Below are 72,089 nucleotides of genomic sequence, written 5' to 3' on the forward strand. Positions count from 1 at the left end.
CTGGATTATAAATACGGTCATAGATCAGGCAAATTAGGTAACACACCTCACACAAGCTGCAAAAAACATACCGAGCTGCAATGTTTCTCCCCACTGGTGACAGTGCCTATGGGTAATCCTTAAGCCATAATGTTTCTCACGATGAAATAAAAAGAACCATAAAATCTAAGTGTGTTCTGAACCAAACAAGCAACCAATATGTTCAGCTAGAGCACCTAGCGACTTTGAAACGCCATCCTAATTAACCTCAGCTCAATTCAATCCAACATAAAAAGTTAGAAAAAACCGTTCAATGGATATACGATCCAGATTGCAGAACGAACGACACAAATGACTAGGTTTCATTCGATTTCAATCAAAATAAAATATGGGTTTTATCTATAAGGATTCTAAGGAACCCCTAGTTACACTCTTCCAATATTGAAGGCTCAGAGTCATATTGTTTCCATGTCTTCTTTCCTTGCCTGATTCACTTAGTCCAGTTATTATTACACATGCGGCATAGTCAACATTTGAAAACAGCATTAACAAATCAGTTTCAAAACTCAAAATGTAGGCCAAAATTAACCATTTCTCAACATGCTCTGAACCTCTGACAAAAAACAAAGCATTTCCAGTAGTCCTTAACCAAGCACTAAGTTTGACCCTTTTCTTTCGTCTTTGTAGCATTTCCAGAGCCTTAGCCTTGTGCATAGTCGGTGTCTTCGCCGATCAGTTTACAAAGCCAATTTTAAAGACCATACTCTAGATTCCAGAAAACAAAATGCTTACTCTAGATTCTAGACAATACTCAAAACAGCTTATTTACATGTCATAAGCTACCAAACATTACCACAAATACTTATATAAGCTTATATAAATGGATCCAAATCAATGGGCAATAGATAAATAAAAAACATCAGAAGAAACAATAATATGAAGTAGTGAGTGAAACAACAAACCTCAGTTCCATCCGAAAGCACTTTAGCCAACACAGGTATCTCATACTGATAAGCTTTTTCCCACTCCGGATTACTTGTTATATCTCTTATCTAATAAGAACACATAATCAAATCAAAAACTTCAAATTCAAACTCACACGTAAAAACTACAAGATAGAGAGAGAAACAGAGAGATGCCTGTAAATCGACGTCGGTAAGAGAATGAGGACCGGAGAGCAAGAATGCAGCTTGGAGCTTCTCTTTGAGACCATCGCACAAACAGCAACCGGGTTTTGAGTAAAGGACCAGTTTTCTAGAAGAAGGTGAAGATGAACTACAAAGAGGTTTGAATTTTAGAAATCTTTGAGTTTTTCCGCCGCCGGGTAACAACGCCGAGGGTCTTGCTATGGCTAAGACTGCCACCGCGCGTGCCACCGTCGCCATTCTTCTCTGTCTCAGGAACACTAATCGTACCACGTCTGAATTCGTTGATTAAAAATTTAAAAAATTTCAACCCAAAATCACTTCAGTGGGCCTGGAAAAGCTCATTTCTCAAGCCCAAATAGTTATTTTGGCATATGCTATTGACACCTCCATATTTTAATTTTAAAATAGTAAGATGGTAAATAACATTTGCTATCTATGAGCTAAGTTCGGACATTTTAAAATGGAATGGACTGGAATAAAATTACATTTTATTGTTATAATATTTTAAATATATCCTAAAGGTTTTTCTTGTCTTAACACAATATACAAAAATTGTATATGAAAATTTAGTGTATCTTGTATATAAAAATTAAGACCGGTTACATGAACTTTAATAAAATCATTGTCATATGGTTCGGTTTTAAAATTATTTGTGCAATATGGTTCACTTCAATAATCAATAGTTTGGCTTCAAAAATTCAGTATATATGTAACTCCCGCTATACCCCTTGTACTACTAACCTCCAATGATACAGAAAAATAAAATCCACAAAATATTAACTCTACAATACATCACAGATTCTCCAAAACATAAAGAAAATAATTTGGTTTTGACAAAAGTTTGTTACAAGTAAAATCTAGATAATCTTCTTTTTCTGAAAGTAGCGTCTCAGATACCATAGTTGCAACACCGAAACCGAAACACATACGCCAAGAGACATTATACTCAGCCAAGCAACTCTACCATTAGTTGCTTCACTAACTTCCCTCATCTCCGATTCCCTATACCAATGTCCACGAAAAAAGAAAGTGAACATGAACAATCTCATCGCTGACACAACACATATATAAGCGAAATCAATATCATAATGAACACAAGAGATTTTACCTATTCTTCAAATATATCAGATTTTGATGAATGGCTTTCACTGCTCCATCAAGTTTGCTTAGCTCAAGTTCAACTCCCTTGCGCCATTGTCCAAAACGATTCTCATTAAACACTTTTATATAAACAAATCCCGTATAGATATTACAAAGGCAATGATAAAGAGAATGAGTGAAATTTATTTATTACCTCAATTTTTTCTTGTTTTGCAACAGAGTCCCAATCTTTGGCAGAGATTCCAGTTTTCCAATCAAGGCTGATTGAGGAACCAGTTAGACTTTTAGTACTCATCCAAAAGCATGCAACGTAGTTACCACTCTCAGTAGTTGTAAATGCAAACTGACCTTGGGTGACATTTTCATTGTTGTGAAGATTATTTCCATATGGAGATGTTACCTGAGATAAAAGGGCAGGCATGTATTAGAACAACTGGGTTAATTCATTACCTCGGATAAAATTGTATTGAAACACGATTTTAGTCGGGTATAACTCAATTTACAAAACCAACTTGTAAATCTCAACTATTTTTACAAAATCATTCTTTCAAAAAATGTCAAATATTTTTCTAAAAATTTGTTTTCGGAAGCTTCCATTCCCCTCCCCTCCAAACTCCCAAACAAAGTCTTACCGTAAAAAGGACCACCATTTACCATTGAACTGCCATGTCTTTCGACTTAATCACTCCGCATTTACATGCCTCATGCTTGAGGGACTTTCTACCATCATCTTTTTATACCTAATCACTTCACACCTTGGAGAGCTGGCACTTAAGGAATTCTGGACTGATAGGGTTTCACCTTTAACTACTTGGACCATTTACATGCCTTGAGGGACTATGAACCATTAAGTTTATATCCTAATTTTACACCATTAAGTTTCAAGAGCAAGAAGAATTTGGTCCTAAATTTGCTAAAAACAACAAGACATGTGGAAGGAGCAACAAATTAGAGTTAGAAAATTCAACACAGATGCCAATTTGGTCCTAGATTTTATCCTCATTATCAAATTTATAATCTTAAGCTTAAAATTCAAACATAAAAGAACTCAACTTTCCATAAATAGAAGCTGGCAATTAATTTATATAAATAAAACTAATTAAGAGCATACATTGACCAAATAAAGCATTAAGTATTAAGTTCAAACAAAAAAAGAAAAGGATGTACATACCTTGGCAGAAATAGTAGGAAGGGGATGACCCTTGATATTCTCAGCAACAACATAGTAATCAGCTAAAACGACGACGTGTGTTTGGATTTCCTGCGACACACACTTAGTTCCCGAACTTGGGAGATTTAACCAAAGGGCCTTAGTTTGAGGGAGGCTAAAAAGAGAGACGAAGCATAACAGCAAAACCAGAGCGGTTTGGGTTCGAGAACTTGGGTTGAAGCTTTTTGCCATTTCCGAAAGACACGTTTGTTGACCGTGGGATAAGATAAGATACTCCGAAACAAAGAGGTTCGGATCTAACAGAGAAAAGGAAACCAAAGAAAAATAGTCGTCTAGTTTTTTTTTTATTATTACATAGTCTAGTTTTTATCGCCAAGATTTTGTTTTTTTAGTTTAAGTTAAATCTAAAATCAAAATTATTTTGAAAAAAAATTGTTTAATTAGCTTTTATTTAATTTTAAAATGATTTTAATTTAAATCATTAATGTTATTATATTATCACCAAAAATCATAGAAAATGCAAATAACCAACTTTAGAAAAAAAAATTATCCAAAAAACCAGGTTTTTGGAGAAATTACGAGGGTAAGCAGGTTTGGGAGGTGCCCTACACATAGGAGCCATCTCCCATGGCGCCAAAGTTATAAATTTTGTTCATATGCGCCACCCCAGGTGGCGCCATAGTGTTAGGGGAAATTAGAGTTTTGTGTGAGTGGCGCCTATGTACAAATTGTGTACATAAGAGCCATATGGGGTGGCTTCTATGTGTTAGGGTATTTTTCCACACATTTTCTTAGTCGTTTCTCATATTTTCTTCCATTTTTGCTGCCATGGCTGACTTGCCGGTTTTTAAGAGAGATGGTCATGTGTTTTTCTCTGCAGTGAAACCGCCGATTAAAATGAAATTTTGGAACATTCACTCCATGAACTTAATCAGGTTGTTGTCACGGAAAAAAGGATATTGATAGAAAACATTCATTAATTAAAAGGTACATTGAAAGTCATTAACATAAAATAAGAAAACTAAAACATCTAAGAAATTACAACGGTTAAAACAATGTCATTTGGTCCATGCATCATTTGAATGCAATCAATGTCGTATTCCACCTTATCCCAGAACTGTTATGTTTCTCCGGTCACGGCAGCAACCCTTGTTCTAAGCCTCTTGATGCTTCTGATTTGTTTGCCGGATTCGTACTCCCCCTCTAAAAAGGGCATGAGAGTCCTCTTGAGTTGCTCGATGGAAGAGATATTCCAAAACATAATCGGCATGAGAGGTTTGACTGGAGAGAATATTGTTAGAACAAGATTTGTTCTTATCAATTATCTTAGTTTTGATGATAACAATAATATGAATTTTGCTTAAGATAATATGGTACTCTAATCCAATGCAATTTCCCTTTCAGGAAATATATAAAGAGTACGCATAATTCAGCGCTCAGAAGTTGTGTCTCAAATGGTTCAGCATGCAACATCAGAACATGGTCTGGCAAGACATCAGAAGATGGTCGAAGCAGAATCAGAACATGGGTCTATGGAAGCATCAGAAGAACATGAGATCAGAAGCACTGAAGATCAGAAGATGGTATCACGCTCAGAAGCACTTCAAGGTCAGAAGATCAGAAGATGCTATGCACCAAGCTGTTTGACTCTGATGATATTCAAACGTCGTATTCACAAACATCAGATCAGAAGGAAGTACACGTGGCAGACTACGCTGACTGACAAAAGGAACGTTATAGCTACTAAAGGCAACGTCAGTAGACACAGCGTGAACAAGGCTCGAGGTAGTTGACAAAAGCGTATAACATTAAATGCATTGCTGTACGGAACACGCAAAGCATTAAATGCACTCAACGGTCATCTTCTCAAAGCCTATAAATATGAAGTTCTGATGAGAAGCAAGGTTAACGATCCTGAACAAAGACAATTCAAATTAACTTGCTGAAACGCTGTTCAATCAAAGCTCAGAATCTTCATCAACTCACTACATTGCTGTTGTAATATTTTAGTGAGATTAAGCTTAAACTGTAAGAGAAATATCACAGTTGTGATTATCGCTTTTAAGAAGCATTTGTAATACTCTTAGAATTACATTAAGTTGTAAGGAACTAGAGTGATCGTGTTGATCAGTATACTCTAGGAAGTCTTGGCAGTTGGCTGAGCAGTTTGTAACTAGAGTGATCAGGTTGATCAGTAGACTCTAGAGAAAGTCTTAGGAGTGAACTAAGCAGTTGTTCCTGGAGTGATCAGTGTGTGATCAGAAGACTCTGGAAGACTTAGTTGCGGACTAAGTGGAAAACCATTGTAATCCGTGCGATTAGTGGATTAAATCCTCAGTTGAGGTAAATCATCTCTGCGGGGGTGGACTGGAGTAGCTTCGTTAACAGCGAACCAGGATAAAAATAATTGTGCAATTTATTTTTATCGTCCAAGATTTAAAGTCACACTTATTCAATCCCCCCCCTTTCTAAGTGTTTTTCTATCCTTCAATTGGCATCAGAGCGCCGGTTCTAAGGTGCAAGCACTTAACCGTGTTTAGAAAAGATTCAGGAAGAGAAAAACGCTTCATTTAAAAGATGGTTGATGAAAGTGAAAAGACTACATCTACATCTGGCTCTGCTGAGCAATACAACGGTAACAATGGGTATACTAGACCGCCGGTATTTGATGGTGAAAACTTTGAATACTGGAAAGATAAACTGGAAAGTTACTTTCTGGGTCTAGATGGTGATCTATGGGATCTTCTGATGGATGGTTACAAACATCCAGTAAATGCCAGTGGCGCAAAGCTGTCAAGGCAAGAAATGAATGATGATCAAAAGAAGCTTTTCAGGAATCATCATAAATGCAGAACTGTTTTGCTGAATGCTATCTCTCATGCTGAGTATGAGAAGATATCTAACAGGGAAACGGCCTATGACATATATGAGTCCTTGAAAATGACTCATGAAGGAAATGCTCAAGTCAAGGAGACTAAAGCTCTAGCCTTAATCCAGAAGTATGAAGCCTTCAAGATGGAGGATGATGAAGACATTGAAAAGATGTTTTCGAGATTTCAAACTCTGACTGCTGGATTGAGAGTTCTTGACAAAGGATACACCAAGGCTGATCATGTAAAGAAGATCATCAGAAGCTTACCCAGAAGATGGGGTCCGATGGTGACTGCATTCAAGATTGCAAAGAATCTGAATGAAGTTTCTCTGGAAGAGCTGATCAGTGCCTTGAGAAGCCATGAGATTGAGCTGGATGCAAATGAGCCTCAAAAGAAAGGTAAGTCTATTGCATTAAAATCAAATATCAAGAAATGCACTAACGCTTTTCAGGCCAAAGAAGAAGATCCTGAAGAATCACAATCTGAAGAAGAAGATGAACTGTCCATGATTTCCAGAAGGCTAAACCAACTCTGGAAGACCAAGCAAAGGAAGTTCAGAGGCTTCAGAAGTTCAAGGAAATTTGAACGTGGAGAATCTTCTGATGAAAGAAGATTTGACAAGAAGAAGGTCATGTGCTATGAATGCAATGAGCCTGGACACTACAAGAATGAATGTCCAAATCTTCAGAAGGAAAGTCCCAAGAAAAAGTTTCATAAGAAGAAAGGTCTTATGGCAACCTGGGATGAGTCAGAAGATGATTCAGAAGATGAGCAGGTCAACTGTGCGCTGATGGCGACAGAAGATGACGGATCAGAATCTACATCAGAATCAGATTCTGAAGAGGTATTTTCTGAACTTACTAGAGATGAGTTAGTTTCCGGTCTAACTGAACTTCTGGAACTCAAGTCTCAGATCAGTCTCAAATACAAAAAGCTGAAAAAGCAATTTGAATTTGAAACAAAGAAGCTTGAGTTGGAGAATTCTGAATTAAAAGAAAAACTTTTAAAATTATCCAATAATGTTGGATCTCCTTCTAATTCAGAAAAATCCACTCCTAGTCTAAACCATATTCTGAAAGAATATGATTTAAGTTTCAGGAAGTTCTTATCTAGAAGTATTGGCAGAAGTCAGCTAGCTTCTATGATATATGCTGTGTCTGGAAACAAAAGAGTCGGCATTGGTTTTGAGGGTGAAATCCCATACAAACTTGAACCTGTTGATGAGATGAAAATCACATACAAGCCATTGTATGATCAGTTCAAGTATGGCCACTCACATGATATTAGGCACACTTCACATGCACAAAGTTTTCACATTACACACACTAAGAAGCATGTGACACAACCTAGGAAATATCATGAAACTCACATTAAGAATTATCATGTTGTTCCTCCTATTGCTTACAATGCTAAATCCAAGTTCAAACAGAACTTGAGAAAATCTAACAAGAAAGGACCCAAGAAAATGTGGGTACCTAAGGATAAGATTATTCCTATTGCAGATATCCTTGGCTGCAAGAAGGACAAAGCACAACATGTCATGGTACCTGGACTCTGGATGCTCGCGACACATGACAGGAAGAAGGTCTATGTTCCAAGACCTGGTGCTTAAGTCTGGAGGAGAAGTCAAGTTCGGAGGAGATCAGAAGGGCAAGATAATTGGCTCTGGAACTATAAAGTCTGGTAACTCTCCTTCCATCTCTAATGTACTTCTTGTAGAAGGATTAACTCATAACCTCTTATCTATCAGTCAATTGAGTGACAATGGTTATGATATAATCTTTAATCAAGAGTCTTGCAAGGCTGTAAATCAGAAGGATGGCTCAATCCTATTTACAGGCAAGAGGAAGAACAACATTTATAAGACAGATCTGCAAGATCTTATGAGTCAGAAGGTGACTTGTCTTATGTCTGTTTCTGAAGAGCAGTGGGTCTGGCACAGGAGATTAGGTCATGCTAGTTTGAGAAAGATTTCTCAGATTAACAAACTGAATCTGGTCAGAGGACTCCCTAATCTGAAATTCCAATCAGATGCTCTTTGTGAAGCATGTCAGAAGGGCAAGTTCTCCAAACCTGCATTCAAGTCTAAGAATGTTGTTTCTACCTCAAGGCCATTAGAACTCTTGCACATTGATCTGTTTGGACCAGTCAAAACAGCATCTGTCAGAGGAAAGAAATATGGATTAGTCATCGTAGATGATTATAGCTGCTGGACATGGGTAAAATTCTTGAAACACAAGGATGAGACTCATTCAGTGTTCTTTGATTTCTGCATTCAGATTCAATCTGAAAAAGAGTGTAAAATCATAAAGGTCAGAAGTGATCATGGTGGTGAATTTGAGAACAAATCCTTTGAAGAATTCTTCAAAGAAAATGGTATTGCCCATGATTTCTCTTGTCCTAGAACTCCACAGCAAAATGGAGTTGTAGAACGAAAGAATAGGACTCTTCAAGAAATGGCCAGAACCATGATCAATGAAACCAATATGGCTAAGCATTTCTGGGCAGAAGCAATAAACACTGCATGCTATATTCAGAATAGAATCTCTATCAGACCTATTCTAAATAAGACTCCCTATGAATTGTGGAAGAATAGAAAGCCCAACATTTCATATTTCCATCCTTTTGGATGTGTATGCTTTATTCTGAACACTAAAGATCATCTTGGTAAGTTTGATTCCAAAGCACAAAAATGTTTTCTTCTTGGATATTCTGAACGCTCAAAAGGCTACAGAGTATACAATACTGAAACATTGGTTGTAGAAGAATCAATCAATATCAGGTTTGATGATAAGCTTGGTTCTGAAAAACCAAAGCAGTTTGATAATTTTGCAGATTGTGATATTGACATATCAGAAGTTGTTGAGCCAAGAAGCAACGCATCAGAAGCAGAACCTCTCAGAAGCAAAGAATCGGAAGATCAAGTATCAGCTTCTCTGGAGGATCTAAGCATTTCTGAAGAACCATTTGTCAGAAGATCATCCAGACTCATCTCCGGTCATTCAGAAGATGTCATTCTTGGAAAGAAGGATGATCCAATCAGAACAAGAGCATTCCTTAAGAACAATGCAGACTGTCAATTAGGTCTTGTATCTTTGATCGAGCCAACTTCTGTTGATCATGCTCTAGAAGATCCAGACTGGATAATTGCTATGCAAGAAGAACTGAATCAGTTTACAAGGAATGATGTTTGGGATCTTGTTCCTAGACCAGATGGATTCAATATAATTGGTACAAAATGGGTCTTCAGAAACAAGCTCAGTGAGAAAGGTGAAGTGGTAAGGAACAAAGCCAGACTGGTGGCTCAGGGTTATAGTCAGCAAGAAGGGATTGATTATACAGAAACCTTTGCACCAGTGGCCAGGTTAGAATCTATTCGCTTATTAATTTCTTTTGCCACTCAACATAACATCACTCTCTATCAGATGGATGTTAAGAGTGCCTTCTTAAATGGTTATATAGATGAAGAAGTTTATGTCCATCAACCTCCTGGTTTTGAAGACTCTATGTCTCCTAATCATGTTTTTAAACTTAAGAAATCATTGTATGGATTGAAACAGGCTCCCAGAGCTTGGTATGAACGCTTAAGTTCTTTCCTTCTGGATAATGGTTTCACTAGAGGAAAAGTGGACACTACTCTCTTTTGTAAAACCTTTAAAAAGGATATCTTAATTTGTCAAATATATGTAGATGATATTATTTTTGGAACATCTAATGCTACACTTGGAAAGGAGTTTGCTAAGTCTATGCAGGCTGAGTTTGAAATGAGCATGATGGGAGAACTCAAGTACTTCCTTGGAATACAAATAAATCAAACATCAGAAGGAACGTATGTTCACCAAACCAAGTATGTGAAGGAACTTCTGAAGAAGTTTAATCTTCTGGACTGCAAAGAAGCCAAAACTCCTATGCATCCAACATGCATCCTAGGTAAGGATGAGGTAAGTAAGAAGGTAGATCAGAAGTTATACAGAGGTATGATTGGATCTCTTCTATATCTGACTGCTTCTAGACCTGACATTCTGTTCAGTGTTTGTTTGTGTGCTAGATTCCAATCAGATCCTAGAGAATCTCATTTAACTGCTGTTAAGAGAATTCTAAGGTATCTGAAAGGTACTACTAATGTTGGTTTAGTTTACAGAAAATCTAAAGAATACAACTTAGTAGGATTCTGCGATGCTGATTATGCTGGAGACAGAATTGAAAGAAAAAGTACTTCAGGAAGTTGCCAATTTCTTGGAAGTCACTTAATCTCCTGGTACAGCAAGAAGCAAGCAACCATTGCTCTATCAACCACAGAAGCAGAATATGTCGCAGCTGCTGGTTGTAGTACACAGATGCTCTGGATGAAGAGTCAGTTAGAAGATTATCAGATATTTGAGAGTAACATTCCTATATTCTGTGATAATACTTCTGCTATATGTTTATCTAAGAATCCTATTCTTCATTCAAAAGCTAAACATATTGAGATAAAACATCATTTCATAAGGGACTATGTTCAGAAGGGTGTTATATCTTTAAACTTTGTTGATACAGACCATCAATGGGCTGATATCTTTACAAAACCCCTAGCTGAAGATAGGTTTAAGTTCATTCTGAAGAACATCAGTATGGATTTATGCCCAGAATGAGAAGATGAGAAGTTCTCATGTATGAGTATCTTCTGAAATGAATGTGGAACATTTTTTTTTAATCAGAAGTTCTGATTGAATTCTTTTAGAAATTATGATTCGGTTATTACTAACGTTTCATTGTCTAAGTTGATTCAGAACCTCTTTTAAAGCAAAACAGCTGTTACGTTTTATCTCGGGATGGTAAACCTGTCGTTACTATTCATGGATAAGCGCGCGTGCAGTTGAAGGGACGCCGACCATAGGTAACTGTGCTAGTCACCTCATTTGTCTTTATTATCTCTCCTCACGTCACGTAACATTAAATGCTAGTCATCATTCGTTTCATTTTATTTTCTTTTAAATACTCTTCAAAATGGTTTTTGGTTTCCTATCTCTTTGTTTTCCTCTTAAAGTTTTTTTCTCTCTCTCTCTCTCTCTCTCGTTTTTCATTTCTTCTCTCAAAACCTAGCGTTCACCCTAAGTCTGTTGAAGCTCCATGACTCAAAGGCGACAGATCTCTGTGCATCTCGGGATGGCTCTTCTAATACCTCTCAAGTCAGATCCTTCTTTGATGTTGTTATCAACTTTCATCCAAAGACAGAAGACTTTCTTGAGTTGTGGGAAGATATGCTCAACTTCTATGTTGAGTTTCTTGACCGAATGTTGTATTTTTTAATTTTTGTAGTCATTTCCTCTTTGGAAATTCTACTTTGTATTTGCTAGGAATGTTTCTCATCTTGTTAAACATAGGAACCTTTTGTAATATCTTTTGATTATCAATGAAAAGTTTCTTTGTGTTTTACATTCCAGTAAATGTTTTCTTTTGTCGTTTTATACATCTGAATCTTTTTTAATATTCTTTTTGATGTTATGACAAAAAGGGGGAGAAGATAAATGATAAATGATTTGATTAAATCTATCAGTTGCTGGGTAAAGGCTCCCACACATTCACTAACAAGAACTGCAAGTTCTATATGGTTTAAGTGTTGTGCAGGTACACAGAAGTGAAGTGAATCTTCAGAAGCAAACACTAGAAGCAAAACCATAAGAAGCGTTATTCTGTAAAAGGAATAAGCTCTTGGAAACTGAAGCAAGCTGAGTGCTGTCAAGCTTCAGAGATCAGAAGCAAGAAAGAAGAATGAATCAGAAGCACTGATAATAGAATTTGAATATCATTGTCTATCCTGTTCTGACAAAATTCTATTTGCTCTGATACATATAATGTTATGGCTCTGATACATTATTTGCTCTGATACATTATATCAGCCTATATGGCTCTGATTCATATAATGTGTTCAAACATACATTTTATGTTCTAACTCGTTCATGCTGACTTTTGTCGTTTAGTTTTTGTTCTGTAACATTTCAGGATGTAGAGATGCTCTGATGATGCTCTGGTACATTCAACAATGTTCTGATACAAATCTAGCATGAAGTGATGATTGGTAGACATTCAAAGTTCTGAAGCTATCCGAGGGAAGCAGAAATCAGAAGATGTGAATGTTCTAAAAGATCCAGAAAACTCAAGTTCTGAAGCTGTCCTGAATGGAAGCAGAAATCAGAAGCTGTGAATGTTCTGAAGATCAAAGAAATTCAAGTTCTAAAGCTGTCCTGAATGGAAGCAGAAGTCAGAAGCTGTGAATGTTCTGAAGATCAAAGAAATTCAAGTTCTGAAGCTGTCCACGATGGAAGCAGGAATCAGAAGCTGTGAGTGTTCTAAGGATCTAAAGAAATTCAAGTTCTGAAGCTGTTCAATGGAAGCAGAAGTCAGAAGCTATGAATTCTCTGAAGGCGGAAGCTTATATGATCGTCTCTACCGAAATAATCAGGGAAGTCTTTTATCAAAGTTCTTCGAGTATTTATTTCAGGGGGAGATTATTTATCTCAGGGGGAGATTGTTAATCTCAGGGGGAGACATATTCATATGCTTATGCTATAGCTGTGTAATTTGTCTTTTGCCGTCTACTCTTTCTGATCGCAAATTCATATCATTTATATATGTTTTTGTCATCATCAAAAAGGGGGAGATTGTTAGAACAAGATTTGTTCTTATCAATTATCTTAGTTTTGATGATAACAATAATATGAATTTTGCTTAAGATAATATGGTACTCTAATCCAATGCAATTTCCCTTTCAGGAAATATATAAAGAGTACGCATAATTCAGCGCTCAGAAGTTGTGTCTCAAATGGTTCAGCATGCAACATCAGAACATGGTCTGGCAAGACATCAGAAGATGGTCGAAGCAGAATCAGAACATGGGTCTATGGAAGCATCAGAAGAACATGAGATCAGAAGCACTGAAGATCAGAAGATGGTATCACGCTCAGAAGCACTTCAAGGTCAGAAGATCAGAAGATGCTATGCACCAAGCTGTTTGACTCTGATGATATTCAAACGTCGTATTCACAAACATCAGATCAGAAGGAAGTACACGTGGCAGACTATGCTGACTGACAAAAGGAACGTTATAGCTACTAAAGGCAACGTCAGTAGACACAGCGTGAACAAGGCTCGAGGTAGTTGACAAAAGCGTATAACATTAAATGCATTGCTGTACGGAACACGCAAAGCATTAAATGCACTCAACGGTCATCTTCTCAAAGCCTATAAATATGAAGTTCTGATGAGAAGCAAGGTTAACGATCCTGAACAAAGACAATTCAAATTAACTTGCTGAAACGATGTTCAATCAAAGCTCAGAATCTTCATCAACTCACTACATTGCTGTTGTAATATTTTAGTGAGATTAAGCTTAAACTGTAAGAGAAATATCACAGTTGTGATTATCGCTTTTAAGAAGCATTTGTAATACTCTTAGAATTACATTAAGTTGTAAGGAACTAGAGTGATCGTGTTGATCAGTATACTCTAGGAAGTCTTGGCAGTTGGCTGAGCAGTTTGTAACTAGAGTGATCAGGTTGATCAGTAGACTCTAGAGAAAGTCTTAGGAGTGAACTAAGCAGTTGTTCCTGGAGTGATCAGTGTGTGATCAGAAGACTCTGGAAGACTTAGTTGCGGACTAAGTGGAAAACCATTGTAATCCGTGCGATTAGTGGATTAAATCCTCAGTTGAGGTAAATCATCTCTGCGGGGGTGGAGTGGAGTAGCTTCGTTAACAGCGAACCAGGATAAAAATAATTGTGCAATTTATTTTTATCGTCCAAGATTTAAAGTCACACTTATTCAATCCCCCCCCCCCTTTCTAAGTGTTTTTCTATCCTTCAAATATGACATGCCCGTTTCTTCTACGATACTCCGGTTCTGGTTCGAGACGCCATGTTGATCTCCAGGGTGGGGGCTCTGTTGTCCGGTGATCTCCATCTGACCTAATGCGAGACATTGTTGTGTTTGTGTTTGGTGTTTGTGTTTCTGTGTATAAATTCAACCCTAGGAACCCCTAATTTATAATAGTAGTGGTAGAAAAGGAGTACTGTTGCGTACTACTTACAAGCACGCCTAACTTGTATGATAAATGCAAGCACACTGATCAACGCCTGACTTGACGGGACTAGACGAAAGCATGCATATTTGACTGTCCAAAATACAGACTGACAGTATGGAACATGAAGACAGCTTCACTACAAGACAAATACATGAGTAGTTGATTTAATTAAAGTTAGTACAAATACATAGCTAGTTGATTTAATAAAAGATAGTACAAATACATGAAATACTAGTTGATTTAATAAAAGATAATACAAATACATAAGTAGTACAAATACGAATATAAATACATAAGTAGTACAAATACAACTACAAAAACATAAGTAGTACAAACACATGACATACAATTAATTGTTGGTGGAGGTTGCTCCACGATTAGGACATGTACTTTTATTGTTCCCGAATTGACGACATATGTCACACTTTCTTACCATTTTCTCATGATCATCCATTTCGGTTCTGATGCGTGTGCTGTTGGGTCGACCTCTTTTCTTTCGCCGCATGTTGTCATTATGCCAAACCACGTCCCCCTCATACGCAGGCCAATAATCCTCCTTTGCCATCACTTGAAATGCATTTTTGTACACTCCGAGCAAGGTCCCCGCCTTGTAAATGGGAGATAAAAGTGCTAAGGGATCTTGGTGCGCATACGAACATGCTGCTATTACATGAGAGCAAGGCATGCGAAAGGCTTGAAACTTTCCGCAGCAACAACAACGCCAACAACGTATACCAAGCCAACCAAGCTTTCACCAAACACAGTACCAACACCATCAAACCTCCGAACACCCTTACCGTGAAGAGTATCAAACGCCCTACCAAAATCAACTCATCCAACAACACTCATGGGGCTTCACCCAACAGCACCATGACGCGGGCCCCTCAACTACGCAACCCATCGCTCATGGGGCTTCACCCAACAGCACCATGACACGGGCCCCTCCACTAGGCAACCCATCCCCGACATGGGCCCAGATGATGAATACGACCCAAACAAGCCAATGATCACGCAATCATCACTTTACCATAGCTCCCAACAATCACAACAACAACATGGCTAAACCACACCCCAACAAACAATGCCTTTTTTCCAAGCCAACTCAAGCGCTGGGTTTTACCAACCATACGAGGCGACCCCACCACCACGATAAATCTATAAGGGCATGGGGACCCGACTCTTTGACAGTAGGATTGAAGACTACATGTCCAACGAGCGCATGGAGGGGCTAATCTGAGGCCCACCTACTCAAACACAACGAGAACATCCAAGGACTAGAGGGGGGTCGTCGACCACCTTCCCAACAGATCCGAACAGCGCCTTCTTGCGAAACTGACGGTCATAAGGGTCAAGATTAGAACAATTTTAATGTTTTTTAAAAATATATTCTCGTATTTCTCGTATTTGTAATGTTTTTCCCGTATTTGTAATGTATTTCCCGTATTTGTAATGTTTTTTCCGTATTTCCAATTGTAATGCATCGTCTTATATCATTAATATATATTCCCGCAATTCTAATTATTTATTTAGTAGTTTTTTATTAAAAATATTTAAAATAAAAAATAAAATAAAAAACTGGGCAACATTGGCGCCACCTGAGGTGGCTTAAAGTTCCCCCCTAACACTATGGCGCAACCTGGGGTGGCGCATATGAACAAACTTTTTAACTATGGCGCCATGGGAGGTGGCTCCTATGTGTAGGGCACCTCCCAAACCTGGTTACCCAGATAATTTTTCCTAAAACCTGGTTTTTTAGGTAATTTTTTTTTAAAGTTGGTTATTTGCACTTTTTTTCTCAAAATCATATCATCTATTACATTGGAAAGAATATAACTCATAAAAGTCTAGAACGGAGTTGAATAAAGATTACTTAATAAAAAACATTCAAAAGATTTTCTCAAAAGTAGTTTTTCAAAATGGATTATCATAAGTTTTTCAGAGTTGCACTAAGAAGATTTACGAAAATGGATTATTAGAGATTTTTCAGAGTTGCACTAAGAAGATTTAGAGCGAAAATATGAGGACTATACTTTTATTTAAACTTGATCACGTTAACACTTAATCACTTCACAAATACCAAAGATAATTTAATGTTGATACGCAAAGGTATTCAATTGATACTAATTGTATACTTCATAGGGAGTGATTATACAGCGATTTAATTTCAATGAATTTTGAATTCAACAGTTTCTCAAAATTTAATCACCACTCGATTAGGCACCAATTCTAACAAAATTTAACCTTACGTAATAAATCACTACCAACTGAATAAACGATAAACTACTCTAAGAATTGAAATACCTAAGCTTGCAATATCCTACAAAAATTAAATACTAGAGAGAGAGAAGACACCAAGATTTATAGTGCTTCAGTGTTTGTCCTTGTTTTGCCTACTGCACTCTTCAACGGTTCCCATTGGGACCTACTTTGTTCCTTTTTATTTTGAAAAATATCAGAGTTCATACAATCACTTATCCACAATATTGTTGAGAAAAAAAATCTCATATCATGATCTTGACTTGTATACAGTGCAATGTCGAACTCTTCTGTGTAATCTTTACTCGATTCACGCCTCTTGAATCCTCTATAGTATCACCAATTTTCTCCAAGCCTTTAAGTGTAGCAATCACCCCGCGATCCTACTAATTCTTTGAGCGATGAACTGTCTAAAGATTAGAGAAGAACTCCACCTTGTCTATACCCTTCCATACAGTCACTACCAAGATAATCTTGAGAGTAGAACCTTCTTCTTTTCACTGGAATTTGTCAGTACCAATGACAAGAACCTCAATCTTTCAGAAACCCTGAAAAAAAATTTACCTAATCTTCAAGAACGATTAGTTTTAAGATGGCGTCTCCCTTGATCAATTACAAATTTATCATTATCAAGATCTGAAATCAAAATTAGAGGTTAAAGATTAAAGAAATTCGATTGCAAGGGTTTTTGAACTTTTTCAAAAGTGATAGGATGTTTATTTCATAGAAAATCACAATGTTGATTATGAGATTTACTAAAGTTGTTACTGAAAGACGATGATAAAATGATTTTATATGTGCTTGAGATTAAGCACAAAAATGGATGGAAAAAGTTAGTTAGATTCGAGCCAAGAGCATCTCATGATTTGAGTCAAATGAGCAAGTAGTGTGAAACAAGATCCCATAAATAAAGTGACCCATTTTCCTGTAATTAGGCTATGATTCAAGTCACACGGGTTCATGATTCGAATCATGTGTAAACCTTGATTCAAATTAGACAAGTTAGTGGCTACCATGAAATTTATGATTCGAGTCTTGCGTAAAGTATGATTTGAATTACAGAGTTGCATAATTCAAATCAGGTGTAATATGTGATTCGAATTACAGACACCAAAATTTTCCTATTTTGCCTCTGTTTTTCTTTATTCGAGTCATGGATTGTGAGTGATTCAAATCACATACAAGAAATCATAATTTTTCAAGTTTTTCAAGATAGCTTGGGATTCCACTTCCCACATGACTTGAATTGATAACACTCATGGTTCTTGTTTCATTAACTCCGACAATTTACTTAAACCATCATGATAAAATCTCAAATATAACAATTGATTTATGCATTCTAAAAATGAGTGGAAAAAGTTAGTTTGATTCAAGCCAAGATCATTTCATGATTTAAGTCAAATGAGAAAGTAGTGTGAAATAAAATCTCATATAAAAAGTGACTCATATTCTTGGGATTAGACTGTGATTCAATTCAGATAGGTTCATGATTCAAATCATGTGTAAAGCTTGATTCAAATTAGAAAAGTTAGTGACTACCAGGAAAACTGTGATTCAAGTCATGCACAAACTGTGAGTCAAATAATAGAGTTGCATGATTCAAATCTGGTGTAATTTTTTATTCGAATTCCAGACACCAAAATTTTCATGTTTTTCCTATGTTTTGCATGATTCGAGTCATAGATTGTGAGTGATTTGAATCACACACAAGAAATCTCAAGTTTTCAAGTTTTTCAAGATAGTTTGAGATTCCACTTCCCACATGACCTGAATTGATATCACCTATGATTCTTGTTTTATTAGATCAACCAATTGACTTAAACCATAGTGATCAAATCTCAAAAATAACAATTGATTTATGCATTCTAAAAGTTAGTTTGATTCAAGCCAAGAGCATTTCATCATTTGAGTCAAATGAGCAAGTAGAGTGAAATAAGATCTCATATAAAAAGTGACTCATATTCTTGGGATTAGACTATGATTCGAATCAGATAGGTTCATGATTCAAATTATGTGTAAAGCTTGATTCGAATTAGACAAGTTAGTGACTACCAGGAAAATTGTGATTCGAGTCATGCACAAACTATGAGTCGAATCACAGAGTTGCATGATTTCAATCAGGTGTAATTTTTTATTCGAATTGCAGACACCAAAATTTTCATGTTTTTACTATGTTTTGCATGATTCGAGTCATAGATTGTGAGTGATTTGAATCACACACAAGAAATATCATTTTTCATGTTTTTCAAGATAGTTTGAGATTCCACTTCCCACATGACCTGAATTGATATCACCTATGATTCTTGCTTTATTAGATCTACCAATTGACTTAAACCATCTTGATGAAATCTCAAATATGACAAATTGATTTATGCTTATAAAAACAGATAAACAAATTGATTCAAACTTGATTCAGAGATGTGCAATCACGAAGGAGGCTCAGTAAATAATAATAATAAATGAAAGTGAAAAGACAAGCAACAAAATAGTTGTATTGGGGGTGCTCCCTTGAATGGGATATGCAACAGTCTCCCCCTAAGGATATGCAGTTTCACAAGGTTGGTAAATAACAAAAACAATAAGAACAATAACAACGACAACGACGACAACAATAACAAGAACAACACACAACCTTAAAAGATTTCCTAACTAATTATGATATCTTAAACATTTTTCTGTCTTACAATCCATCTAAGAGAATGATGTTTACGAAGTTGAGAGACACCAAATGTGTAAGGTTAGGGTAAAACTTAATGAACACGTGCTTTATAGGAAAAAATGAGTAATATTTCTGCTCGGTTTTTAGAAAAATCAAAGGAATGTAATGAACTAAAAAATAAAGTATAAACTATAGTTGTTAGGATTCTAAGTGTATCCCTTAGTTACTTTATCCTTGATTTATTCACTGTAACCTGAGGGATATATTTATATTTTTCTTAACCAAAAAGAATTGGTGCCCCCAGTGTTTATACCTCAGTTTTTTATTGTGTAAGGTTAAAGCTTTTCCAATATACGTGTTATTTGTAGTAGTGTGCCCTTAGCTGAGCCCCAATCAAATTATAAATGTTCATCTCAAGCTTGTTTGCACCTTGCATCCCGAGCGCAACTCAGAGACGTTGGAGATTATAAGTCACATTTTACTCCAACAATTGCGATTGTGGAGGCGATGAAGTTGCTTTGGAGTGTGAACTTGAGATTGTAGTTGAAATGATCAAACTGACTATGAGATCTGAGAGTTCCCTTATCCAATCAATCGGCCAAGGAGGCAGGATATGCTGAAATGTAGCAATTGGAGAAGTTACCAGAAGTGGGACATTCGCTACAGGTGAAGGGAGTGGTTCCTCAAACATGAGCGTGTGAATCGTGCATTGATATTGTGGAGTGCTTGAATGAATGACCGGGAGTTAGTTTATGGGGAAGCGTTGCGATAACTATGGATCAAATCGCTCTGGAGGCTACCGTGATTATTGTTGTAAAGTTAATGGCAATTGGATCGGCCAACAGAATTGCTTGTGGTGGCGCAACAAAAAGGGTCAGAGATATTTGGTGTGGAATTTTGCAAAAGTTAAGAGACAATTTCTATGTGGTGCCGCTCTTTTGGAGTGGGATAGAAAATAAATGGTGAGTTGGTGAAGTCCTCGATGAAAGATCTCTGGCACAGTAGTGGAAGTCTCCGGTAATTAGAGGAGAGGGTGTATCTGCAAAGTTAACACTCTAATACTCAAGCTAATGAAGTCTGAGGAGTAAAATTGACGAGCATATAATTATCGGTACGTTATGTGTTGTGAGGTGACACTTATATAGGAACAACAGCTAAAATCTTCTCTAAAGAATGTGGTGTCTCACACGGGGGACCATTAGATGAATCCAACTATTGAGATGGAGCATTGTCTCACTCTAATGTAGGACTTCCTCGTAAAAGCGTGTATGTTTGTCAGCTTGGGTGAACGTGAAATTGGATTGGACCTCCAACTTAAACTGATTTTATTGAACTCTTTGGCCAGTCCAAATAAGTAACTACGTGCTATTGTCAAAAACAAAATCAAAATGCAACTACTTGTCCCCCTTGATATCATTCTCAACTCTAGAAAAGCCTCAAATGCATGCATGCAAGCATTGAACTAGCTGGCTCCTTGGGTGGTTGAGATTTGTGCTATTCAACCCAATTGGCCCTACAATTTCCTCTGGCTGTATTAATTAGTTGTCGTAACTTTCATAGATGTTTTCCTCCTTGTTGTATAAGGGTACGGATGGTCCTACAGTTGGTACGGGCCAGTTAGGACATAAGTACCAAAGTACAGATATGGTACATTATAAAAATGTCTCAAGCATACATGCATGCATCTGCATTTATGGTCGAGATAGTTTGGGTCCCTTTGGTAGATACTGGATAAGATATTCTACAAAACATGTAACAGAGAGATGTAAAACCAACCTCCAGAAGTTTCAAGTATTTTTTTCAAAGATAGAAACAATGAAATCCAGCTAATATTTCTAATGAAAGAAACAGTGAAAAAATTCATTTGGAACTTGCAAGTGAAGGTTCATTTCGACATCCAACAACCAGATCCTTCTTATCATGATCACTGATTGATCACAATCACAAAATCCTAGTTAGTACACTGTATTGAGAGTGGAAACCATAATACAATATACTCCATATTTAATTTTAAATCAATTATTATGAAGTTGATTTCATGCGTTGTTAATTAATTGTAAAAGTTGCCATGTGTTCATAGTGAGAACTGTCGTGAAATTTGACCCGTAATATTCCGTGTGTTTTACATATATTCCAGCAGCGGAAAGGAGTGTGAAAGAGAGGACTTGTACGGATTGAAAATTGAGATTCTCCACTCATCTGCTAATTTGTTTTAGAGTAATGTTATTTTGAAACTAAATATTACACCTACATCCTAGTCACCGTTCTCAATTACAGTGAACATTAACAAGTTTATTTGGCTTTTTTATAATTTTTACACTAAAATAACTTTGATTAATAGTATTTAAAAATTTGATTAATACAATTTAGAGTTTGGTTATCGAATGTTCTGACATCAAATATTAAATCTTATTTAATAAATTAACTTTAATTAATATTATGTGTTAAGTTGGTTAATACAGTTCATAACTTGGTTAATGAGTTCTTAAAACTAAAATAAAAAATATTAAATTGTAAAATAAAATTGATTAATAAAGTGCAAAAGTTGGTTAATACATTTATAATTTAGTGTCAGAATATGGTTAATAGAATGTATTTAATTGGTTAATTAAGTAGTGAAAGTGATTAATGAATTATAAGTAAAATAAGTGGTTAATGATGTATAATTTTATGGTTAATATAATTATGAAGTTGATTAATGATACATTCTTATATTTGTGTTATAAAATAAATTTTAAAAATAATTTTTTTTAATTTTTTTTATAAATATTATTATTTTAATGAAAAACACTAGTCACCGTATAAATACGATGAACATTATATACGGTGTAATATTTAGTGCGAAGATAACTTACTATTTGTTTTAAGTAAATATGTGTTTTATTCCTTATAGGCTTTATTTGCTTTATCTATGGTTTGAAGAAGAAAACCTGAAAAAAAAAGTAAATAATAAAATAAAATATAAAGAATTGAGAATTTAGGCAAGACTATGAGATATTTCTTAATGGGTAATGTTTTTTTTAATAAGTCATGATATGTTAATAAGAGTACAAAAAGTACTCAAGCAAAATACAAATTCACCTACAAAAGTTATAGAGATACTCCACCCATAATAAACACCTTATTTACAAAAATCTAGTGGTGAATGAAACCACTCATATCAGTTACACATGGATTTTCTTTTAGTCCCAATCCCCAACCACCACCGAGAATGCATTTTTATCTTATGAACAATCTCGTCCATGTTAAGGACAGCATTGTTAAAGATAATATCATTACATTGATTCCATATACACCAACATGTTACAAGCCACATCGCCCCTGCTTTTTTGAATGAACATGACTCCTGCATAATCTCCAGTAATTTTAAAAAGTGAGTTGAACACAATAGCTCTTCATTGCTGTTAATTCCCAACCAATTTTGAATCATCTCCCAAACTTTTCTTATCATAACACAATGAATGAACAGATGATTACCTTCCTCTACCTGCAAACCAGAGAAAACATACTGTTAGCTAAAGATTTCGTTTAGGAAGAAAATGTCCTTCGAAGATCTGAAATTTGAAGGAGGTGGTTATTGATGACCATCTTTGAAGATAAAATGGCTCCTGATGGCCATGTTTCGAGAATGAAGAATTTTAAGTCATAACGAAGATAGTGAATGCTGAAACTAGTAGGAATGTATATCTTCGAGACTTAGACAAATTTTACGAAATATGTTAAGTACTGATGCTTAGTGTATTTCCGTGGTATTTTAATGTTAAGTTATATTGCCACGCGTCGAAGGAGGATTCAGGCGGGAAGATTTGAAATTCGAAGAAGTTTGCATAACTGTCCAGAGACAGATGGCTTTCCGGGGATTCTCATGAGAAACGTGGCATTAAATTAGCGTAGGACCGTTAAGGTCGAAACTAGTATAAATAAGGGTTCTAATGTTAGGATTCAGGGTGTTCATTTTGTACAAATCACTCACATATTACTCAAGTATCAAGTGTTAAGAGAAAGAGTTCGCTGAGAAATGTACGTATGACACCACCACCATTTTAATACATGTGTATTTTCCTTTATTTTCAAGTATCTTTCGATATTATTGCATTTCGTTTACTTCTTGCCATTTACATTCCTGCATTCTTTATTTTCATGTTATTTATCTTTGAAGTATTTAACATTTCTGCACTTTAAGATTCTTGTACTTTTACAGTTTTTGTCCTATGTTTTATCTTGACTTACCTTTCGCTAGAGTTATATTTACGTGTATAACCAAGTGATTGCTAACCTTTATTATTTCGATTGAGTAATTCTTATTTTCAAGACAAATCATAAACATGGTTCGAATAACAATCTTTTTGACTATGCTCTAGGATCAATCTAGTCGATCCTGCGAGTAACCAAATCATATTTATTATAGTTTGGAAGACTAGCGGTTGTTTACCGGAAATCACCGTAAACAAATTGGCACACCCGGTGGGACTGTGTCAAGCAGATTGTTTTTAATCAATTGTTTTATTTTGTCTAGACAATATCAAGACCTTGTATGAACCTTAGGAACGGTAAATTAACAAACAGTGCACAACCGATTCCCAAACGAAGGTACAACAGGAAAATGGTCGTCACGACCAATGCAGGGGGAGATCAAGATCCCCCACATGGCTCAGGATCAGGAGCGGCAAATTCTGCGCACGTTTCAACTTCAACTCAAGGAACGCGAGATACACCGGGTCCAAATGGATCGAGACCCACAGATAGTTCCCAGGCTATACCTGAGAATAATACAGAACCATCAGGGACTATTCCAGTTTCAGTGTCAACTACCGCACCTGCATCTACAAGCGCAAACGAGATACCACTTTTCTCGACAAATGCTGCAAATAACTTATTCAACCCAGGGTCGAACTCTGCGTTCGAATGGAGGCCAAACTACCCATACGGAATGCCATATCCATATGGAACAGGCGTACGAGGGGCAGGACCTACATATACTACAACTAACAATGCGACGTTTTCGCCAAATGTTGGTTCAGTGGGTCGAAGTGCACAAAATACTGGCTTCTCTGCCCAAATACCCAATTTCACCACAAGTAATCAAGCAGCATTCCGACAAGAAATGGATGCAAGCAACCATGATATGTTAGGGGTCCTGGCCAAGGAATTGGCTTCAATTTTGAATCCACTAGCAACAAATATTACTAGTACGAATCGAGAGAATGTGGAGATTTTCCAAAAGATATCATCTCAGATGAATCGAATGGCAGATTTCATGGGAGTTCCATACCCTAAACGAAAGGACAAGCAGCCTTTGTATCGAGAAGAAGGACCCATTATGGAACGTATTCAAGATGTGGTCCCTCCGTCTAGGACAACCACTAATAATGTAGTTGCCCCATAGAGAACAGCGGCAATCGAAGGGAACCAAGTAATAGATTTGGAGGCTTCGAATCAAATAACTGTTTCTGTTCAACAGGAGATGGAGGAAGTAAGACCCAGATTAAGGATAGTGGGTAGGAAAGAACACCCAGATGAAATCGTTCAGAGAGTCAGGAGAGAAAATATGGCTACGGAAAATAACTTAACTGCCATGATAGAAAGGGTTATGGCCAATAATGGCCTTAGTACTGGACTTCGACGTCCAAATTATACATCCCCCATATCAGATTATGTCATGCAGACAGAGTTGCCTAGAGGCACTAATGTACCCAAGTTCACAAAGTTTTCAGGCGAAACTAGCGAGTCAACTGTGGAACATATTGCCAGATACCTGACAGAAGCAGGAGACTTAGCAGGGAATGAAGATTTAAGGATCAAATATTTCCCTAGTTCGCTAACAAAGAATGCTTTTATTTGGTTCACTACTTTACCACCAAATTTGATAGATGCTTGGGCACACTTAGAAAGGTTGTTCCATGAACAGTTCTACATGGGCCAAACCAAGATAAGTCTGAAAGAATTGGCCAGCATTAAGAGGAAGTTTACAGAACCAATTGATGATTACCTGAATAGGTTCCGACTATTGAAATCAAGGTGTTTCACAACAGCCCCAGAGCATGAACTGGTCGAAATGGCTGCTGGTGGTCTAGATTATTCAATAAGAAAGAAACTACATACCCAGTACCTTAGGGATATGGCCTAGTTGGCAGATAGAGTTCGACAAGTCGAACGTTTGAAAGTAGAAAAAGCTAGGGCAAACAAGGGATATAAAAAGGAAAGAGTAGCATACGTCGAAGCAGACGAAGTTGATGGCGAACCCTTCGAAAACTCATGCGACATGGAAGAGGTCGAAATAGATCTCGCCTATTTAAAGGAAGCGTCGCCCTATGCTTGCAAATTACTTACCCCTTCTAGATGATGTTTGTACTGACTTCGACGCAGACAATGATGGAAAATGATGAAAAATTCACAAGAGTAAACATCATCAAAACCAGACAATGATGGAAAATCATCTGCAAACAAATCAGTACAAGTATCATCAACATTTTTAGAAAGCAACTCTATTTGAAAAACAGAATGCTCTTCCAAGCGTTGTTGGTTTGATCCTTGAGCTTGCTACATGGCATTCATCAAAGTGGCAAGCTGTCCAATCTGTGTTTGCAAAGTCTGGAGAGTAGAATCTACTTGCTGTTGATACTGAAGATTATTTGCAGCCATTTGTTTGACAATATCCTCTAGTGAAGGTTCGGAAGGGGCAGAGCACACAACCTGAAATTCCTTCAGATGCTTATGCGGATCCTCACCTGCAAAACCATTAAACCTAGGCAACAAATGTGTTAAACCATATTCCAATTCAAAAGGTGCATCAGCTGCGGGATACTCAATACATAAACCATTATAGTTTGCATCAGGGGCAGCCAACTGTCTCAAAGTTCTTTGTTCATCCATGTTATCAACAAACACAGAAATACCAACAATGTCCCAAACAGGCAGAAACAAATAGAAAGAAAGAAAACGATTAAAATAAATTCATAAAATTATAAAAACATAAAATTTCATCTAATTAGACGAAATAAGAATTATAGAAATTTTTTTGGATTTTTTCGAAACAGCGAAAACAGTAAAAAATTAATTAAAAATAGAAAAATGATGAATTTGGAGATTTGGGGTCGAATTCCCTTACTCTTCTAGAGTAAGGGAGTATTGATAGGACGATTTTTTTTCTTCCAGTAGGAAAAAACAGATTATCGATCAGACTCAATTTTCCAAAAAACCGATTTTTCGACTAAAAAAGGCGTTATGGCCGAAACCGCGAGGAACCTATGGCCAAAACGCACAAACACTAATCCTATGACTCTAATATCAGTTAATAACGAAAAGAATCCCCGGCAACGGCTCCAATTTGATCCGCTGTCGCGCGCGGATCAAAAACGAGTAGTTTTGAAAAAAACCGTAGAAAGCGACAAGTGACTCGCGTATCGTATCACAAGGATTCTCGTTGATTATTAACCAAAGGTAAATCGATTTAGGGGGGGTTTGGTTTGGTCGAAAAAAAATGATTATCAAAAGTGATTCTGAAAATAAGCTGTTTTGAAATAAGTGATTATAACAGGTTAATCTACCGGTTCTACTTCCAACTTATCATTGATTATTACAATTTCAATTCCCTAAGTGGAACCAATTCCTATTCGATTGCAATATTGATGAAACAAGCGTCGACAATACTACACGAGTTATGTTCCTAATCACCGAATTAAGCAAACGGTTCACCGAATTAAGCAAACGGTTATCGATAGCGCGAATTAACGAATAATCTAAGTTTAAACGCGATTAAAGTAAGGAACATGCATCAATCGAATTAAATCCAATATATTCTATAAGAACGAATTAAGCAAACGAAATCATATAACAAATTGGAAAGGAACTGAATTAAATTGAAAGTAATAATAACCTCAAAGTTTTGTGGAATTCGAATTCGGCAGATTAGCCCTTAGGATTAGTTCTCCATTACAGGATCATCAAAAGCTTGGAAAATTTCGTGAATGGAAGATGGTTGCTACTGTACCGCGGCTGCTAACCTAAGGGACAATAGCACAACCCGTTTTACAATCCAGCTGGGTCAAACAGACGACCCAGGCCCAAAACTAATTGACCCGAAACTTAACTATAACTAGTGCTGCAACTTCAACGAATTTTCTGGCTCTTCTACAGTCCGATTCTGACTTCGACTCCAACATAAGAATTGTAGCTCTTTCTCTTAGCTTTCCGTCGATTATTAGAACGCCTCAATTGGACTCCTGGAACTCCAGTTATGACCGTTTCCGTGCAGACAGCTAAAGCTGAAAAATAAATACGAAAATCAAATAACAATAAAAATAAATTAAAATATAAAAACATAATAAAATAGAAAAATAAACAAACTAAACCATAGAAATGCCTAAGTACAAACATAAAGGAATGTGCATCAAAATGCACTGATCAATGCGGTCTTCAATACTGATGTTGAGGAATCCCCCAAGACAGAGAGAACTGAAGTTTCGAGAGGGAAAACCAGTGAGGCCACTGAAGACCTCAGGGTAAAGCTTCAGCAAATCCAGATTTCTGAAGCCCCTCCAGCAGTTGTTAACATGGTCAGTGCCGGACGACCAGTGTCTGAATTTGGCGAATTGGAAACATGGTTGACAAGACAAAAGGGAAACATTGAAATTCCTCCAAGAGGGGAAAGTCTCAAAGATTATCTCTGGAATTGCCATGAAAAGAATGGCGGAAAACAATGGATGTGTCCAAGGTGTTCGATCATGCTGAATCGAAGGGTCGAAGCCAACTTTGAAAGGGCTCGACGTGAAAGATGGGAACACCCCGGGAGAGAACCAAACCCTTTGCTACAAGTGTACCCAAGGATGGAAGAAAGCTTAGTGGGATTTCTGGTCAGATGTCACAGGCAAAACACTGAAGTTGCACTGTGCCCCAGATGTGGGGCAGTTTATGATGAAATGCTGGCACGATCATTCGAGAGGGTGTACTGCTACATGCGTCGAGAAACTCAGGGATTACGACCTAACCTGTATGGTTTCGATATATGGACTCCAACGAAGAGACCTGACAGCCCGCATCCTAGGGCTCGAAGGGTAACATTCAAAGTCCCTGCAGATGTACCTAGGGACAGATGGGTGCAAGCTGGTGCAAAAATCAACAAATGGCGAAGTTGGGACCAAGGAGGAAGGACTGCAATGGCATATAGGAAGCAATTTCAAAACTCAAATCGAGAGATGTATCGGTTAGAGAATTACAAAGGAAAAAATCCTATGTCCAGATCCCAATGGAGAAGGCACCAGAGAATGAAAAAGGCTCAAAGAGAATATAGACCAAGAGAAGCTGGAGAGTCTAGTAGCAACCAAGTCCCACACCAGGGGGCAAAGGCAAGCAAACCTCCGGTGGAGCGCAGACTATTCTAAGCTGAAAATATTTTAGAAGAAGAAGAAAAGATGCATTCCAGTCCTTGGAAGGAAGAGGATAGAATGACGAATGATTTCGATTCTGACGGGGTGTCATCTATAAACCTCAACTGCAACGTTGTGTCTGTACTCCCTCATGAGTTTAATCCGGAAACTGAAGTTGAAGACTGCGAAGAGGCTGATATCGAAGAAATGGCGAAACACAGACCTGTGTGTTACTATGTTCTAAACAACGGCGCAGTTGAAGAGCAGAACGCTTTCTTCAAGAGGCCTGATGAAGGTATGCGAAATCATTTGAAACCACTCTATATAAGGGCTAAAATTGAAGATGTTGGCATTAATAAAGTCCTAGTAGATGGGGGAGCAGTGAACCTAATGCCCCAATACATGTTGAAAAGAATTGGTATGTTCGATACCGATATAAGGCCCCACAACATGGTTTTGTCTAACTATGAAGGCAAAATAGGGCAAACCTTGGGAGTTGTCCAAGTGAATCTCACGGTGGGATCAGTCACAAGGCCAACTATGTTTATGGTCATACCTGCGAAAGCAAATTACAATCTCTTGCTCGGAAGGGAATGGATCCACGGAGTTGCAGCGGTGCCATCGACAATGCATCAAAGGGTAACCATCTGGAGAGAAGATGGTATAGTAGAGAATATTGAAGGGGATCAGAGTTACTATATGGCTGAAGTTAATCAAGTTAATAAAACTAACTTCGATAGGAACTTGGCAAACATAGGACCTTGTCACGCTGCAGAAGAGATGTATACCCCAAATAAAAATGTGTTGTACTACTTAACTCTACACCCAAATGGTTTCCAGTGGAATAGGGAAATAATGGATGGCCCAGAAGATACCCCACCAACGGAGCATCATCCAACAATACGGCCAACAGGCTGGGATGACAAAGTTGATGATGTCTGAGTCATCATTTTTCGAAAGGATTTCGGCTTATGTAGCCGAGAATAAAAGAAAGACGGCTCTCGAAGCTGAATCGTCAAACATGTTGTTTAATGAAGGTCTGAAAAAAGAAGAAGCTCCAGATATGGGGATAGATACGATCCCTCACCTGCCTGAAGATTCAGTCCAGGTCAAAGAGATTTCAGGAGAAGAGATAGGTCAAAGATTGGATGCAATCTATGACGAAGAGCCTTTGGGTTTCGAGAAGGACCCAATGGGATCAAATATCAAGATGTTAGCCCAAGATCCACACGAAGAGGTAAATCTTGGAGATGGAGATCAAAAGAGGGTAACATACGTCAGTGCGAAACTAGAGCCACCACTGAAGTCAAAAGTGATCGCGTTGTTGAAAAAGAACAAAGATTGCTTTGCATGGGATTACGATGAGATGCCTGGTCTAAGGCGCGATTTGGTCGAATTGAAGTTACCTATAAAGGAAGGAAAAAGAATGGGCGCGATGAGATTGCTTTGCAAACTCCTAGAAGGTTCGCACCAGAAATTCATTCGAAGATTAAAGCAGAAGTCGAAAGACTCTTACGGTGTAAGTTCATCAAAACCACAAGGTATGTCGAATGGATTGCTAATATTGTACCAGTTATTAAAAAGAATGGTTTATTAAGAGTATGCATAGATTTTCGTGATCTAAATGCAGCAACTCCTAAGGATGAATATCCCATGCCTGTGGCAGAAATGTTAGTGGATTCAGCCGCAGGTTTCGAGTATCTAAGTATGTTGGATGGATACTCTGGTTATAATCAGATTTTCATTGCAGAAGAAGATGTGTCTAAAACAGCTTTTCATTGCCCAGGGGCAATAGGCACCTATGAGTGGGTTGTGATGCCTTTCGGTTTAAAGAATGCTGGGGCAACCTACCAGAGAGCAATGAATTCAATATTTCATGATTTTATAGAAACGTTCATGCAAGTATACATAGATGACATCGTAGTTAAATCTGTCTCATATTGCGATCATCTAGATCATCTAAGCCAATCATTCGAAAGAATGAGAAAACATGGCTTAAAAATGAATCTCCTCAAATGTGCTTTCTTTGTGCAGGCTGGAGATTTCCTGGGCTTCGTGGTTCATAAAAAGGGGATAGAAATTAATCAGAATAAAACGAAGGCTATTATGGAAACCAAGCCTCCATCCACGAAGAAAGAATTACAGTCCTTGCTGGGTAAGATAAACTTCTTAAGAAGGTTCATCTCTAATTTGAGTGGACACACACAAGCTTTCTCCCCTCCACTTCGTCTAAGGGAAGGAAAGTTCGAATGGCGTGTCGAACATCAAGAAGCTTTTGATAAAATCAAGCAATACTTGATCCATCCACCAATCTTATCTCCCCCAAATGGGAAGAAACACATGCGTCTGTATATTTCAGCTTCAGATAAAACAATAGGCAGCATGTTAGCACAAGAAGATGAAAATGGCATCGAAAGAGCCATTTATTACTTAAGTAGAGTACTCAATGATGCAGAGACTAGATACACTGCGATAGGAAAACTCTGCCTTTGTTTGTATTTCTCTTGTATCAAACTTAAGTATTATATAAAGCTAGTTGATGTTTATGTTTCGTCTCATTGTGATGTTATTAAGCATATGTTATCGAAGCCAATATTACATAGTCGAATTGGCAAATGGCTTTAGCCCTCACTGAATATTCACTAATATTTCAACCTCTTAAGGCAATGAAAGGTCAGATTGTGTCAGATTTCATTGTTGACCATGCAGTGGTTGAGAATCCTCAACAATATGTAGATTTGAAGCCTTGGAAGCTATACTTCGATGGTTCGACTCACAGAGAAGGAACTGGAGTTGGAATATTGATAATTTCTCCTGATGGAATTCCAACAAAGCTCAAGTACAAGATTGAAGGTCCTTTATGCTCCAACATCGAAGCTGAATGTGAAGCACTAATTGCTGGACTTGAAGCTTTGTTAGAATTGGGGGCAACTAGAGTCGAAATTAAAGGAGATTCTGAACTGGTGATTAGACAACTGACAAAGGAATACAAATGCATCAAAGAAAATTTGATCATGTACTTTGTCATAGCAAATAGGTTGCTCAAAAAATTCGAGTATGTGGAAATAAAACACGTCTCAAGGACTAACAACCAAGAAGCAAATGACTTGGCACAGTTAGCCTCAGGATACAGGGTATCAAAAGAGAAGTTAGAAGAATTGATCGAAGTAAGAGGGAGAGCAATGTCTACTAAACTTTCCCCGAGTGATCTGGAGAATTCACAATTAGGTTACGCTAACAAAGAAGAGTTCGAAGTATTAAACATAGACTAATTAACAGATGCAGATTGGAGAAGTCCAATAGTAAACTATCTAAAGAATCCTTCGATAGACACAGACAGGAAGGTGAAATATAGAGCCCTGTCATATTTTTTGATGGGAAACGAATTGTTCAAGAAAACTCCTGAAGGGGTCTTGTTAAAATGCTTGGGTGAAGCAGAAGCATATTTGGCTCTTTCAAATGTACACAGTGGAGCATGTGGTGCACATCAAGCAGGACACAAAATGAAATGGCTTCTGTTTCGTTATGGAATGTATTGGCCTTCCATGTTAAAAGACTGCATAGAGTTTGCGAAAGGGTGTCAAGAATGTCAAGAACATGCAGGTATCCAACACGCCCCAGCAAACGAATTAAGTTCAATAGTGAAACCATGGCCTTTTAGGGGATGGGCACTAGATTTGATTGGAGAAATTCACCCCAAATCATCTAAAGGTCAAAGATACATATTGGTAGGAATAGACTACTTCACAAAATGGGTCGAAGCAATACCACTTGCGAATGTGGACCAAGAAGCTGTGATTGAGTTTATTCAAAAACATATTATATACAGATTTGGAATCCCAGAAATTATAACTACTGATCAAGGATCAGTGTTTACTGGGCGAAAGATGCAGGACTTCGCCAAAGAAATAGGGTTCAAATAGTTTACTTCTACACCTTACTATGCTCAGGCAAATGGACAAGTTGAAGCAGCAAACAAGATAATAATTGGTCTTATCAAGAAACATGTGGGGAAAAAACCAAAGAATTGGCATAAAACTTTGGACCAAGCACTTTGGGCTTGTCGAACATCTCCAAAGGAAGCTACAAATACTACGCCTTTCCAACTGAAGTTTGGTCACGACGCAGTACTCCCAGTCGAGATATACCTGCAGTCAGTAAGGATACAAAGACAGGCAGAAATCCCTCCCAACATATACTGGGAGTTAATGATGAATGAATTAGTAGACCTGGACGAAGATAGACTTCGAGCATTGGAGATGATAAAAAGGCAAAAGAAAAGAGTATCCAGAGCATACAACAAAAAGGTGAAAGGTAAAACGTTTGTCAATAATGACTTAGTTTGGAAAGTTATTTTACCTATAGATCGAAAGAATCAGGCACTTGGTAAATGGTCCCCACACTGGGAAGGACCCTTTCGAATCTTAAAGGTATTTTCGAATAATGCTTACGAAATCGAAGAGTTAGCGGAAGATCGCAGGATCTTAAGAGTAAATGGGAAGTATCTGAAGAGATACAAACCAAGCATGCATGAAGTGAAGATTACAAAAACGTAGATATTTAAGGTACTACGTAAGCCAAAATGGTCGAACTAATGCCAAAATGGCTTTGTGATCAAAATATACGAGAAATAAAGTAAAGAGACAAAGAAACGGCAAAATATTTGTCATTAGAAAGTAAAAGATTACATGCATTACAAAATGAAGCCTAAAAGCATGACCCAAAATGTTGAAGATTACAGAAGAGAAAACATAAAAACCTAAACCAAAACACCTCCTAGTTGATCCTCTGGTCTAAACCTTCCAAAGCCAGCAGGGGCAAGCTCTCCGCTTCGGACATATCCATGGACCCAGAGTTGCGCATCCTTCTCACTATACCCTTTTTGAGGAATATGTAAGATAGGAGTCTCCCATATGGAAGACATGTCACAACCCCTTGAGGAGCAGCAGCCATAGAGACTGCCTCAACAAGCCCTTCGAAGATCATCAAAGGAAAGTTGATTTTCTTCCCACGAAAGCCACAGAGTATAAACTCTAAATCTTCCACCATGATGCTATTTTGATCATGGTTTCGTGGACGAAAATTACCCACAAGGAGTAGGTGCCAAATCCTGATGACCTTGGCGCTGAAAGGGTCATTGTCCATGAGAGTCCTCAACAGAAGATGAGTGGTCATGTTGAAGCTGTTATCATCAAAGGTCTCCCCAGAGTTGTTGCATCTCATAAGGTTAGAGATAGTGGTGGGAGTGATCCTAATGTGGGCACCTCGAACCTTAGAGATTATGGTGGTTCTACCTTCTGGATCTATGCGTAAAGACGCAAACATCCAGAAATCAGCCAGCATGTTGGGATAAACTGGTCCCTCCAAGATTTCATAATATAAATCAAGCTCTTGGTTGACAAAGAAAGCACTAATGCTTATGGAGTTGCTTTCAATGTCTTCTTCAGAAACTTTGAATTCCTTTTTGATGCAAGCTCTGATATTGTTATAAGTGAGGGGTACTGCCATTTTGTAGAGAAAAATTTTGAAATGGTTTTTCTGGTTTTGTGTTGAAGAAAATGCAAAAGGAGGAACGAGGTCTCAAGATAAGGTTTTTGGAACAAGAAAGAAGAGAAGAAGTGTGATGCTAAGCCCTTATATAGACCTGGGGGCAGGAGTGGAACGGTTTAATTTTTAATGTGTGATTAGACTGCGTTTGGTATTCCAAAGAGGAGTTATGGCTTCCGCCGTTTCCCGCCCTTGGAAGTTGAGATGCAATCATGAAAAACTGATGCACGCACGTCTTAAAGAGATGTTTTGGAGAAAGTGACGTCATCACTTAATAATGATTACGGCTAAGGGAGTGGAAACGTCAAGTCTAAGTTAAAAGGTGCGAAGGATGGTCAGATCACGTGTTTTGCATTAATTAAAATTACTGTGGCAAATCAGGAAATAGATTTTGGCGAAATCTGGAAGATTTGCTAAAAATACTGCTTGCGAAGATTGCAAAAATATGAACAAAATGGAAGATAGAAGCTAAGCAGATAGAAGTTGAGCATATATATATATATTCTACGAAGAGTTTGATTACAAAGCAAAAGTACAGCATGATAATGAAGTACAAGGTTTGAGATAATTAATTAAAATCTTTAGGGAGATTATCTTTTATCTTCGAATATTGAATCTCCTAGGAAGACATGCGAAGTTCAATCAGGGCCCTTTGTTTCTTCAGTTCGTCAATTTCAGGAACTAGTTTTCGTGCAGCCTCGAAATGTTGGATTCCTAAACGTGCAACTTCAGTCAATTCCTGCTCACTGGATTGTTGAAGGGTTGCCTTACGAGATTCAGCCTCCTTTATCTTCTCTTCGAGCATTTTTATCTCTTGCTTCCAGGAGTTGATGCTCTTCTCACATTCGTCATATGCCTCCTGGTTCTTCGAATATTTAAGCTTAAGGGCTTCACCTTGTTTGGTTGCATCAATAGCAGATTTCCATGAAGAATTATGAGAAGCCATTTTCGCAGTTAGTTGTTCGTCGACATTGTGTTTTCGAAGAATATTGGCCTGGAGTTGTTCGATCAGGGAACCCAGCAAGACAATCACCTCTGAGACTTCTTTCGAAACTAGGAGTAGATCCACCTTTTTCAGAAGTTTATTCAAGCTGTGACTTTTGATAGGATCCTTGCTAAGAGTTTCGGCGAGGTTGGTTTCGAAGAACTTTTCCTTTATCTGATGAAGAAGGCCAGAAGTATCCTCTTTATTACCAGATTCTGGCTGTACAGCTGGAGAAGTTTCGAGCTCAGAGGGTGAAGTATTATCAATATCCATCATAGCCTTGAGGAAGCTGAGAGGATCGGTTTGTTTAAGCTACTCCAATTCTGAAGGAGTAGGCTTTGTTGGGGCAGGAGTCGAAGTAGTTTCAGGAGAAACTATGGTCCCAAAAGTTGTGGTTTCGTGAGGAACTACTGTGGTTAATTTAGAGGTTTCTTCCATGACATCTTGTTCAGATAAAGTGTCCTCACTACCAGTTGGATGACCAGCTGCATTATTGCTACTTGAACATTGTTGGTCTGCTTTTTCGCTCTTGTGGGTAGGTGGAGAATCATCAGTTGAATGGCTCCCTTCGACTGCTGTACTAGGAATGATAGTCGCAAGAGGTTGAGCGTCTTCGATCACTGGTGAAAGCACATGAGATTTACCTGCATGGAATAATTAGAACATGTCATGGTAAGGAAAGTTGCAAGAAATTTCTTCGCTGTAAAAAGAATATGCATTTACCTTGGAGTTTATCAAGATCAATATTAAGAGTGAAGGATTTGAGGTCGGAAGTGGCTGTGCCAACATCATCCTACAATCATAAGGTAAAACGTTAACTTAATTATTTTAAGTTAAAACTTTAGAAAGATGAGCAGGTTGGGAAATCCAAATACCTTAGTTAGGATGTTATCTGGGCTCGAATTGTGGCTCTCGACAACGAAAGCGTTACTACCACCTTTCAAAGGTGATTCTTCAGAAGATACCTTGTCACCCGGTGAAGTAAGTTTCGAAGACCCAGATCCCTTTTCTTTTCTTGAAGGAGTAGCGGCCTTCTGCCTTTTCTTTTGGGCTTGTCGGGTTCGAGGCGGAGATTTGTCATCCTCATCTGAGACGACTACTGGAGAGGTTTTTCGCTTCGAATGTGGTGGAGGTTTTGAACTCTGAAATTATAAATTGGGTAAGGTAAGGATGATTCATGTAACATACAAATGAAAGATAAAGTATGTATATACCGTGGTTTTCTTGTCAGCAGTGAAAGAGTCACTCTCACTGGGCTTGTTGCTCTGCGAAACTTCAAAAGCTTTCTGCGCAGGGAGCTGTTTAATCTTTCTCCTTCGAGCGACAGCTGTAGTTGGAACTGGAATTAGTATTTCAGCAGAAAAGGAACGTTAGTCAAAGAATTTTGTCTGAACCCAAACCTTCAGGTATTGGAGTCAAGACACGAACATGTTCAAGATCTATATGGAGATGTCCTTTGAAAGTATCCAGGGTATTCTTAGTCGGGACCACTCGTTCAACGCGTTTTTTAGTACTTTCCTGAAGAATTTTAAAAGCATTCTCACACATGAACCAGTCTGGGAAAGGAGGGCTTAAAGCCACACCAAAATCAGCGCTTGGCAGTGGAGGGAATTTTGGAGGATTAAGTTTGAAAGCCACTTCATAACGCAGTTCTGGTCGAACAGACGAGGGCAGTTTCAACTTATCCAGTTTAGCAGAAAACTTTTCGCGTAAAGTGACTGCAGCTTCACGAACGGTCCGACTAAGGTCATCAGGCCTGTAAATGGTTTCAAAGAACTTTTGAAAGGCTTGTATTTCTTTAATATGAGTCGAAGTACCTTTTTGAAATTTTTCCTGCACATCAGCAAAAGCTTCAGTTAGTTCGCGAGTAAGGCTCTCAGCGTTAAAGATTTGCGTGGTGTAATAGTCCGTCCACCATTGTTGAAAATCAGGAGTGGAGTAAAATACGGGATTGAAAGGGATAGGCGAAAGATTGGTCACATCAGCATATCTAGCAATTTTTGACTCACATTCTTCTTCAGTCAGATATAAAGTGTGCAAACACATGTGGTTCCTTTTCTCGTATAGACACTTGGGTTTTATTTGAACCAATCCAAATTGCCTTGATACCAGATTTGGTTGGTAGCAAAGGAGAACATATTGGCTTTTGGAGGGGCGAAGACGGTGATAGAATAACCTTGGGGTAAGGAAAGCTCCCCAAATAGTCATAGATTCCGTCTCTTGATCTTGAGATGTTGGTGGAAACTTTCGAGTGAACCATTCGGGACCCACTGTCCTGTTTACGAACGGAGCCATCGAAGGGCTGAATTGATGACACCGAGCAAACATCATGACATATGCTAGAAAATGCTCGCGAAGTTTACCAGTCTCTTCTTTTGGAGTTAGCAAAGCCAACCTGGTTCCTTCTACAGTTCGATTTTTAATATTTGGATCTTCTTCGTTTACATCACCTCGAAATGGGAGTTGAGCCTCGAAAGTAGCATTGAGCCATAGTTGTAGCAGCCAGAAGGGGCCAGCAAAAAGCAAAGAACCTGTCTTATAATTCTTTACAAGGTCTGTTGCTTCACCTAGGTTCTCGTAGAGAAACCCTAGAATTAACTGGCTCAGGTTTAGTTTTGTTCCAGCATGGAGTTGATTAGCCATACAGAGATATATTTTTGCTACTTGTATGGACCTAGAACAGAAGACGCACCTCGAAATCCATAAGGCTAAGAAAGCAATGTGCTCTTCGTCTGAGACTACCTCATTATTTTCGTCATGATACTGTTGAATGAATGCAGTATAAGTAACAGTTGCTTCATTGAAGTTAATGGTATCAGTGTCCATGACGTTGGGGTCGAAGGGTTCTCCAGTTGGTCGAAGCCCCGTAATAGCAGCTATGTCGAAAAGCGTGGGGGTGACCATTCCACATGGAAGATGGAAAGTGTTGTGGGAAGCATCCCAGAAATAAACTGACGCAACTAACATGGTTTGGTTGTATTCTAAACCAGTCTTGGACAGTTGGATTAAATCATAAATGCCCAGTTCTTTCCAGAAAGCAACCTTGTGTTTCTCTACTCTTGCCAACCAGGCATAGTATAGTTTAGGGTCTTTTGCTAAGGGAATTGACCTAAAAACTTTCACAAAATTGGTTACATAGTCTAACCTAATTTTCTCTAGGGCTGAAGGGTTTTCGGTCGAAGATTTTTCCGTATCATCAGGCTTTGCTGAAATAGGACGGCCATCTTCATCTATTTTGTTCTTACTAACTAACGGCCTAGTTTTATAATAAGCAGGAAAGAAATTATTCAGAGAAGGGTTGGTTTCTCCTGGTAACGGACCCATAAAAGCATGAGTTTTCCCAGAAAGTTCAAAAGGAATGATTACCTGAGAAGCGTAAATGGCGCGCACTTCCGCAGAATTTGGGTTTGGTACGCACTCTTGATCCCCCATCTGTGTAGATTGTTGAAGTTTCAGAGCTGGTTGAAGAACATTTGAGGAAGACGCCATGAGTAAGTTTGATTTTTTGGAATGGGTTTTGAATATAATCAGGAGTGTTCTTTTCTGTGGGGAAATAAGGAAATAAGAGGTGAAAGTTATGTGAAGGTTAAAGTTCCGGTATTTAAAGGTCTAACGGAAACCCTTTCAAATCTTTTGGGTAAAAGCCAAGAGACACGCGGCAGGCGTTGATTTCATCCAACGGCGGTCGAATAGTTATTAGCTTTACTCCTAGTATATAGGAGTAATGATCAGAAAGTAAGACCAGAACGTGGGAATGTAAGTTATGAGTAGACATCTTTGAAAATGACAAGACGTTTTGGAAATAGGGTCATCAATGATTATGACGTCAGTTAATGATTTTGGAACTCTAAAAACGAAATCTTATTACAGCAAGAAACGCCTATTTCTCTTGTTTTTCGAAACAGGCATTTATTGGGGGCAATTTGTTAGCTGAAGATTTCGTTTAGGAAGAAAATGTCCTTCGAAGATCTGAAATTTGAAGGAGGTGGTTATTGATGACCATCTTTGAAGATAAAATGGCTCCTGATGGCCATGTTTCGAGAATGAAGAATTTTAAGTCATAACGAAGATAGTGAATGCTGAAACTAGTAGGAATGTATATCTTCGAGACTTAGACAAATTTTACGAAATATGTTAAGTACTGATGCTTAGTGTATTTCCGTGGTATTTTAATGTTAAGTTATATTGCCACGCGTCGAAGGAGGATTCAGGCGGGAAGATTTGAAATTCGAAGAAGTTTGCATAACTGTCTAGAGACAGATGGCTTTCCGGGGATTCTCATGAGAAACGTGGCATTAAATTAGCGTAGGACCGTTAAGGTCGAAACTAGTATAAATAAGGGTTCTAATGTTAGGATTCAGGGTGTTCATTTTGTACAAATCACTCACATATTACTCAAGTATCAAGTGTTAAGAGAAAGAGTTCGCTGAGAAATGTACGTATGACACCACCACCATTTTAATACATGTGTATTTTCCTTTATTTTCAAGTATCTTTCGATATTATTGCATTTTGTTTACTTCTTGCCATTTACATTCCTGCATTCTTTATTTTCATGTTATTTATCTTTGAAGTATTTAACATTTCTGCACTTTAAGATTCTTGTACTTTTACAGTTTTTGTCCTATGTTTTATCTTGACTTACCTTTCGCTGGAGTTATATTTACGTGTATAACCAAGTGATTGCTAACCTTTATTATTTCGATTGAGTAATTCTTATTTTCAAGACAAATCATAAACATGGTTCGAATAACAATCTTTTTGACTATGTCCTAGGATCAATCTAGTCGATCCTGCGAGTAACCAAATCATATTTATTATAGTTTGGAAGACTAGCGGTTGTTTACCGGAAATCACCATAAACACATACATGCTATTCTCATCACCCTAATCGATATCTTTATCTACCAATAGCTTCCTAGTTGGTAATCTATCTTTCAATAATCTCCATCCAAAAGTCCTTACTTTAGATGGAGCCCACAGTTTCCAGGTCAACCTTATACTCTCCAAAGTGTCTCAATCCTCCCTAGTTGTGTCATCCTCATCCACTAAAGCAGAGTAGTAAGATTTAACAAAATACTCACCTATTCCACCCAAGGACCACACTACTGAATCCTTCACACCCATTCTAGGTCTAACTTCGGACAAAATTTCCATCAGTTCTCTCTTTTCATTCAAAATCTCCACATTTAGCACTTCGGTGTTAACATCAACCTGCCAATTCCAAAGTTCTTCATCCCAACATCCCATTGAATTTACACACACCTCCCGACTGGGAACTGCCATATACAGGGTTGGAAAGACCTCACTCAAAGGTCTTTGACCTAACCAACGAGCATACCAGAATGGTAACATTTTTCCATCAACTAACTTGAAAGACAAGAACTTGCTCAGGCTGTTTGCTTCATCAAAATCACTTAATTTCATCAAATCCTTCCACCACACTGATTCCATACTCCTACGCCCAACTCTTGTTTTCTGAATACTTCTTTCTACCAACACACCGTACCTAGATTCTAATACACCCTTCCATATTGACTTTTCCTCATTTAGAAATCTCCACACCCACTTTGCTAACAGTGCCTTATTAAACTTAGCCAAATCTTTGATCCCCAATCCACCCTCATTTTGATGTTTGCACATCGAGCTCCAACTTACCCAATTCATTCCTTTCTTTTCCTCATTGTGGTTCCACAAAAACTTCCTTTGTATTCTGATTATCTCCTCCACCACCAATGCTGGAATTTTAAAGAAAGACAAATAATACACCGGAACATTTGATAATACGGAATTGATCAAAGTGACTCTCCCCCCAATTGACAACATTCTGCCAATCCAAGGAGGCATATTTGCTTTCATAGCCACCACGATAGGGTTCTAAAACTGACGTCTTCTATGATTTCCTCTCACCATAATTTCCAAAAACTTGAACGGAAAGCCACCCAATTTACACATAAGGAACTTACTAGTCGCTTGAAGAAACGATCCCTCTAACCCAATACCATACATATTACTCTTCCTCATGTTAACTCTTAGGCCAGAAATCATTTCGAATCCTCTCAATACCGTTTTAATTTCCCATTGATTCCTCCACGTACCTCCCCCCAATAAAATTGTGTCATCAGTAAATTGTAATAGATCGTAAGACACTTCCTCATTCATCTTAAATCATGTATAGCCTCTGTTACTAACAAATTTTCTTACCATAGTAGTAAATGCTTCTGCCACAATTGTAAATAAATAAGGAGACAATGGATCTCCTTGTCTTAATCCTCTAGATGCTTCAAATTCTGCAGTAGGACTTCTATTAATAAGAATAGACAAATTATTATTGAAGACCCCTGCACCCATCCACCTTAACCAAGTTTTGCCAAATCCCATCTTAATTAGCATTCCTCTCAGAAAAGACCAGTCCACACAATCATACGCTTGGGAAAAATCTACCTTGAACATTAAGCATTACTTCTTCTTTCTTTTTGCATAGTCAATGATTTCATTTGTAACCAGAATTCCATCTAGAATCTGTCTCTCGGGGATGAAAGCAGTTTGTGTCTTTGAGATCAGTTTTTCAATTACCTTTGCCAATCTTGCAGCCAGCATTTTCGAGATTATCTTATACACTTCTCCTATATGACATATAGGTCTATATTCATCCATCTTAAGAGGGAACTCCACTTTCGGTATCAGCGCAATGAATGAAGCTGGCATTGCTTTAGGTAGAGAAGCTTTCGAGTGAAAGTCTAGGACACATTGAACCACATCATCACCTACAATGTCCCAACATTTCTTGATGAATTCCGAATTAAATCCATCGGGCCAGGGCTTCTATCACCTTGACAACTCCATACCACATTCTTAATCTCCTCCCTAGTAAAATTTTCTTCCAACCTGCTGCTTTCCTCTTCGGATAATTTCTTAGAGTCAATTCCATTTAAAGTCGGCCTAGCAGTATTCTGTTTCTTAAATTTTGCTTCAAAATGATCTCTCACCACCCCTTTAATTTCATCCACTCCCTCCACCACCCCTTGATCTGTCTGCACAGATACCATTGCATTTTTCCTAACCCTTGCCTTCAGCATTGAATGAAAGTATTTAGAGTTCCTGGCACCCTCCTTCACCTACCTCTGTCTCGCTTTTTGTTTCAATATGCTTTCTTTTAGGTGAAAACTATTCCACATTGTTTCATAAACTTGCTTCCTTCTGTCTAGTAATTCCTGGTTCAATTGGTTACTAACATAGAGATCATCCTCCTCTATCCTATTTATTTCACCCACCTCGTTCTCAATCTTCAAATCCACCCACCAAAATACATTCTTATTCCACCACCTCAAGCTATCTCTAAGTCTTCTAAACTTCTCCTTTAGAATAAATGCACTACTACCTTGAATTGTGAAACTGGCCCATTGATTCCTAACAAATCCAAAGAAATCTGCATGATCATACCAGCAATTAAACACCTTAAAAGGTTTAGGCCCTCAGTTTAACTTACAGGTTTTCATCCAAACAACCTTGTGATCTGATATGTCCCTTTTACCATATTTTTGCGCCACACCTTTCCACACATCAAGAATACCTTCAAACAACATTATCCTGTCTAACCTACTTTTAGACTGGCCATTAGCACTCATCCAAGTAAACTTGTTCTTGATCAGAGGTATGTCCACCACTTCCATTAATTCCATAAATTTAGAGAATTCTACCATCTCTCTGATACTACTCACTAACCTTCCCCTTTGCTCCTCCTTTAGTTTTATAGTGTTGAAATCTCCCCCAATAACCTATTCCCCCGCCGGTAATTTCTTTTTCCAATTCAATAAGCTTTGCCATAATGTTCTCTTCTCTTCTAGGCAACACGATGAATAAACATTTATGAAGTACATATTATAGCCTTGCCACTCCGCATTTAATCCCAGAAAACCTTTTTCTTTAAAACTAAATAACAGATTATTACACCTTTTCTCCAAATAGCTAACATCCCCCAGACCTTCCCTCCTAATCTCTCAACGACCAGTCACAATCCACCGAACCCCCGAAGCTAGCTGCCATTGCCCCTTCCATCTTTGGTATCTTTGTTTCCTGGATGAAGCACAGATCCGCCTTGGCCTTCAATAAAATTTGCCCAATTCTCCTCCTTTTTATTGAGTTACCATTGTTGAAGACACCTTGCCTCTACCAGAACCATTACGTTCCTTAGCTTCCATATCACGAATAATGCCTTCAAAAACTTCTCCATCTTCTTCACCTTCGACCCCAAGTTCTTTAATCAAACTTCATACCAATGCCAGAACATTATCCTCCATCCTCAAAATTCTTCTATTGCCTTGATTAACACCCGAATCTGTAATTGATACTTCTCCCAACATTGAATCTATTGATCTATTTGACCTAGACTCAGCCCACGAATTTGAGACATGAGAAATATTTTGAGACAAATCCTTTTTTTCCTTTTGGGCTTTGAGCCTTTAACTATGCCCCCAGGCCCAAGAGCCAAATCCACTATAGACTCTCTCTCTCCAATTGGACCGGTTTCACAACTAATTCCTTTTCTTTTTCCAATTCTGACCCAATATTTCCACCTCTTATAGGACTACTACTTTCTGCCACTTGTCGATGATTATCCCCTGACTCTTCAACATTAAATTCTCCCTTACCATCATCCTTAAAAGCTGACTCTACCTTTTTTGAAACAAGTTCCCCTTTATCAAGTATATAATCAATCACACTCAAATTTGCTGCCTCGTTACCTTTTGTTGTCTCCTTTACCAAGCTATCTCTAGCAATCTCAGTCTTCTTTTGCGTCTCCGTACCGTTACTACTCTTTTTTGATATTGACTTTTCCTCTGACCCACTTTCCCAATCCTCCACGTTATCGTCTTCTCCACTCTCCCCCCAGTTGCTATCCCCAACCACCGAAGAGGTTTCCGATAACTCACCCAGATTTCTATCTTTTGGGCTCACCAAACTTTTCGGTCCATGTGTGTGCTCCATCACCTTAATTCCACATACTTTTCCATTAACCTCCAAATTAAATGATTCATTCAGAAATTCTGCTCCTTTTGTTCGGACTAAGATTCTTGCAACATCCAACTTAGCATGCTCCATTGTCTCCTGATCCGAACACACATATTCACCCGTAAATTTTGAAATAAATGCAAAGAACTGTGGTTTCCATACATGGCAAGGCAAACCATAGTCCTTTAACCATGTTAATCTTTCATTATCCACGTCCTCCGATGACCAAGGATGGATATCAGAGAACCAATGATTTACCCAAGCAGCAGATTCTCTAACTAATGTTTCAATCTCACCAACCTCCGCTTCTTCCAGTAAGCAGATATTTGCTCCAATTGGGGTTGCTTTGATTCCTAAAAAGAAATTTTGTATTGAAAAAATAACAAAATTATTAATTATAAATTTCAATTAAATTTAATACACAATTTTTAAGAATTTTTTTCTCTTAACTTATACCCTTGAAGTACAAGTTAGCATTATCCTTTTTAATTTACAAAATCATTCTAATTTTGAGAACTTAAAAACTGCATTGGAGTTTTTATTATAAAAATTTTTAAAGAGTTTTTTTATAATATTTAAAAATTTAAAATATATCAATTAATAATATTATTTATTTATTTATCATTTTATAGGTTGAGTATGACATATATTTACAAAATATAAGAGTAGGGGCGAGGGAGATGACCATGCGGCACGGTTCAATACTATTATTGTAATATAAACGGAAGTATTATATATATATATATATATATATATATATATATATATATATATATATATATATATATATATATATATATATATATATATATATTACTTGTAATATTGAAATCCTAATTCACCCGAGTAATATTAATAAAAAAAAACTACACATGCTCTGTAGTCACACACTTAGGCTCATTTGGTCGAACTGTGTAAGCAAATATCATGTTCGTTGTTTGTGATTTACATTTTATATTTTCTCTTTTGTTTCTAATTGGTGTTATAACAAATGTTATTAGATGACCACTAACTCTTGTGCAAAATTCGAGGGGATCGACAGAATGAGCAATTTCACATTATGAGAAAATAGAGATGAAAAATAAAAGACAATTATATCGTGGTGCTCATTAACAGGTTCTTAAAACCACTTGGTGGTCAATCTTACCTAGGAGAAATAAACTATCAGTCTCGATGTAATTATTGTTACACTTTTATCCCATTCTCAAAGGAGACATAATGTAGAGAAAGGAACTCAAGGTTATAAGATTGGATCTCTTTCGTTTAAGTATGTAGGGTTTCTTGTAAGAGTCAACCCACAATTGAAAGCTACCTGAAAATCTCTAGTTAACCTGATGCGAAAGAGACTCCATTCTTGGAATCATAGGTACGTCAACTTAGGGGGTAGAGTTATTCTTCTTAATTTTTTTCCTTAATGTTCTTCTTGTTTTCTATGTTTACTTCCTTTTAGATGCCTGCCAAAGTATAAAAGAAATTAGTTAGGACTTAGAGGAGGTTTTTTTGGGAGGTGTGAAGGGGGATTCTAAGATATCTTGGGAGAGTTGATTTGATGTTTGTAAATCTAAGAAGAATAGGGGTTTGGGTGTTATAGATCTTCACATGTCACTACTATTGATATTGGATTTCACCTAGGTGGCAATAAGGTTTTTACCTCGATTTAGAGGGTGATAAGTTCCAAATTATGGTTATTTTTAGTAGTATTTTTGTGGCACTTATTACATTGTTTATTATGATTTCTTTTTCAAAACCTCAACTTTAGGGGTGGCAAAACGGGCCCGGCACGTTGGGCATGCCCGTTTTGCCTGCACTTTTATGCGGGGCAGGCTAAGGTTCTAGGCCCTCACCCTCTAGTGTGGCCTCCCCGCCTCGCTCCATTTTTTATGCGGTCTTTTGCGGGCACCAAAAGTAACATAAATTTTTCATTTTTAGGTTTAAAAAGTGTCGTGCCCGCAGACTTAGCCTGCCCCACCCTCACTTTTTTGCGGGGCGGACCAAGATTTTAGGCCCACACCCTTAACTATGACTGCCCCGCCCCGCTCTGTTTTATTGTGGGCTTTTGCGGGGCGGGCCTAAATGGGACGGGCATGCCCGTTTGCCACCCCTACTCAACTTTAGTGTACATAATAGCTTTACCTTTATCGTTTTATCATCTAAATATTGATTAGATTAATCATTTTTGGTCCATTTTATAGGGTTTATCGCATTGTTGAAGTATTGGACATAAAAACCACATATAAAGCTTCAATATGCATTTTTGGAAGAAAATAATGTCTCCCAGGTTGGGCTAAGCTAGCCGAAGCGCGCTTAGAGGAGCTCAGATGGAGGTCAGTGTGCTAAGCATCCTTTTCATGCGCTTAGTACGATTTATGTGGGTTTGATGTGTAATAAGTGGATTTGTGCTAAGCAAGCTCTGATTGCGCTTAGCACAGTCTACGATTTCAGTTTTTTATAAATACGATTCTTTCATATTTTTAGGTATGGTTTTTGGGTTTTTTGCTCTCAACTCCATCACAAACATTCCTTGGTAGATAGGTGTAGAAAACAACATTGGATGTTGCATCTTAATGATTCAGAGTGGGGTTTTGCTTCAATCGCGATTGACACTACATGAGATGTTTGATTCTTATTCCCTCTTCTATACGTATTCTCCATTGTTGGGGTTTGTATGTAAGTTTACTCTGACATTATGTATATGTATTGATTATGACGTTGTATAATATTTATTTTATAAATCTTTATCGATGTTGTTATTCTTTATTTGCTTTATGTTTGGATTTGAGTTGCTATAGACATATACTCTTCAAATCAGGATCTAGGATGAACCTCTATTAGATTCTAAACTCTAGACATATATTTAGATCTAATATTCACAGTGGGTATCGACTTTCAATGCTCCTTGCTGTTGAATGGGTTGAGACATCGTTGATTAAGCAATAAGTTAGAATTCTCGTATGCTGCAGACATGGGTACTGATGTGAGGGATACGTGATGATATTGATGAGTATTTTAGGTTGATTACAACTGATTGATAGATTTAAGTCTTTGACGGGTAAATGAAATCCAAAGCTTGATATGTTTTCTATTCTCTAAGGAATGCATTTATTTTCTTTTTCATAATTTTACTTTCTGCACTTTAAAATTTTAAACCATTCAAAACCCAAGCTCAGGAACATGGAGATTGTTGCACGACATTTTTTCTCTCACACTAATCTTTGCGGAGACGATAAAACAAAAATACTTACTTTTGTTTGCTGCGTAACCAAATACAACATAAAATGTTTCACGAACGTACCTTTTATTGAAAACATTCTTGGAACTAATGTTGAAGTTGATCTACTTTATGTTGCTATGAAAAAAATACAAGGCAGATGAAGTTTACATAATAGCTTCATAAGAAGAACTAGTGTCATACATGGAACGGATATGAAAAATGGAAGAACTTGATTATCTTTTAGTTTGAAGAAACTTATGAGGACGAATTCACTACATGTTAAAAAGAGAGATGTTAGGGTTTTGTTTTGAGAAAAATAGAAGAAAGCTTATGAAGAAGAAGAATAATAAAGCGTATGAACTTGATTACCTTTAAGTTTTAAGAAGCTTATGAAGACGAGTTTGATGCATGTGGAAGAGAGAGATGTTAGGGTTTTGTTTTGAGAGTGACGATTATTCTATGCTGAAGCTTAATAAATTCGCTTATATATATATATATATATATATATATATATATATATATATATATATATATATATATATATGGTTGTTAATAAAAATTGTGATAATAAGCAAAGAACTATTCACAATGGTTTCTAGTATTAACCGTGGTGATAATTATTTTTAAATATATTCATAAGAGTATAATGACAACCCCTTTTTTAAATATATTTATAAGAGTATAATGACAACCCCGTTGTTTAATCGATTAGAGCATAATCATAATCGATTAGATAGTTAAAATAATCGTTTGTAAGTTCTCAAAAAGGAAAGTTAAGATATCTAGTTGTTGCACATAATTAAGGTGCCTTCAAAATAGCATGACCCTCAAGTTTGTGCATTTCTAACCAATTAGACAAATGTTCTAATCGATTAGAAAAGTAAAATTTTTGCCTATAGCTATTTTGATTGTTCCCCATTCATCTGACACAACTTTTAGATGTTTTTAAAAATATTTTCTGTCGGTAAAGCATTTTGAAAATAATTGTGTATGTGTGCGCACGCGCTTTAGCCTTGCGCTTTTACGATGAAGCCCTTTTGCCTTACAATTGTTCACTCATTTTTAAATTTGGAGAATACCATATTACTTCAAGACTATGCCAAATATTTCTCTTTTTGTTGACACATGCTTGAATAATTTGAGATGATAAGTTACATTGCATTTGGTTGACATCATCGGATAGTCAAGTTCATCAAATCCTATGATAAAGTTTGCATTTTTATCTGCTTAATTATTCATCTTGACTTATCATAATATATAAATTATCTTCATCAAAATTAGATGTCCTTATTAAAAACATGAAAATTTCTTTCTCTACCTCCCTCTTTTCTTGGCCACCTCTGGTGAAAAACCCAAAATACCCTCACTTTGGAAATACATTTCCGAAACGCTTTTTTTTTTTCAAAATTTGTCTTATTTCGGAAATGCACTTCCGAAAACACGAAAAAAAGGTGTTTTCGGAGATGCATTTCCGAAAACACCCCTTTTTTGGGTTTTCGGAGATTCATTTCCGAAAACACCTTTTTTTTTGGGAGGGGTGTCTTCGGAGATGCATATCCGAAATATTCCAAGACCAAATTGGTCTTTGAATGTTTCGGATATACACTTCCGAAAGAATTCAATAATTATTAAAAAATTAAAATCAAGGTGAATCAATACAATTAATAGGTATAAAATCAAGGTGAATCAATAAAATGAAGGTGAATCAATAAAATCAATGTGAATCAAAATTTCCTAAACAATTTTAAAGTTCAAAATTATTTTTAACTTATATAAATAAAAAACATTTTAATTCCATAAGTAAATTTTGAATTATATAAAATTAAATATAAAATTTATTCATTAAATAAAATTAAGACAAAATCTTTTTTTAATATTTTTAAACTAAATAAAAAATTATAACTCATTTTTAATTATGAATCAGAATAGAAATATATAAATATATAATAATTATTAATTTTGTAAGTGAAATATATAAATATATAATATATAAATATATAATAATTAATATATAAATATATAAATATATAATAATTATTATAAATTAAAACACTCATTTTTTTAATTTTTATAATTATTATATAAATATATTTATAATTAATATATAATAATTATTATATAAATATATAAATATATAATAATTTTTATAAATATATAATAATTATTATAATTATTATATAAATATATAAATTAAAACACTCATTTTTTAATTTTTTTTGTAAATACATAATAATTATTATAAATATATAAATATATAAATAAAAATTATAACTCATTTTGTAAGTGAAATTATTTTCGTTTTTTTAATTAAAATTATTTTAAATTTTAAAATATGAATCAGAATAGAAATATATAATAATTATTATTCATAACTCATAAATTATATCAAAATATATAATTATTATTATTCATTACTCATAAATTATATCAAATTTATGATATATGAATTAATTAATATCCTAAAAATAATTTTTGGGATTTTTAGATTTTTTTTTGTTTTTTTGGAGATGCATCTCCGAATTAATCAAAATCCCAATTTTTGGGATTTTTTCGGAAATGCACTTTCGAAGTCTAGAAAAATTTAGAAAAAAAATATTTCGGAAATGCATTTTCGAAGCAGGGGTAAAGTGGGGTTTTCGCTGGGGTGACCCCTATAGGAAGGTGGGTAAAGAAAAAATCTAAAAACATATCCAAATTCCACAAAGATGAATAGAGAGATCATGCTCCTATGTAGTGTCAAAATTAAAGGTTGACATGAATGTTAATGAATTAAGTTTAGATGAACAAGGAGATTGCGCTCCTATGTAATGTCAAAAATAAAGGTTTATATGTATGTCAATGAAAGAAGCGCTCTTGCTAGATTGAATCTATGAATTAAGACGGTAAGTCATTGGCCATTATGAAAAATAAACGTCTTTGTGAAGGTGAATTGTTATTCTCCACTAGATGTCAAACTAAACCCCGTGATATGAAACATAGTATCATACTTCAAAACAATTTTAAAAATGTTGACCAATATATTTAATTTGGGATTTTGAATTTTCAGAGAGGCTAGTGTTTCAACAAACGAATAAACAAACAAATTTTAGATGTTTTCAACAAAAAAAATTCTCTCTTATCTTGAATTCTTAAATTTTGAATGTTTTGCACATTGGAATGTCATTACAAGCAGAAAATTACACAACCTTTGTTGACTGTATCTTTGTTGTAAAGTTGACAAAATTCACTTTGTTGACTTGTTAAAGAAGTTTTTATATTGTAACTAGGTGAATATTCTTTCACAAAAAACTCGTGAATGCATTGAGATTATTATCTATACATTTTACAATATTAAAAAGAGCTTAGAAAACCTTTGAACCAGCGAATCAAACTTGACCCAAACCTAGGAATGATTCATTTGTCGTGTAAAACCGTTTTCTTTTAGCACATACTCCACCATCATCCATGTGACCTTGTGGCTTGATGCAACAATTATATTAAAAAAAAGAAAGGAAAAAAAAGAAAGGACATACAGAAATTTTAGAAAATAAATTATAAGACTGTTTTTTTGATTAAAAATTTAAAATAGAAAACAAAAAACTAGACATTGATATGTGAGAGAAGAATTTCGACCCTTTCAAAACCTATGGTACAAGTAACGAAAAATGCTTCTTACATGCTTACAGTACTACTTGTTTTATAGTTCTCTTTTCACATTAACAACACATTAATAATCCAAGACATAATAAAATTATAATTTGTCTAAAAAGAATATTTAAAAGATTGATGTATATATTTAATTTTAAAATTTTAAATAAAAACACATTAAAATTTAAATAAAAAAGACACAAAAAATATTAATTTAATTATAAATAATAATTAAATCGTAAATATATAATATAGTAAGGTCCCATGACGCGGTTTTGCATATATTCAATCAGTACAGAGAACCAACAGCTGTGTTTGCATAAATGCACATATAAACCTCAGAATCCAATGTCTCTAGAAAAAACGTTTTTCAATTTTTTTGTCTTCCATTTTCTTTACCATAAGTGTAATTGGTTCATTCAATTAAATCTACCTTTGAACTATTTATTAAATAAACTAATTTTTGATAAATACACATAATAATAATTATTATATGAGAATGTGAGAATGAATATGAACCATTAAATTTTAAAATAAATGGTGGAGATTATGGGTGAATTTTTTTTTTCTCTCTCCTACATTTTGAAATAAATGATGTAGGAGAAAGAAAAAAAGATTCACCCATAATCTCCACCATTTATTTTAAAATCCAATGGTTCAGATTCATTCTCACATTCTCATATAAATATGTGATTCTCATATGATATGCCATATATATATATATATATATATATATATATATATATATATATATATATATATATATATATATATATATATATATATAATTTTACCCATAGTAATATAGTATAAAGGAAGCTTCAGAAGAAAGTTTTAAAAAAAACTTGTGTGTACTAAATTAAAATAAAAAACAAAAAACAATCTGGCAACATTGTCTTATCTTGACCACTCAAGATTTGCTACCTTGAGTACCAAGCCTCCACATCTCTCTTTCTCTCTCTACTATCTATAAATACTCTCTCTCTCTCTCTCTCTCTTTCCACATTCATCTCAAATCTCATTCTTCAAACACTTCTTCTTCACTCAACAACAATCTTATCTCATTTTACACTTCAAACCTCAATCTCTCTACTATGGTTAAGTCACAAGATATCAACAAAATCAAACAAGAACCATTAACAAAAACAAAACCAATCGTTATCTCGGATAATAGCAAGAAGAAGAAGTATAAAGGAGTGAGAATGAGAAGCTGGGGTTCATGGGTATCAGAGATTAGAGCACCGAATCAAAAAACAAGAATATGGTTAGGTTCTTATTCAACTCCAGAAGCTGCTGCTAGAGCTTACGATGCTGCACTTTTATGCCTTAAAGGTTCATCCTCAGCTTCGAATCTCAATTTCCCTTTAACAACAAACTCTTCTTCACTTTGCATTGTTCCTCAAGATATGTCTCCGAAATCAATCCAACGAGTTGCTGCAGCTGCTGCAAATAATCTCAATCTCAATGTCAATGTCAATAGTAACACTCCCTCTTCATCATCATCAATGGCTTCTTCTTCTTCGTCTTCTGATGAGGTTTCAATTATGTCGACTTTTGATCAAGCTAACGATGAAATGAAGGGTATGATGGAAAGTAATTGGTATGGATTAGAAGGTTTAGAGTCTCCGAAATATGTTGATCAGATGATGTTGAGTGCTTCTTTCTTTGATTTTGGATATTCATCGTATTTGTTTGATGATGTGTATGAAGAAAGTGATATTCGTTTGTGGAACTTTAGCTGAAGAAACTTAGATTTTTTTTTTCTTTCTTAAAATTCAATTCAATTCAATATAAATTTCAATTCTTTTCTCTTCAGTGATACTACTTGAAGATATTAGTGTAAGAAATAAATCTATGGCTCTAATGCTACATATTATAATATATTGTAAGTGTTAAAATTTGTATGTTTTTATTGATGTAAGGCTTGTTATGTCAATGTCATGAACAAAGGAGGAAAATATTTATATGTATTCGTAAATATCATTGGTCGTACCATGGTTTTAAATTGCAGTCGTAGATGCGGCTGCGGGTGTTGCGATTGCGGGTATTATAGTTACTGCGATGCGTATTGTGGTTATTACGGCATGAATTTTATTGAGAAGTGTTTGAAAGACAATGTTAAAAAGCATCTAATGCTAAGGTTTTCTAATGTAAATTGAGTTTTGGGGTTTCATGCTAAGGTTTTCTATTGTAAATTGAGTTTTTAGGTTATGAAATATTGAGATTTGATGAAAATACTTGAAAATACATTGATAAAATTGTGTGATGTAGTTTCAAATGAGGTTAGAAGCATGATCTTAAATCATTATTGTAATATTGTGGAGGCTACCACTTCTGCAATATTGTGGCCATAATTGCGGTTGCAGGGTGCAATTTAAAACCTTAATCGAAAGCAAAGCAAAAGAAATCCTTTCACCGTTTTTTAATGTAACAATGTGAGAATAATGTTTTGTTACAACTTGAGTAACATTAAAGAGGAAATAGTTTGGTCTAGAGTAAGATATTTTAAGTGAGAAAAATTATGAATTCCACCTTTCACACCGGAGAACAATGTATAATATATATTTTGAATCTATACTTATAAATATGGGTAATATTTATTCTACAAGTCAATTTTGTAGAATGAGGTATACTCAATCATATTTATTAACATGATATCAACAATTTCGTTTAAGATCTAATGAACTATCTAACATTAGACTTATGTTATCGGGCCAATGAACCCGAGTTGTATTTAGGTGACATTACAGAGATTTTATTGCATGAAGAATTATAAGAGATGCTTGATTATTTCCTATTCAAAGAGAATAAGGAATCCCCTTTATTTCCCTAACTTTTTATGTCTAATGTTCTCTCTGTTTTCCTATCCCCATCCTTAAATCTACTCTCTAGCCCATTTATTCAATCGTATAATAAAAAGTTAAAAAGTTGGACCCTCATACCACACGAAAAATCTAGTCCCATATGCAGAGCGTGTAGTAACTTGGAAACCATCATAAAGTGTGTCTTTAACAAAAAGAACTAGCTAGTGTTTCCTTGCTTTAGAAGTTTGGTATTTCATGCCTTTTCTTCTTTTAAAACTAAAGGGAAAAAGATCACGGTTAGGTTCAAATTTATGTACAAAAATAGATGGGTAGTTAATGGCAAGTTTGCTTTTGAGAAAATGTTGAAACTTACCATAACAAGAGTGTTTTTAGGTATGTCATTGTGGTTGTGAATTAAAAATGAATCTATTGAATTCCACTTAAGAGAACTTACATATTTTACAAATGTCTATAAGGAGGTAGTTTTATTGGAGTGTGTTCTAAAGAGAATAAAGATTTTTCTAATCAAATAAGTAAATGATAAAGAAAAAAAATCAAAGTGTTGACACATCATCGTTTCGCACGCATAAGGGTGTGTTTGGCACTCTCTAATGTGTGTGGAACACACACTTGACCGCGTCCTCTATGTTACACATTTATCTCTCCTTGACACGTCATCGCTTTACACATGTTAGCGTATGTAAAACATGTGTTTGACCATTTCTTTCATGTTTCACCTTTGTTTTTCTATTTAAATTTAAATGTCTATTCATATCCATATGAATTGTCGGTTTTTTTATAAAGAGTGTTCTACTAATCTCTTCATTCACATTATAATGTTCTCTTTTTTTTTTTATGCTTTGACTTTTTATAATATCTTTACTCTTTTCTTTATGTCAAGATTTCTAAAAACTAAAAAAAATTATTATGTGAAATTATTCTCTTTGAAACTACGAGTGATTCTCGTATCATAATTAAGAATGTAATTTTAAAATGGTACTTAAAGTGTGGTAGCGTAACAATAAAGTTTAACGAAGTATTTTATACTTAAAACTCTATGATAGTATACTTATATAATTCTAAATAGTGCTTTATTTTATAAAAAAAATAATAATAGTGTTTTAAAACATCTTAAAGAAAACGTCTAAGTATGAGACTAAACTCGATAATTTTTTTTTACAATTATTTTTTTCAAATGATTCTATTACCACGATAGTAGATAACGCTTTTACTCCTGAGCAGCACAAGGCTTTGTTGGCTTTACTCCAAGATGCATCAAACTTACAGTCTCATAGCATTAATCACCTCACCTCCCAAACCAATCCCAGTTCAGGTATCATTTGTGCTATTCCAAACTCTTTTCACCCTGAAACCTTTGTCCTTGACACAGGGGCAACTGATCATGTTTGCTTCACTCAAAATTATTTTCAGTGTCTTAAACAAATCAAACCCATCACAATCAAACTTCCTAATGGTAGTCTTGTTACCACTAAGTTTTCAGGCACCATTAAATTTACTGATTCTTTTTACATCACTGATGTTTTATATATGCCTGAGTTTTCTTTCAATCTTATCTCTGTTCCCAAGTTGACCAAAACCCTCAATTGCCAACTTATGTTTACTGATGTTAATTGTGTCATACAGGATTTATCATCCAAGATGATGATTGGCACAATTGAACTGCATGGTGGATTGTATCTTCTCAAGTCTCCATCTGTTTCCTTGTACCCTAATCCACCTAATCATTTTGTTAATTCAAGTGTACATATTCCTGTAAATAGCTCTTCCAATTGTAGCCTATGGCATCTAAGGCTTGGTCATACTTCTTTCTCTAAACTGGTGGAACTCAATAAAACTTTCCCTTTTATCAAACCTATCAATTCTAATTTACCTTGTGATGTGTGTTTTTATGCCAAACAAAAGAGATTGCCCTTCTCTCATAACACTAATATATCACAGGCTGTTTTTGATTTGATACACATGGACATATGGGGGCCTTTAGCCACTCCCTCCATGATGGGTTTTAGGTATTTTCTTACCATTGTAGATGATAAGAGTAGATTCACTTGGATCTTTCTAATGAGACAGAAATCTGAAACTTCAAAACTTGTCCAATCTTTCATAGCCATGGTTAAGACACAATTTAATTGCCAAGTTAAATGCATTAGATCTGACAATGGTCATGAATTCAAACTCTCTGATTTTTATCAGTCCCATGGCATCACACATCAAACATCATGTGTTGGTACCCCTCAACAAAATGGCATTGTTGAGAGGAAACATCAACACATACTTGGCATTTCTAGAGCCCTTTTATTTCAAGCCAATCTCCCACACATTTTTTTGGGCTCATGCTGTAAGTCACTCCATTCACATCATTAATAGATTGCCAACCCTTTTCTTGAAACACAAGTCACCCTACCAAGTCCTTCATAATACACTTCCAGACATGTCCCATTTGAGAGTATTTGGCTCTTTATGCTATGCAACTACACTTAAAACTAATAGAAAGAAACTTGATACCAGGTCTAGGAAATGCATATACTTAGGATATAAACCAGGTGTCAAGGGTCATCTCTTATTTGACCTTCAATGCAAGGAACTCTTCTTATCTAGGGATGTCACATTCTTTGAGACGGTTTTTCCCTACAAACCTCATTCTCAGTCTAGCATTCCTACACAACAGTCAATTTCATCCTCAGATGACATGTTTGATCATTTTTTCATGACTGAGTCACTCTCCTCTCCTCATATACCCTCCACCAGTTCATCTGCTCCTAATGTTACTCCTAATGTCAGCACATCTTCAGCCCCTAATCCCAGCTCATCCGCTCCTAATGTTACTCCTAATGTCAGCACATCTTCAGCCCCTAACCCTAATCCACCTCCTAATCCTGTCAGAAAATCTGCCAGACATATTCAGCCACCCTCATATCTTAAAGATTACCATTGTGCTTTATTATCTGATACAATCCCCAAGCTTGATTCAGCTCAGTCCACATCATCCTGTAAGTATCCCCTTTCTGATGTACTCAATTATTGTTTTTTGTCTCCTGACCACAAACATTTTGTTCTAAATCTATCCTCCATTCATGAACCACATTCCTATGAGACTGCTATGCTTGATGTCAATTGGAAAAAGGCCATTGAAGCTGATCAATTGGCTGCTTGTGCCTTTGCCTCCACAGAAGAAATCAATTGGATGCAAATGGGTGTTTAAAGTCAAACTTCATGCAAATGGGACTGTTGAGAGATACAAAGCTAGGCTAGTTGCCAAAGGCTTCACACAAACTGAAGGTCTTGACTATACAGATACTTGCAGTCCTGTGGTCAAAATGACTACCATTCGTGTTCTCCTTGCAATTGCTGCAGCATCCAATTGGCCTCTCTATCAACTGGATGTCAACACAGCTTTTCTCCATGGAGATCTTCTTGAAGAAGTCTACATGAAGCCTCCTCCAGGTATGGAACTTCCTCAACCTGGTCTTGTTTGCAAGCTGCAAAGATCTCTATATGGATTAAAGCAGGCTAGCCGCCAATGGAACACCAAATTGTCTGACACCCTATTAGCCTCTGGTTACTTACAGTCCAAGGCAGATTACTCATTGTTCACCAAACAATCCACTTCTGGTTTCACTGTCATCCTAGTTTATGTTGATGATTTAGTACTTGGAGGCACTGACCCCAAAGAAATTACTAATATCAAGGCATTATTAGATGCTAAATTTAGCATCAAAGACCTAGGAATTCTTAAATATTTCCTTGGATTTGAAGTTGCTCGTAGTGCTCAAGGAATTTTCATATGTCAAAGAAAATATGCCCTTGATCTCATCAATGATGCTGGCCTCCTTGGTGCAAAACCTTGCACCACACCTATGCAGCCTCACATCCAGCTCCATCAGACTTTTGGCACTCCCATTTCTGAACCTTCAACATACAGACGTCTCATTGGCAGATTATTGTATCTCACACATACTAGACCTGAGATAGCTTATGCTGTAAGTAAGCTCTCTCAGTTTCTTGCTAATCCTACAGATAAGGATATGCTTGCTGGCATCCATGTGCTTAAGTATCTCAAGCTCAACCCTGGCCAAGGTCTCTTATTCAAGTCTTCTTCTGCCCTTCGCCTCACTGGCTTCTCTGATTCAGACTGGGGGGCATGCCCCGATACTCGCAGATCCACCTCGGGCATTTGTTTCTTTCTTGGGGATTCCCTCATTAGCTGGAAAAGCAAGAAGCAGGTTGTGATCTCTAGATCTTCATCTGAAGCTGAGTATCGCGCTCTAGCTCACGCGACTTGTGAAGGCATATGGCTACTCTCTCTTCTCACTGATTTTAATCTTCCTTCTGCCTTGCCCATTATCCTCTATTGTGATAACAAATCTGCTATGCATATTGCTGCCAATCCTGTGTTTCACGAGAGAACGAAACACATTGAGATAGATTGCCATGTTGTGCGAGAACGTGTCCTCGATGGTACGATTCATTTAATGCCGGTTACCTCTCACGAACAGGTTGCAGACATCTTCACCAAATCTCTTCATCCAGGTCCTTTTAATCACCTTAAGTCCAAGCTTGGAATGCTTGACATTCATTCCAGCTTGCGGGGGACTGTGAAGACTAATGCCACGTGTGATGAATAACTAACTCTCTAAGAGTTAGTTAGTTGGTTAAAACAGTTTGTTATGCATGTTAGTTAGTTAGTTAGCTGAGATATAGAAAGCTATATAACTACCAATGTAATCAATGTAAACTCTTGAGATTGATCAATACAAACTTGCAATATTCTTCTCCTTCTACATTCAGTTTTTCTCTCTTTTCTTCATGCACACATCAATGGATATTATGCATGCAACTGAGTGTTCACAACTTCAGTTTTTATTTTCTATTTTCACTTCCAACTCACGACTTTACGTCGTAATTATGATGATTATTCTAATTCCATTCTTCTTCAATTGGCTCAACTTAATTTGTTTGGCAATAGTAATATCATTCGAACTAGAAATAAAGAAAATTTATAGTGATGACTTTATGATGCAACCAACTTTCTCTTTTGAGTGTTACATGCTGATATAACGTGCTGAGAACATTATTATATATGCAAGACATGATCCTTATTCTTTACAAACAAAGAATTTAAGAATGCCATAGCCAAACTTTGACACTTTTTAGCTAACTTTGGAACATGGGAGAAGGCATGGGATACCATTCTTTTTTGTTCCATTTACATTGCATCTACCATTAGAATTAAACCTTTTTTGCTTTTGTTATTACATGTTCACATATACGTATCACATTTGTTGCATATATTCTTGGGCCCACATAGCATTATGAGTCAATTTAGTTTAGCTTTTTTTTCAATGCTATGCACATGAAAATGATATAACTAATTGACAATATAAATGTTGTATTTTGTGACACAGCATGTGAGTACGCTTCTAATTTTGACAATCAGCATGTGAATAATATAAAGAACCAATGCATATTACAATATTTAATGATATTTTTCATGTGGGATCACACTTTGGTTTCATAGTATTAATAATTGTGGCAGAGGATATTTGGCCTCCAAAAAGAAAGGCAGTGGTAGAGGGGTTGAGATCCAACATTAAGCATGAAATTAACGATCCTTGTGTGGCTTTATTAGGACATACTAATTTAGTTAAGTTATGATTAATCGATTAATTATAAGGGCTGAATCTCAATTTGTTTGCTTAATTAGTTTCCAACAAATGAAAGTAACTTTAGAGGCAAAATATATTGGTTGTATACATGAATTGATTTTATCGAAAATGAGTCTCAAACGGTGTAATTTCTTTGACTCTTGGTCTAAAACGTGTGACAGTGGAAGCTTTAAACTATATTCTGTGGTTGGTATTCTACCAGGCCATACATGACTCTTCAGCCTCACAATAATGTAGTGTAAATAAGTTTTGATTAGTAAACCAACAAAATGATATGCTCTTAATTTGGTCATTTACAATATATAAGTATTTTAATTTAGTATTAAAAATGAACTGGTTAATCGATTGGAGTTTTGTGTCAATTGATCGACCCATTAATTTAATTCACAAATTATTTCCGTTTTATGATTTTCCAACTCTTGTATAAAAGAGGCTCGCCTCCACTTCATTCCACACCACTTTCAACGTTTTACATTTTCTTTGAAATTTATTTCTCTAAATTCTTTCCCCTCTCTTTAGAAAAATGTCTATTTCACTTAATATTACCTTAGTTCTTGTAAGTGAAACATTGCTCGTGAGGAAAAATCTTGTAAGTGGTTGTAATGTTTGATTAACTCTTAAGAGTGTGATACTCTTGAGAGGATTGGGTTTGATTCATGAGATTAACCAATTTTAAAATCTGTGTTGTGGTTTATAGAGTTTTGTCGGAAAAAGTTTTGCTTTTGGTTATTGAGATTAGCCTGAAAATCTCTAAGAAGATTCGTTAGCTTAGCCTAGGATAAAAACTATATTTGGTTGGGGATAAACTTGTAAAAATCTCAAGATCAGCTTGTATTAAGGTTCGTGGACATAACCTATAAACACTCAAAAGTTTAAAGTCCAAATCTCAAGAAGACCTCTTAGGGACAGGAATAGACCAATGTTCGGCCGAACCTGGATAATTCCCTCGTGCAATCTCTCTAACCCTTATTGTCTTTACTCTTACTCATAGTAGCTTTATATGAGTGCACTTGCCCAATAAATGTTTTGCATGATGTCAAAACTTAGGAAAAACTCTAGCAATTTTGTACATTGATCGTTATCCCTGAGTCGGTATGCGCACTTTGGCATTAGGAATCTTAGAATACACTTAGAACATGTTTGAAATAAATATCATGCATTAAAAACCAGCTACAAGGCTTTAAAAATCAGTTACAGGCTTCAAAAACCAATTTTTACTTAAAACACTACAAGAAAATCATTGTTTTACGACACAATATTTGCGACAGTTACTTGATAACTGTCGTAATTGGAATATAGAGACAGTGGTTATGACGGTTGACACCAACCATCCCTAAAATTCATGTCACGACGGTAAAATTAACCGCCCTAATATTATTGTTACGACAGTAAAACAACTGTCGCCTCCCTTAACCTCTCATCACGCGAGTTTCTCATCAAAAGCTATGTCACGACAGGAAAATTAACCGCCCTAAAACTTATTTCACGACGGTAAAACACCTGTCGCACCCAATTAAAACTACACGCTTGTTTATTTCATGTTCTAACCTATTAAAAAAACACCTTTTAGTTCATAGAATTGAGAAATCCACACCTTTTTCATTGTCCCGCGTTCATTATCGTTTTTTCTCTCAAATTCCTCGGATCCCCTAATTACTAACCCTCTCATCTTTCTCTCAAAATTGTTTAAAATTTTAATCTTTCTCTCTAATTCATTTTTCCCCTTTCTCTTTCTCTTTCTCTACTAGTTGATGCCTCCATATGTAAAAACCTAGTTGATGCCTCCATATGTAAAAGCGTTTGAAACCGCAAATAGCTCTTCTCTGAAAACTCTGAATGAATCAAATGATGGGGGAGTCGGTTCAATGTAAAAACTATATCATAGTTCCCCTCAGCTGCACAGATGTATTCACGTAACTGTCACACCTCATTAGGCAGCAATTACGTGGCCATTGTTGGATCTACATCAACAGGTTTAAACTTGTTATTTTCATGGATTTTTTGTTGCTTATCTATTGTTGAGGTCGAAGGTGCGGTTTCCATTCCAGCCGCTCCTATTAAAGGGGCGACATAACATGTTGTTTTGTTCCCTGGTTGCTTAGGTTTTGTAGTGTTTTGAATTTAAAGTTATGAATTGTGATTGTTTAGGATTTTGATTATGATGGTATTATTTTGTATGGTTTTTTTCTATAGGTTTAATTCATGTGAGAAAATTGTATTGTGTGGGTATGGTTTTGTTTTCTGTAGTTTGACATTTAAGTGAGCAAATTGTACGTATTATGTGGTTTTGTTTTATGTAGGTTGAAATTCAAGTGGGCAAACTGTATTATGTGAGTATTAATGTTCTATCTCTTGCATCTGAAAACCATCAATATTTCCAATTTCAACTCCTTTGGATTCTGTTGAGCCCATAAAAAAACATTGGATTTCGTAACCTATTCAGAATTTCTCCGTCACGGTCTTTGATGATGCGTAGGATGTTCTGTCGGTTTCCACCAAAGGGTTGTCGGAATCCTATTTTGTAGTTGTTATTTGGGATAGTATGATTTTTAATATCCGTTGGTGGTCATGTTCCACTATTAGTACTTCAGAGAAGCTTGGGTTTTATTAAAAAGGTGATGAGCTGGTTTGAAATTGCAGACCGCAACACATGTTGTGGATGCAATATTGCGGTTGCGGGCAGCAACGCATCGACAATAGATGGCAATTGCGGTGTGAACGGAAATCACACGCAACAGCCGCACCACCACCGCAACAGAACGGGAAATAATGCATTATAACGGTGTTTCAACCGCAACAGACCGCAACATACACTTGATTCAGTTAAAATTATTCTTCATAAAATCAAAGTAAGAGAATAAGAATCTTAGGTACAAACTAAAAAGTATCTAACCTTACAGAAGAATCTTAGACATAAAATAGAATAAGAATCTCATACTGATACATACCTTTATGTCATTTCTCCGCTTTTCTTAGATTCAAAATGAATGAAGCATTTGTATTTAACTTCATTTCCTCAATAATTTTCATTCACCACTTCATAACTCCAATCAATATTATATCAGTTCAAAATTTCATCATTTTCTCTTTGTTTCATTGTGTTTTTGAATTCAACTTGAAGCAAGTTTCTCCCTTTTTTTTCTCCAACTTCATTGTAAGTTTCTCTCTCATTTCACTTATATATTTTAATACTTTCTCTTTGCTTCACTATGTGTTTGATTTTTTATTTTGAATTTAAGAAAAAAAATTGGTCATTGTTGTTGTTGTTTATTGGAAAGATTAGGGAAAGAATAAATAAAATGTGGGTGTGTTATTGTTGTTTAGCGTAGGAAGGAGAAGAAAGAAGAAGATAGAAAATATAATTTTAATTTCTTTATGTTGTTTGGGCCCCTTGTTATCATTTATTTCCAACTTGAAAATGCGAGGAGCATGATAAGCCGCGTACATGGTTTTTTTTGCCAAAGCCACCAATATATGAAAAAGTGTCATAGTTTATTTTTAATTAATTTATTTAAATTTTGGCTAAAATTTAGGAGGGAATTTATAGAGGAAAATTAATTTTAGGTTAAAATTATGGTGTGTGTAGAAAATAAGTAAAAAAAATAAAAATCTTGTGATGTTAAGATAATTTTAACTTTTAAATGGTTTATTTATTTATTTTTTTTTTACATTTAGTTAATTATATTAATGTTAAAAATATTTTTTTTTTAAATTGTTAAATTTTAGTTATCTAACACATAGATTTTTTATTAAAAAAAAACTATTTTATAATTTGGACAAACAATTTTTGTTATGTTTGTTAATCTTTAAATAATTTACTTCTTTTTTTTATATTTAGTTAATGATAAAATATTTTTTAAGTTAAATTTTAGTCATCTAGCACTTAAATTTTTTATATAAATAACTATTTTATATTTTTGACAAACAATTGTCTTATGTTAGTTAATTAATTAGTTTTTAATAAAATGCGGATTTTATTTAAATTTTATATTTATCTCTAATTATTTTTTATATTAAATTAATAGGTGTTATTAAATATACACAATGCCGCCAAGAGAAGAATTCCCTACAAAAACTTTGGATGGTGCTCCAAGTAATGATATTGGGTGGTATTTTGGAACGCCAGAACTCGGAAGTCGCAACAATGTTCGTTGCAAATTTTGTAATGTGGTATTAAAAGGTGGCATTACAAGATTGAAGCAACATATAGCACATATGAAAGGACAAGTTGCAGGTTGTGCTAGAGTAACAACTATGGGTCGAGAAAATATGATGAAACTTCTACTTGATTCAAAAGCAAAGAAAAATGATTCTAAAAGAAGAAAAAAAGAATTTGAAGAACGTTTAAGAGGAGATTTTGAAGATGAAGATGAAGATGTGGATACTCTTATTGATGATCAATTGAGATATGCAACACAACAAAGCCTTAGATCACATCAAGAATGGGAAAATATGAAACAGTTCAAACGAGAAACAACAGGTTCTGAAAATGTACAAATATGGCAGAAGCTCTCGTGTCAGTGTTAGTGGGGCTGAAAGTCCAGAAGATATATCTTTTTCTTTGAGATCTACTAATATTGATCTTGTTAGGAGCAAAAGCATGAAGCAACCAAGAGCTGGTAAAGGGTTTTTTAAGACATGGAGGAAAAGGCTTGGAGGGGCTGTAAGCAAATTTATAATATATGAAGCAAGAAAAATTGTTATGAGTAGGGACTTTTGGGCTAAGGCCAATGACATATTGAAAGTATTTGAGCCTATTGTAAACATTTTGAGACTAGTGGATGGTGATTGTCATACCCCAAAATTTTCCCATTATATTTCAACACTTCTTCAACTGCTCAAAACTACACAAGAATTGGGCACACTTATCTACCTCCTAAACAAGGACCTTTGAATTAGGGTTTTGCCTTTCATCAGGGATATGGAACTTCTGAGATCTCAAATGGACTTCATGGTTTCTCCTATGATTCAAAATATTCTTATACCAAGCTTCAAGCCTTGATTGCCCAATGGATGGCTCAAATGATCAACAGTCGATTAGTTTGACCTAAAAGTCAACTGTGGTCAACTTATAGTCAAAACTCCTGATTTTTTATCAACATCAACATTTTGAAGTTACATTCATAATTTGATCAAGAGTTTATCATGATTCATCAAGAAAAGTTCTGAAATCAACAAAACTCATAGTTTCTAAATTAGGGTCAACTGAAATTTGACTGATCATAACTCTCACATGGTTCATCATTAATTCCCCAACCAAATCTCATTCTTAAGGAAATTCAATTCTCTACAAGTTTAATGTTGGGTCCAAGACCAAGAAAGGCATCATTTGAGAGATATGAGCTAATACATTATAGGTCCTTTTGAAAATCCACAAAAACCTGTTTTTTGTTAGGGGCTATATCTTCAAGATAAAATCCTCAAATGCAAATTATGTTCTAAAGTGGCTTGTAGAGGACATCTGGGGCTTTCCAAAAATTATTAGAACACCTTCATATGATCAAAATTAAGAGATTTATGATTTGGTAAAGTTAGGCAATTTTGAAGAAATGCACAAAAGTCAATGTGAGCAAAAATGAATTTTTGCATCAATGGGCCTAGGAGATGGGTTTCAGACGAATTTGTGGGCTATTTGAAGACTCTTGAACCAATTATTTCATTTCTATAATATTTATTTTATTTATTTGGATTTTAATTCAATTAAATATTAATAAGTCATATAAAATATGGAATAATTTGTTTAAAATCAAAGATTGATTTTCCAATTTACTTCAATCACCCAATATGTCCAAATATATAATTCAAACACGTGAAAGAAATATGGAAGGGATATTGAACCAAAATAGAAAGATTTGATGCAAGCTTCAATCAAATATTTTCTCAATTTTTCTCTCACCAATGATTCCATATCCAAGCTTATTCTCAACCTTAATCTCACTCTCTATATAAGCACAATATTTTCAGTATCAAGGGGATGAACACTAGCCTCCCAAACACGCTTCAAAACTCTCACAAAAAAGAATCAAAACTAGGGCACGAGAAGGAAATATTTTCAAAAAGTTTCAAGGTCAAATGTTCATTCCATTCACTCCTTCAGGTGTCAAATAGTAAGCATGGACCGTGAGACACGACTTATATAGCCTTGAACGCATGTGTTTCGTTTTGCATATATGTCTGCTTTTCATTTTCAATATTTGATCATGTTTTAATGAAATCTAATGGCATATTTGAGTTCCTTATGATGTTTAGATGAGACTTGAACCTTTGGTTCAAAGCTTTGACGTAAGAAGGGTGAAACACCATTGTTAGGGCATGTTTCGTGTTCCTTCCATATCTCTGTTTTTAGGGAATTTTAGAGCAAAAGGATAGCACCATTGGACTGACAACACTCCATTTAGGTGACATGAGTTCTTACCATGTTTCTTTTGATCGTTTTTATTCAGTTTTGAATATGCATGTTCAGTCGAAGAAAAATCTGTAGGTACGTTCGCAACGAATTTCGAAGCAGAATCCGCAGGTACCTAGGAGGAAGATGATGAACAATGGTTAGCCAGGCGTGGAACGATCTTATTGGTCAGTCAACAATGCTTGTCTCTCTCTCTCTCTCTCCACGCGTGCACACATTCTTCAGTCTCCAGTTTTCAGTTTCAGCAGCAACACAATCAACCAGCATGACAGACTATCATGCCCCCTAAATAGTTGCAATAAGCGAGCAACCACAAAAGCTACTCTTCCCTTAGCAGTAGCACAATCAAGATGTATGCCAAACAGCTTGTCAGGACATGTGTCGTAACATCAGATCAATAAAGAAACACACTAACACTTTACTCTCCCTTTTTAGCCAAATATTGACAAAAAATAGAGTAAATGTAAAGAAATGGAAGCACATAAATATTGCATACATGCACCACACATAGATGGAAACACACACATATGATGGAAACACACACATATGAACAACTTTAGGTGGTCTTCGACCTCCTGCCCATGTAAAAAAGCCTTCCGCATTCTTTGTGGTTTTCTTGCAGAGACTTTCTATTTCATCCCTTTTCCATACCAATTTGATTAGGCTTCTCAAGCCTTAGAAAATAGAGGAAAGATGCAGTAGCAGTTGCACTTCTCCATACCTGTAATTGCTATAACTCTTCCATAATGCAAATTTCCAACCCACCTCTAAGATTTTCAAACTGATTAGCATCCAAGGCTTTGGTGAAAATATCAGCCAGTTGTTTCTCAGTGGGTATATGCTCTAGAGTGATCATTTTGGAAATTTTTTTGTTTAGATCTCAGATGTCCTAAGAGATGTCGAGACAATGATCTCTAAACAACACACAATGACAAGGTATATAAAAGTGCAGTGCAGAAACTTTAAAGAACACAAGTAATTGTTCATCAAATTCGATATCAACAATACCTACTCTGGGAGCTACCAAGCCATAGATAAGTCCACTATGATAGTATCAATTATAAAATATTAGAAGACACACTCCCAAAACACACTCACTCAATGCTTAAAAGCTTATGAATGAACACAGAACTTACAACTCAACAAAAACACCAAACTCTTCTATCAAGTTGATATTAGAGAGGCTTACAATAGACAAGACTACATAAACCCTAACACAAACTACAATGCAAGTTCCACACAATACTAGGTTTGATGCTTGCTATTTAAAACAATCTCCTGGACTGGATTTGGGCTTCAAATCGCCGCAGGGCACTCCAAAAAATCTTCCAAAATCTTCTTCATGAAGATAGGGCTCAAATAATTAGATTCCTAAATATTCTCCATATTTAAAAACTAATCAAATATCTTGAAAACAGAGACAATCTCTTATCCCCCAAATCAAGCGTCACATAGGATTGCATAATATTCCAAAATATTTTGCACCTATACATTAAACAAACTTCAACAGATCCAACTCTAACTTTAAAAGACGCGTGGTCGAATGGATCCTGCATAGGACATCTTTCTCGACATGTCTCACTACGCCAAATTTGGCTTTTAGCAGCACCCCTACGAAAGCGCTTTTAGGAAAAGCGCTGGCATAGGCTTCGCTAAAGACAAAATTAAAAAACACGCTAAAAAAGCGCTCTAATAGTGGGGGGGTATGAAAGCGCTTTTAAGAAGCGCTCTGGTAGGGGGGGTTATGAGAGCGCTTTTCAAAAGCGCTCTGGTAGGGGGGGTACGAAAGCGCTTTACAAAAGCGCTCTGGTAGGTGGGGGGAACGTGGGGGGAACGAAAGCGCTTTTCAAAAGCGCTCTGGTAGGGGTGTTTAATGAGAGCGCTTTTTGTCAAAAGCGCTGGTATAGCCCAGGCTATGAGAGCGCTTTCCAGAAGCGCTTTAGTAGCCTTATTACTAAAATTAAAACCAAAAACACGCTTCTACTGTTTCTCACTTTCTCTCTTTCTTTTTCTCTCTGCACGCGAACCAGAAACCCCACCCCTCACCGTCGTCGGTCCTCCGTCAACCTTATCGGTCCTCCGTCAACCTTATCGGTCCTCCGTCCACCACCATCGCGCGAACTTCTTCTCCTCCGTCCACCACCATCGTTTCGTCTCCGTCTCTTCTCCTCTGGTAGCAACTTGCTTTGCGCCACCCAGGTATCACACTTCTCATAGCTTTTAACAAAACCCTAGATGTATCAATGTATCCTTGTGATTCTGAATTTGATGGAATGCTCTTTTCTTAAGGCCTTTGATATATATATATATATATATATATACATAATATTTCTGTTAGCAATTGCCTAGTTCCAGAAACGTGTGATTTTAGGTGATAGGGTTTGTTCCAGAAACTTCTAAGTGATAGGGTTTTGAGTTCTGTTGAACTGTGAAATGGTGGCTGTTGGATTGTTTGGGGTCTGCTTGTATGGTTTTCACAAAATATAAATTTAACCTCTTCTTATCTTTTGAGTTCTGTTCCATAGAGAGGCTCTTATTCTTAATTTGTGGTCTCCATTTATGTCCTTAGCCTCTTCTTATCTTAGTACAATTGAAATTGTGAGTCTCTTGTTATCTTAGTAGAATTGAAATTGTGAGTAAAGTTTCTTGACTGTTGTATAAGATAGTGGAGGAGGTGCAATATTTCTCTACCAATGATGATATATGTAGTGGATTTTGAGGCATGTCGGTATATACATACGTGTAAAGTTATATAACTAGCTAGTGGCATAACCGATGCCCATCATATATTTGGGCATAAAACTGAATATAAATTAAATGATATAAAAATGAATATATAATAGTATCAGTATGAACATAATTAAAAATGAAACATCTCATGAAACAGAGACCAGCACTAAAATCATACCATTCCCTCCATATGCCATAAAACTCACATTACAGACAGTTTTTCATTCATTAGAATTCACATGAAGTTATCCTACAATATTTCTTAATTTAGTGAAAAGGTAGTTACTACGAAGTTTCTAAGAAATAGCGCAGTTTCTAACTGTTTCTTTTGGGTCAAGCTTGTACAATATAAGTTTCTTTGTAGAAATGAATTTAAGAGCTTGTTAAGATTTAAATTCTTCAGCGTCTTTGATCTGTAGTGAGTCTTATACTTTGCATTTGATCAGTTGATAAGTATGAATTTTGTCAAGCAAACATTTTGCTTGTTAAGTCCAAATGATGTTGGGAAACTGCGCAAGGGCTTTGAGTGATATAACTATCATATTTATTATTATTAACAATGAAAGAAATTTTATGAAAATCCCATCTGATGGCAGCAGCTACAAGAGTTTTTTACTTGAGTATTTCTTGAATTAGAGGAAAATGTTAGGTTATTTCCATTGAGGGAACTATTTGATGAATACATATCTGGAAGTTTGAGATGGACAATACTGCACCAAACAGTATTATGCATATATATAAACTATATAATATATAATATATATTATATATTATATACTTTTATTTATATATAATAACAACAACAATAACCCTAGCTAGTACATACATAGCTATATAGATTTTGGAATTTGATAAAATATATATTATATACTTTTATTTATATATAATAACTCTATGATATATATGTTGTGTGTGTATGAGATTGAGAGTGATGGTATATATTGTACAATAAATTGGCTTGTTCAAGGATGCCAAGTACTGTAAAGTATGAGAATGACAGCACATAGAGAAATTAAATAATAAATAATATATAATAATAGTAATAATATATACCTTATGAGAGTTGAATTAATGAGGAAGAGAGAAGGTAAAGAATGAAACAAGAGTGAGTTAATGTATATAGACAAGGATGATTCATAAGGTTTGCTTTTGAGCAAAAAGTTTTATAGCTTCGTGTTAGTAGTGGTGTATTTAATTAACTGCATCGTGTGTCTTGTGTTAGTAGTGTTAGTAGTGGTGTATTTAATTAACTGCATCATGAGCTATTCACCCATTCTTATTATAATCATACATTGAATTGAATTTCTTGTATAGGTCTGACTGGATTGATAACTTTGGATCTCTTTGGAGCTCGTATCATTGACTCTGGTACTACATATTTAGGAGTATGTACACAGATCAAACTATTGTTGATTTCCTTTGTTCAATCGATTTTGTCTTGGTGGTTACTAACTTTGTGAATTTGCTATAGGGGTAACTTGTGTATAGTGAAAGTTTGATCGTTTCCCAGCCTAGTTCGACGTTTGGCGTTTTCTTGAGTTCGGTAACATCTGAGGTAAATTTCTTTCTCAAATTACTGGTATTATGATGAATTTGTCTGAAATTGTGTGATTATATATGTTACGTTTTATTGCTTCGGATTCATTCCGTTTATACTTTGCGTTTTGACAGAAACACATTAGTTTTATGTGTTTAGAGAGTTAATATAGGAGGTACTTACTAACTTTGTGAATTGAATTCGCCATAGGGGTTACTTGTGAAGAGTGGAAGTTTGACCGTTGTTGTTTAGCTTAATTAAGACATGGATAAGACATGGATGAATTCAAACCGATTGTCGAAAGAGTACGAGAAAGGGGTATGGGAATTTGTTGAGTTTGCGGTTGCGAACTCCAAAGACCCGCTTCGAATGCCGTGTCCTTGCTTGGGTTGCTGTTATGCCGGGGGTAAGGTTGACGGGAATCAGTTGGGATCTCATTTACTACGGTTTGGAATTGATAGAAGTTATACATGTTGGACAATGCATGGTGAGAAAAGTACCGGGAATGCTGGGTCGAGGTGTAATAGGAAGTATGCTTCAAACGACGATTGCACAGACACATACGATTGTGATCGTGTCGAAGAGATTGCAGAAGCGCTGGAAGAAGATCTAGCGGATTGTCCCAAAATGTTTGAGAGGTTGGTAAGCGATGCAGAGAAACCGTTGTATGATGGTTGTTCAAAATTCACAAGATTGTCTGCGGTGTTAAAGTTGTACAACTTAAAGGCGGACAATGGATGGTCGGATAAAAGTTTCACAGAGTTATTAGCCCTTATGAAAGATATGCTACCAGAGGATAATGTTCTTCCCAATCGAACGTATGAAGCCAAAAAGATGTTGTCTTCTATTGGAATGAGCTATGATAAGATACACGCATGTCCAAACGATTGCGTTTTGTTTCGAAACGAGTATGCAGCGTTGAATGAGTGTCCTAAATGTGGTGCCCCTCGATATAAGAAAAAGTTGTCTCCTGCTAAAGTCTATGGTATTTTCCTATAATTCCGAGATTTAGACGCATGTATCGTAGTGAGACCGATTCAAGACACTTGACTTGGCATGCAGATGAAAGAATTATTGATGGAAAGTTGCGACATCCGGCAGACTCACCACAATGGAGTAAAGTTGATACTGAATATCCTGAATTTGGAAAAGAAGCAAGAAACCTTCGGTTGTCATTGTCTACTGATGGAATGAACCCGCATGGTATTCAAAGTATCTCGCATAGCACATGGCCTGTGATTCTTATGATTTATAACTTACCTCCGTGGCTATGTATGAAGCGTAAGTACATGATGTTATCTATGCTAATTTCTGGGCCTAAACAACCAGGGAATGACATAGACGTATACTTGGCACCCTTAATCGAAGATTTAAAGTTTTTGTGGGAGAGAGGTGTGGAGGTTTACGATGGGTATAGGAAAGAAAGTTTCAACTTGAGGGCGATGTTGTTTGGAACAATTAATGATTTTCCAGCATACGGAAATCTATCCGGGTACAGCAACAAGGGTCAAAAGGCGTGTCCTGTTTGTGAAGATGAAACCGATACGACACGATTGGCGCTTTGTCAGAAGAATGTCTTTCTCGGCCATCGTAGATTCTTAAATTCTAATCATCACTACCGTGGGTGGAGAAAAGCATTCAATGGAGAGGCCGAACATCGTACAGCCCCGCCTTTTTTGTCAGGTGATCAAATTTTTGAAAAGGTGAAAGATGTGAGCACTCAGTTTGGCAAGCCTTTTGCACATTCAATTGTCAAGGGTGGGTGGAAGAAGAAGTCAATTTTCTTTGAACTTCCATATTGGAAGTCGTTGTACGTAAGACATTTCCTGGATGTTATGCATATTGAAAAAAATGTATTTGACAGCGTTATAGGTACGCTACTCAATATACAAGGAAAGTCTAAGGATGGCGTTAACATAAGGAATGACATGGTAA

General features: G+C 36.1%; 5 protein-coding genes and 1 long non-coding RNA gene across 6 annotated transcripts in view; 1 reads left to right on the forward strand and 5 right to left on the reverse strand.

The window, feature by feature from the left end:
- LOC131630124 (uncharacterized) overlaps nucleotides 1–1,418 on the reverse strand; it is a 1,867-nt gene extending 449 nt beyond the window's left edge. The window contains exons 1-2 of the mRNA XM_058900915.1: nucleotides 1,119–1,418; nucleotides 942–1,031 (exon numbers count right to left, since the gene is read on the reverse strand). Coding sequence (XP_058756898.1) covers nucleotides 942–1,031; nucleotides 1,119–1,364 — 336 coding nt within the window. The 5' untranslated portion in view covers nucleotides 1,365–1,418. The remainder of the gene's footprint in view (nucleotides 1–941; nucleotides 1,032–1,118) is intronic.
- Nucleotides 1,419–1,765: 347 nt separating this feature from the next.
- LOC131630123 (transmembrane emp24 domain-containing protein p24delta3-like) lies at nucleotides 1,766–3,733 on the reverse strand. The gene is made up of 4 exons (XM_058900914.1): nucleotides 3,400–3,733; nucleotides 2,422–2,628; nucleotides 2,236–2,312; nucleotides 1,766–2,129 (listed from the first exon to the last, which is right to left on the reverse strand). Exons 1-4 carry the CDS (start codon nucleotides 3,628–3,630, stop codon nucleotides 1,985–1,987), a joined length of 660 nt encoding a protein of 219 aa, XP_058756897.1. The 5' UTR covers nucleotides 3,631–3,733; the 3' UTR covers nucleotides 1,766–1,984.
- Nucleotides 3,734–35,656: 31,923 nt separating this feature from the next.
- Nucleotides 35,657–36,130, reverse strand: LOC131630135 (uncharacterized). The gene is made up of 3 exons (XR_009292256.1): nucleotides 36,019–36,130; nucleotides 35,867–35,936; nucleotides 35,657–35,787 (listed from the first exon to the last, which is right to left on the reverse strand). It is a non-coding gene; the product is annotated as an uncharacterized LOC131630135 (long non-coding RNA).
- A 4,029-nt stretch (nucleotides 36,131–40,159) lies between these two features.
- Nucleotides 40,160–40,990, reverse strand: LOC131630143 (uncharacterized mitochondrial protein AtMg00310-like). Its single transcript, XM_058900935.1, has one exon. It carries the CDS (start codon nucleotides 40,988–40,990, stop codon nucleotides 40,160–40,162), a length of 831 nt encoding a protein of 276 aa, XP_058756918.1.
- Nucleotides 40,991–41,602: 612 nt separating this feature from the next.
- LOC131630144 (uncharacterized) lies at nucleotides 41,603–42,192 on the reverse strand. The gene is made up of 2 exons (XM_058900936.1): nucleotides 41,976–42,192; nucleotides 41,603–41,910 (listed from the first exon to the last, which is right to left on the reverse strand). The coding sequence occupies exons 1-2, from the start codon at nucleotides 42,190–42,192 to the stop codon at nucleotides 41,603–41,605; spliced, it is 525 nt and encodes a 174-aa protein (XP_058756919.1).
- A 9,781-nt stretch (nucleotides 42,193–51,973) lies between these two features.
- LOC131630136 (ethylene-responsive transcription factor ERF014-like) lies at nucleotides 51,974–52,794 on the forward strand. Its single transcript, XM_058900929.1, has one exon. It carries the CDS (start codon nucleotides 52,088–52,090, stop codon nucleotides 52,733–52,735), a length of 648 nt encoding a protein of 215 aa, XP_058756912.1. The 5' UTR covers nucleotides 51,974–52,087; the 3' UTR covers nucleotides 52,736–52,794.
- Nucleotides 52,795–72,089: the final 19,295 nt, after the last annotated feature.

Source organism: Vicia villosa, unplaced genomic scaffold (assembly GCF_029867415.1).
Source record: "Vicia villosa cultivar HV-30 ecotype Madison, WI unplaced genomic scaffold, Vvil1.0 ctg.000650F_1_1_1, whole genome shotgun sequence".
NCBI classification, from domain to species: domain Eukaryota; kingdom Viridiplantae; phylum Streptophyta; class Magnoliopsida; order Fabales; family Fabaceae; genus Vicia; species Vicia villosa.

Bases quoted from the DNA above. Each gene is read 5' to 3' on its own strand.
- LOC131630144 (XM_058900936.1), bottom strand. From the start codon at position 42,192: ATGGTATCTGTGCAGACAGATCAAGGGGTGGTGGAGGGAGTGGATGAA. The intron at 41,911-41,975 runs GTGATAGAAGCC...GGGACATTGTAG, and splicing joins TGTGGTATGGAGTTGTCAAG to GTGATGATGTGGTTCAATGT.
- LOC131630123 (XM_058900914.1), bottom strand. From the start codon at position 3,630: ATGGCAAAAAGCTTCAACCCAAGTTCTCGAACCCAAACCGCTCTGGTT. The intron at 2,629-3,399 runs GTATGTACATCC...CTTTTATCTCAG, and splicing joins TTCCTACTATTTCTGCCAAG to GTAACATCTCCATATGGAAA. The intron at 2,313-2,421 runs GTAATAAATAAA...CAATGGCGCAAG, and splicing joins CAAAACAAGAAAAAATTGAG to GGAGTTGAACTTGAGCTAAG.
- LOC131630143 (XM_058900935.1), bottom strand. From the start codon at position 40,990: ATGCCTCCTTGGATTGGCAGAATGTTGTCAATTGGGGGGAGAGTCACT.
- LOC131630136 (XM_058900929.1), top strand. From the start codon at position 52,088: ATGGTTAAGTCACAAGATATCAACAAAATCAAACAAGAACCATTAACA.